The sequence below is a fragment of the Vollenhovia emeryi genome, unplaced genomic scaffold, assembly GCF_000949405.1.
Source record: "Vollenhovia emeryi isolate VEMERY1.0 unplaced genomic scaffold, V.emery_V1.0 DF939185.1, whole genome shotgun sequence".
NCBI classification, from domain to species: Eukaryota; Metazoa; Arthropoda; class Insecta; order Hymenoptera; family Formicidae; genus Vollenhovia; species Vollenhovia emeryi.
In genome coordinates, this window is record NW_011967181.1 from 1,004,818 (window position 1) to 1,074,429 (window position 69,612).

General features: G+C 48.4%; 6 protein-coding genes and 1 long non-coding RNA gene across 12 annotated transcripts in view; 4 read left to right on the forward strand and 3 right to left on the reverse strand.

Annotated features, from left to right (window-relative positions):
* Positions 1–5,019, forward strand: part of LOC105562676 (tRNA modification GTPase GTPBP3, mitochondrial) — a 6,214-nt gene extending 1,195 nt beyond the window's left edge. The window contains exons 2-4 of the mRNA XM_012013689.1: positions 1–88; positions 344–1,304; positions 1,377–5,019. The exon at positions 1–88 is cut by the window's left edge and continues 86 nt beyond it. Of these exons, the coding sequence (XP_011869079.1) occupies positions 1–88; positions 344–1,304; positions 1,377–1,617 (1,290 nt within the window). The 3' untranslated portion in view covers positions 1,618–5,019. The remainder of the gene's footprint in view (positions 89–343; positions 1,305–1,376) is intronic.
* Positions 5,020–9,542: 4,523 nt separating this feature from the next.
* Positions 9,543–14,748, reverse strand: LOC105562679 (probable RISC-loading complex subunit BRAFLDRAFT_242885). Of its 4 annotated transcripts, none has more exons than XM_012013697.1 (7): positions 14,495–14,746; positions 13,411–13,732; positions 13,192–13,327; positions 12,804–13,098; positions 12,037–12,186; positions 11,773–11,884; positions 9,543–9,834 (listed from the first exon to the last, which is right to left on the reverse strand). In XM_012013697.1, exons 2-7 carry the CDS (start codon positions 13,724–13,726, stop codon positions 9,698–9,700), a joined length of 1,146 nt encoding a protein of 381 aa, XP_011869087.1. In that variant the 5' UTR covers positions 13,727–13,732; positions 14,495–14,746; the 3' UTR covers positions 9,543–9,697. The 4 variants fall into 4 exon arrangements, with proteins under 4 accessions (XP_011869087.1, XP_011869084.1, XP_011869085.1 ...); XM_012013694.1 differs by having other exon boundaries at positions 13,192–13,333; XM_012013695.1 differs by lacking the exon at positions 14,495–14,746 and adding an exon at positions 13,937–14,028 and having other exon boundaries at positions 13,192–13,333.
* LOC105562678 (5-formyltetrahydrofolate cyclo-ligase) lies at positions 9,833–11,010 on the forward strand. Its single transcript, XM_012013693.1, has 4 exons — positions 9,833–10,185; positions 10,326–10,581; positions 10,693–10,740; positions 10,814–11,010. Exons 1-4 carry the CDS (start codon positions 10,075–10,077, stop codon positions 10,984–10,986), a joined length of 588 nt encoding a protein of 195 aa, XP_011869083.1. The 5' UTR covers positions 9,833–10,074; the 3' UTR covers positions 10,987–11,010.
* Positions 14,749–14,972: 224 nt separating the features above from the next.
* LOC105562683 (probable ATP-dependent RNA helicase DDX17) lies at positions 14,973–27,714 on the forward strand. Of its 2 annotated transcripts, none has more exons than XM_012013702.1 (8): positions 14,973–15,124; positions 15,780–16,133; positions 16,504–17,157; positions 17,269–17,441; positions 17,535–17,594; positions 19,712–19,954; positions 20,036–20,245; positions 20,323–27,714. In XM_012013702.1, the coding sequence occupies exons 1-8, from the start codon at positions 15,108–15,110 to the stop codon at positions 20,358–20,360; spliced, it is 1,749 nt and encodes a 582-aa protein (XP_011869092.1). In that variant the 5' UTR covers positions 14,973–15,107; the 3' UTR covers positions 20,361–27,714. The 2 variants fall into 2 exon arrangements, with proteins under 2 accessions (XP_011869092.1, XP_011869093.1); XM_012013703.1 differs by having other exon boundaries at positions 20,326–27,714.
* On the reverse strand, positions 16,816–19,702 carry LOC105562682. Its single transcript, XR_001008987.1, has 3 exons — positions 17,910–19,702; positions 17,518–17,661; positions 16,816–16,888 (listed from the first exon to the last, which is right to left on the reverse strand). It is a non-coding gene; the product is annotated as an uncharacterized LOC105562682 (long non-coding RNA).
* Positions 27,715–28,418: 704 nt separating the features above from the next.
* Positions 28,419–60,665, reverse strand: LOC105562681 (glutamate-gated chloride channel). 2 transcript variants are annotated; one of them, XM_012013700.1, is made up of 11 exons: positions 60,379–60,665; positions 59,895–59,962; positions 58,664–58,776; positions 52,107–52,174; positions 32,194–32,263; positions 31,428–31,581; positions 30,939–31,021; positions 30,666–30,800; positions 30,428–30,580; positions 29,082–29,365; positions 28,419–28,737 (listed from the first exon to the last, which is right to left on the reverse strand). In XM_012013700.1, the coding sequence occupies exons 1-11, from the start codon at positions 60,379–60,381 to the stop codon at positions 28,507–28,509; spliced, it is 1,362 nt and encodes a 453-aa protein (XP_011869090.1). In that variant the 5' UTR covers positions 60,382–60,665; the 3' UTR covers positions 28,419–28,506. The 2 variants fall into 2 exon arrangements, with proteins under 2 accessions (XP_011869090.1, XP_011869089.1); XM_012013699.1 differs by having other exon boundaries at positions 28,419–28,740.
* Positions 60,666–67,254: 6,589 nt separating this feature from the next.
* The window catches only part of LOC105562684 (cytochrome P450 CYP12A2-like), a 15,446-nt gene continuing 13,088 nt past the window's right edge, over positions 67,255–69,612 (forward strand). Inside the window, exons 1-2 of the mRNA XM_012013704.1 lie at positions 67,255–67,447; positions 67,540–67,678. The gene's annotated coding sequence lies outside the window, so the exon portion shown is untranslated. The remainder of the gene's footprint in view (positions 67,448–67,539; positions 67,679–69,612) is intronic.

The window sequence follows — 69,612 nt, forward strand, 5'->3', positions numbered from 1 at the left end:
CTGGAACCGAGGAAGGCCTACCTGCGAAAGATACGCGATCCGGAAACGGGCGAGGTCATCGACAACGGGCTCTGCTTGTGGTTTCCCGGTGCGCGTAATTTCATCTCTGTGAATTCACGTTTTAGATATTCAATTTTCAATTTTTTGGCGAGGAGAGACTTGTTCAGTTTTGAGTTGGAGGAAGATCAAACTTTCTATGCCGCATTATTTACGGGCTGACCCCAATATAAGTGTTTTTCCGAGGACGATTCCTAGAGCCACAGCCGATCGGCGACGGAAGAGACGAGAAACCGCAGAGGATGCCCCAATTAATTCATGTCTGATTAGGTCAACCCGTTTCCAGGTCCGCGCTCGTTCACCGGCGAGGACTCCGTGGAGTTTCACGTGCACGGCGGACCGGCGATCCTGACGCGGCTGATGCAGGTCCTCTCGAGGCTGCGGGTGCATCCGGCGCTGCCGGGCGAGTTCACCAGACGCGCCTTCTACAACAACAAGCTGGACCTGACGGAAGTGGAGGGCCTGGCCGATCTGATAGAGGCCGAGACCGAGTGCCAGAGGAAGCAGGCGTTGTTGCAGGCCGACGGTGTCCTACGCAAGCTGTACGACGGCTGGCGGAAGGTGCTGTCGGAGGCCGTGGCGAGTATCGAGGCGTACATAGACTTCGGCGAGGAGGAGAACATCGAGAGCGACGTGATACAGAACGCGCGTCGCGCTCTCAGACTGCTGACGCGGGATCTGGAGGGCCACCTGGCCGACGGCAGGCGCGGCGAGATCCTGCGCAGCGGCGTGAGGACCGTGATCGTCGGCGAGCCCAACGTGGGCAAGAGCAGCCTGTTGAATCGCTTGGTGCAGCGAAACGCTGCCATCGTCACGCCGATCGCCGGCACCACGAGGGACGTCATCGAGCTGACCGCCAACATTTCGGGCTATCCCGTGCTGATAGCGGACACCGCCGGTATCACGGAGGACACCGGGGACATCGTCGAGGCCGAGGGTGTCCGTCGAGCGAGGAGCCACGCGGAGAACGCCGATTTCGTCGTCGTCGTCGTGGACGCGCTCAAGTGCGCGACCAGCGGCATCACGTACGAAGACTACGTGCGCGAGTACTCGGCGTCGCTGGGGATACGGGAGCTATTGGCGAGAATCGGGAGGGAACGTTTCGTCGTGGTAGCGAACAAGAGAGATTTGCTGAAGGAGAACGAGGCGCGGCGCCTCGACGGCGCTGAAGCGGCTCTGATATCCTGCACGACGGAGGATGGCTTCCAGAACTTGCTGCGAACGCTGGCGGACCGCTTCAGTAATATGTAACGATACAATTGATAAACGTCGGACACTTGCAATTGCGATTACATTTTGACGGCACGCATTTTGTTTAGATGCGGCGACCCATCCGCGGAGAGTCCGACCATCAGCCAGGCGAGGCACAGAAATCACTTGACGCAGTGCTCGAGGCATCTACACAACTATTTCGAACTGTGCGCCAACGAGCAGCACGACGTGGCGATAGCGGCCGAGGAGATTCACAAAGCGATGCGAGAACTCGGGAGGATAACGGGACACGTCAGCACGAATGAAATATTAGACATTATATTCAAAAACTTTTGCATCGGCAAATGAAGCGCTGCTACCTGCATATTTCAAACCGCGGATCGTAATCACCCGTACAGCACGCATGTCTAAAAGATGTCTTAAAGATGCAATGCTAAAAATTGTTATCATGAAAGATACGTGGAGCATCGGTCCTACAAATGCTGGTATAAAGAGACTAGAGTTACAAATCGGAATTATCTCTGTGCACGCGTGCGTAAATATTTCACGCTCTTCTTTTTGAAGAGATCTAGCACGGTTGCAGACAGCGTGAAGTAAAGCGAATGGAAGGAAGAGGACCTTCATAAGCATCGTATGTTTATTAACAATGTTACACGCACAATCATACATAGAACAACCTTTTGCCTGATTATAAGATATCGATACCCTACGCGTTATACACAGATAGGGCTCCGTTACGTGGTTTCAAGTCGTTATCTGTATGCCATGTCCGTGTTATGTGGTAATTGCATCTCGTTACTATGACGTTTTATCATAATAACTCCGCTCGCTCTCGCACAAAAGGATAATTTCACTTGGCGAAATAACGAAAGTAAAACAACTCGATTGAAGAAAAGAAAAAGAAATTAAATGCATATAAAAATTTACTTCTTATGACTCGATTTCTGACACACGTCTGACAAATCTGCGGTACTCGGAATAAAGAACGCGGTTCCCTATTCGGGGGGGAAAAAAACGGAAGAAAAAGGAGTTGTGTTGCGATTGACCATTATAAATGGTATCATTACAAAGTCCATTATGCAACTGCTAATGTAATTTTTCGCACTCTAATCATGCTTACCGTGTTAATTTCATTTTTACACAGTGACAGCGTCCAAATTTTAACAAATATAATCTTTTTTTTTCTTATATTTGCACGGTGACTCCTCGTCTCCACCCGTTCAGGGATTAAATTCAATTCGCGTGACTCGTTTGCGAGTCACGAAAATTTTATGCGCGTAGCGAGAGGCCACCAACGAACGTGCTGTTAATATAGTATGATCAGTCCATGTAAAGAAATCGAATGGCTTATAAATATATATAAAGATTTGGCGGATTCATCACGCGACTCAACACGCCGCGCAGGATTCGTCGCTTATCCCTCCCTCTTCTGTGGTGTCTTTTTAATATATATGTATATATATATATATATATATCATATAAATCCGATGTGTAGAATCCCCGCAGAGTAGATTGCTCGTTTGTACAATTGCGTAGAATAGTTTCGAGACCTATTCGAAAGCAAACTGACTCGCGCTGCACGTCCGAGACGCATTTATTACGTTGTAGATCGTTTTCATTTTCTATCTACACGTGTTCTACTTTCTTTCACCCAATTTTAATATATAAAGCCTTAAGTTATTGCGCGAGCTCGTCCGGTCTCACAAGGAAGCTAAAGCTTCGCCGCGCCTTGTTTCTCTCTTCCTCCTCTTCCCCCGCGAGACCGGACCGATCACGCGCAACAGATTTTTGTAATCCTTAAATGCTACTAACGTTGAAATCTCGCCCAATTCTTGCGCGCGACGAAAAATCATAGTAGAATTTAAAGATTAGTGCGAACCTAGTGAACCGCAATCGAGCACATCCGTCGGACGAAAAAGAATTCATGCGCGAGTAACGCAAACTCGCGACTAAAACATAAACGAGAAAGAGAGTAAGTACAAAGATATATAACATCCTTTCACATGCTGCCTCGAATATACAATAATCCAATGTAAATTTTTATCGAAGAAATCGGAACGTTACTCGTTCAATATAAAAATATATAATATTCCTTTGCATTTCAAGAGAATATAATAACCGAACGCTTGCATTTTTATCGAGTCGTCCGTAAATCCTTACCAGAGAAGTTGACGAGTAGACAATCAGACCGCGGATGTGAAAATTGAGAATCGAAAATCAATCGCAATTTATACTTGAACAATACCACACTTGAGAGACCGAGTGCTCGGTTCGGGACCACGTACGGATGAACGCGAGCGGTTCACAGAAGGTCCTACCGTGGCAGATACGAACGAGAAAAAGAGAAGCGAAAGAAAGTCCGTCGAGGATCGAGTCGAAGACTCGTCGATTCCTTCTCTCGTCCCTAAATGATCCACGACCTTACATCGGAGTAAACGTCCACATTCGTCCATTTCACTCCCAATTCTTTCTCCATCTAACACGTCCCTCGTACGACGGCGGAGGATACGAGAGAAGAAAAGCGACGGTGGAGGGTGTAGCGGACCGAACCGAAATTCGCGTAATAATTTAGCTTGATATGAAAGGAGAGGTGAAAGAATGTAGAACGATGCATGGTGAAAACGAGAAAGTGATAAGTTTCGAAAGTGCAACGCGGGTCAAGTTTCTTTACATGTATCTCTGCATCTTTGACTGACCATACTATATCGAGGAACGTAGCTAAATTCGTTTGCGATTCACGAAATGCGCGTTGGTCCACTAAGACCACTTCCCGAGTCCTAAAATGATTCTGAAGACCCGTTTTGTTTTAATTTACTTTCATTGATATTTTTCCCCCTTTATCTCTTTTATTTTAGGAAAGAAAAATCTGTTTTCGCTCTCTTACATCTAATTTTTATCGACGCGAGTATAAAAGAGAAGCAACCGCTCACCAGTTAAAGGGAGAACACGATATATATGGTGGAAGTTAAAATAAAACAAAGAAATGATCGAGACTGATGAAATACTCGGATTATTTTCGGGACAGGGAGATGATCTTTCTGCACCAACGAATGGGAATGGGAATGAAAGAATCGAACCGAAGGCGAAGAGCCCTCCGTTCGATCCGCGATAGGCCTTTTACTTGTTCGCTTTTCTCTTCTCGTATCCTCGCTCGTTAAAGGCGCTAAGTTTGACGATAATTAGATTATCGCGAGCGTCCACCCAGCAATTCGTTGAACGAGGAGAACAGCGCTGCTGAAATGATACAATTAACTTTAACAGCATGCTGATTGTATTTGAGACGTTAAAAATTCAGTTTCGATTTCGCGAGATCGTTCAGGAAAGCTCCGTGGAGACCGATTCACACCGATCGTTTTCACTCACTGCGAACTCCGACGAAGTGAAATATTGTCAACATTTCTCTCGCACCCGTTTCTTTTTACTAATAGCGCACAGATGTACGCCGCATAAAAGTGAGATGTGCACGTCAAGATCAATTTGAAAACTCATCGGTTTTGTGAAACAGTATAATACACGACTTCAATTTATTATCCCCCAATCATTCTTGGAGAGAACCTTTTAAAAAAAACCGCATGTATCTCAACGCACAGCTCTGATATCTGCGTCGGAAACTCGCTCGTAGATTTCGGAAAGGTGATCTGCCTCGATACCTCTTATCGAGAAAGGCAGCGCTTGGAGACATCCGATCGCAAGTTATCACACAGGAAATTATTTCGGAAGAGAAACTTCATTAAAAAAAAAAAAAAAAAATACAAAGACCTCAACTGAACGTTGGGGACAATTAAGTCATGTCGTTCGGTTTCTCGAATTGGCTTCGACTCGCGGAAATCTTGAGATAAATCTTATCATCCGGCGACACCTCGGAACCGAAACGGTACCATTCTTCGCCGGAACACTCGGCGCTCCGGCCCCGGTTCCGAGGATCAGCCGGGATCAGCAGCCGATGGCACGGATCATCTCTTTCGTACGGAAAGTAACGGGGACGAGAAACCGCAACGGTTCACCGTCACCCGCTCTAGCGAATGTATGTCTATACGCACATACACACATTCTATACTTTGCATGTAAGTAATGCCTATTTTCCAAAGATATATGTTATGTGAGACACGCACTCCTTCGCAATCACCGAATCACGCGATTCCTGCCCTCGTGGGCCAGCAATATCCCTCTCCCCGTTCATTCCTTCCTTCACCATCGGTGCCTTCTCTTCGCTCGATTCACGCGTTTCCGCGAACCCTTGATGTCGCGCAAATCGTACCATCTCGCCCGCTTGTACTCTGCTGACGCGTACGCGCGCGTCAAAGCATCACGGAAACGCGCCGTTGTCGCCGATGAATCGCGACGTCGCCCTCCGAAGGAGGTGCGCGTACGCGATTCCGACGTCGTTCTCCACCGGGAAGCTAAAGCTCGATCGTGGCGGCAACGCCAATTAGTACCGATTAATCCCGGATACCGATCAATTCTGGGTAATCCAGGGGAGATCCTGAGAGATATTCTAAATTTGACTTGATTCAGTAAATTGATACTCGATAAAATTAGAAGTTCTCTCCCTGCGCTTTCTTAGAAAAGAAAGCAATATGTACAATCGCTATCGGTATCAATCGACGTTGCCATCGGCCCTAAACGCTTACAATGCTAACAAATCTCTCGTCATTCATTCATTCATTTATTCTCTTTCTCTCTCGCTATTTTACCGTGCCACTTGTGCACAGCGCTATGTACAAAAGAAATATACTACCTACAGATTACAACAGTGATTTACCGTGAAATATCCTGAACCATCGCAACTCAAAAATGGCGTATGCACACGCAGATATATGTATGTATGTAATTTTACAAGGAGAAAGGAAAGTGCGTTATCGAAAGTAAACGCCGATTGCAAGGGAACTCAAGTTCATGGCGGTTCGTTGGTGCTACACCAAATCTATCTTGCCGTAATCGAGGCTCGATCTACAGCGAACTGGCAAATCCCGATCAGCGAGCCCCCTCCGCCTTCGGGGAGTGCGCGAGGAGGCACGGTGAATCGGAATTAGAACCAGAGAGAAATTTCAAATGAATTTACAAGTTCGAGTCCAAACGAATCTGGAAACGCGGCGAGGTGGAGCGTCCACGCGCGCGTTTTCTAAATTTATTCGGACGGGCTAAGGGGATATGTCACGATCCGTGAAATGCAACGGCCGACGGCCGGACGGGAAGCCCTCCTTTTCCTCCGGAGGCTGCCCCGACGCGCTTCGCGTGCGTTCGTCTATTGTGTATTTCGCGATGTTACTCTTTTTTCATTTAGTATAAAAAGTCTCATCCGGTGACACGTCAATTGGTACGTGGGTAAATCCCGAAATTCGTTACTCACTCGACCTATTACCTCAGACTCGACATGCGCACCTTTAATGAGGAATCCTTAATCGTTAAATCCTTACACGCGTATTAATATGTGATGCTTATGAGTTTATGAGCTACCTATACTAAAGGAAAAAACATACACCACTGAAAGATTATATTTCCTTATATCCGCGATCACGCGTTTATTAGCTACACTCGGATCGCCGCGCAAAGCTACTTCTTTTTTTTGTCTCTTTTTTTTCTCTCTTTTTGCACTGTGCATACGCTTTAGTGGAGATGTAATGTTTCGCGGTAAATGGGAGCAAAATTCGGAAAGACACGCGTCACTCTCCTACACGTGGTAATAAAAATCGCTACACGAATCTCTGGCCTCGTCTACGCTCTCCTCACTCCACCCCCTCTTCAAACCCCATGTGTAATCTCTTTCTCTCCCTCTCTTTCTCTCTTACGCGCACTCATCTCAGACACCATTACACCACCACCCCATATACAAATAGTGAAGCACATTAAAAACATAGCGATAAGCTAAGTGTTATGCAAGTATTGGAAAACTTCCACTAATTCTATGCAAAGTATAGCTTGTAAGATATCATTCATTAAAACTAGAACTTACGCGCTAATCGAAAAGAGAGAGAGGCATTCTATCCCTCACCCTGGTACCCGCGCATGGTGGGGCAACACAATTCCTCTCTCTATTCTCCTTCTTTTTATCCTCTCTCTCTTTCTCTCTCCCTCTTCCTGTCGAAGCGTCGCTTCGCACCACCCCTTCCCTCGCGCGATTCGTGCGCGTGACTCGAAAAAAGAAAAAAAATTATGATAAAGTAACTCAACCAAAACGGGACGCCACCACCCTGATCGCGCACAGTGGTCATTATTTCTTCTGATTCTGTTGAAACTTCGTTAAATAGCGTGTCTTTTGTATATATCGCCCCGTATCTTGAAGATTCACGCTATCGAATGCATTACATAGTAAAATTACATAGTTGAGCTCAACTCACTATGACCTGCCGTGTCACTCGTATGACGAAAAACAAGCCGTGTCATCATCCTGCCCCTTCCCTCCCGCTCTCGCGGCAAAGTGCATCCGTTTAGATGTGCATACGCGAAATCGTGCCTGCGTAAATTTGCCAAAGTATCGTCTACCCATCTAGGACGATCGTGTCCCTGACTCAGATTGGCTAAAAGTTATTTCAAACTGGATCATAAATTGAAATAAGTTTTACCATATCCTTTGCGCATTAAGGCGCGAGTAAGCTAATCTGACAAACCTCGCGTACACGCGAAAGATCTGCGAAACGCTCGACACAACGATAAATAATCGGCGATTCGACTCCCGACGTTTCTCGGCTCGTCCCCCCCTTCGGGGAAATACTTTCTAACTTGGAGAATAGACACGCGGAGACGAGCCCTATCTTACAAATTTCTGTCCAGCATCCACGAGTCGTAATATAAGGAAGTGCGACCATTTGTTCCCAAGTTTCGGTGTGGTATTTAAAAGCAATCTAAAGTAAAGATCCGACGGTTTCATTCACTTGTTGAATCGCGGTGGTCTCCTCAACCGCGTTATCAGCTCCGTCCTGACGGTCCTGGCGTAATTCGGCGTGGCGTACTGATCGGTCACCGCGATCGTGCTCTGAAGACTCTGTATGAATATGGACGAGTCCTGTATCTGACCTACGCCCGCCGCCGCGGCCGCCGCCGCCGCCTGATACTGATACTGACTGCTGGTCATGTCGGCGGTCGGGTAGTGGCTCGGTTGTGGCACGAATTGCGGCGGATTCTCGTACTGCGGATACGGAATCGAGCTCTCCGCGGAGAACTGCGGTATCACCGTGTTGACGTTGACCGGCGTGGTGGGGTAGCTGCCCGGGTCGTAGGTCTGATACTGATTCAGCTGGCCGATCGGTGTGGTGTTAAACGGCGGCGACTGAGGAAACTGCGCGGCGGGCTCGGAGAACAGCACGTTCGCCACCGTCGGTTGCGGGAAGGGCTCCGGTCTCGGAGGGTACGGCGGCATGTTGGCAGTCACCGCGTTGCTCAGATTCTGCACGCTCGGTATGCCGGCGGCGATCGGCGAGGTGCCGTACCCGTGAAACGTGGTCTGCGAACGCCCGGTGTGATCGCCCGGATCCTTCACGCCGCCGCTCTGCAGCGAGTTGATGACGTTGAGCTTGGACTTGGTGCTGGCGTCGCTGCCGCCGCCGCCGCCGATCGTCTCGTTACCGTGCTTGATACGTGCGTCCGTCAACAGCGGATGCCGCACGTTAACGATGCTCTGCGGGGCGCGCAGCGGCGGAAAGTTGATCGGCGCCACCTTCGACACCGAGCCCTGCTGCTGTTCGAGCGCCTTGCGCGCGACCGCGAACGCGCTATTGCTGTCGTTCCTCTGACAGGAAGCAAACTGCGGGCTGTACGCGCTGGACGGCGTGTAGGTCTCCCGGTGCAAAACCGACGCCGCGGCCGACGACTGTTGCGTCGCGAACCTCAACGGTAGATTGGCGGTCATCGTTTCGGCGATGCCGATGCTCTTGTAATCCGAACTGTTCGCGGACATTGGTTCCTTGTAATCCGACTGGGCTGGATAATTCTTCATGCCCGAATCCGTCTCGTTTGGAAACTTCTTCGGGGCGACGTAATCCTTTGGACTTTTCATCGGGGTGTCGTGCGCGTTGCCGCTTATACAGGTACTGACAGACCGTACGCTACTGAACGTGGAACTGCTGGACTGCTTCGTGGTGACGATCGACGTACTTTTCGTCGTGTTGTGCGATTCGCTCGAGGACTTGAGGGTATCGTTATTACCGGCGTGCTTCTTCATCGACGAGTTAATTTTGCCAGCGACGATCGAGCTGCCGGACGTTGCGTGCAGAGTGGCATCTTTGTTGCCCGCCACGGTGCTCGCCACCCTGACAGGCAACTTGGACGTTCTGTTCTTACTTCCCGCGTGGTTCTGCCCGCCTTTACCTCTCTCGGCGACCTGACTGTTGACCGATAATACTTTGATGTCCGTGTTATTGTTCTGATTGTTAGATGCCAGATTGTGGGGCTTGCAGGTGATGGTGACAGCTGGCAGGAGCGAAGCGCTGGCTCACTTCTTGGTCATGATTTTCAGATATTCCAGGGCATTTTGAGCAGCACTGGCTTGAGCATCTTTACTAGTCGCACCGCAACCATAGCAAACTGCTACTGGCAGGGTAGACAGTTGCACAAGGCACTGGAACTTACCTACAAGAACAACATGTCTGTTTGAAAATAATTCTTGTCTCTCCAACGGGTACTGGCCGGCAATTAATTGGGCAATCTTAGTAAATATTTACGTCATAATTTGATAACGCGCGACACCAAGGAGGTCACAGATACGTATGTGGGCCATCAGTCAACTATTATACTGCTACGCTTAGCACAATTCAACATGCGAAAACGGACATAGTGGTGGTAGGAGTAACAGTACAAATAAACTGCAATATGGCAGCTCTGACATCAGCCAAGAGTGCCCTGAGAAAAGAAATCAAGGGCATTCTGAGAAACATTAGCCTGGAAGAAAGGAAGCAGCAGTCTGCACAGGTATTTGAGAAGGTGAGTCTAAACGAAGGTGAATAAATCAATAATCCCACAAGCCGCAGGCTTGTTGAAGAGGTTATGTTCTGAGTTAGGAGCAAAGCTGTGTAAAGCGATGACGAAACTCGCGACGCTACTTTACTATCGCGTGTTTACAGCTTCGCCTATTGAAGCAATATCAAGACAGCAAGAGAATTTCGCTATATCTGAGTACTAAAGATGAAATCGACACCCTGCCCATCTTGAAACACACATTTGACACGGGGAAAGAGGTTTTTGTACCGCAATATCGTGGAAAGACTATGGAAATGGTAAAACTGAGGTCGATGGAGGATTACGAGACACTTCCGCTAACGAAGTGGAACATTAAACAACCAAGCACCGCAGAATGTCGTGAAAATGCATTAGAAAAAGGTAAGGGGTCTAAATAGAATAATAAAAGAAAAAAGTATACTTCGCAAGAAGTCAATATCTTACAAAGGTATTTTCTCGTTTAACTTAAACTGTACAAATTCTGTACTTCAGATGGACTAGATTTGATAATTCTACCGGGTGTTGCTTTCACAATAAACGGTGAGTTTCGTTCAAGAAATACTACACACTTGATAATCCTGCATGTAACCGATTGATCTTTATTGTCGATCAGGGAAACGCCTGGGACATGGAATGGGTTACTACGACAAGTACTTGAAGAGGTGTTTTCAGAAACAAAGCGTAAAGCCGTATCTAGTTGCGGTTGGTTTTAAAGAGCAAATACAAGAAGACGTTCCTGTTAACGAGGACGACGTGCCTGTAGACATCGTATTCACTGGGCAATAAATAATTTTATGAAAAAAAAAAAAATGTGCAGTTTTATTCTACGCGCGCAGTTATTTCTAATAGGTAGAGGTGTGACATTTTGACGTTACTTTGTACGCAAAATAACGTCAAAAATCGCAATTTTCCTTAGTAAACATTTCTAACGTCAACGTTGTATCCTAAACTAAAGAGGTTTATGCCCAAGATTAGTTTTGTTTACTTTTTTAGATGTTACTGCTTTTATAGCCTAAAAATATGTAATTTCAGTAATTTGTTCCATGCTATTTTAATATGTTACGTTTTATGTTACACTTTTTAACATACATTTAGCCTTAATGGCTGCGGTCAAACTGCCGCTACAAATGCTTCAAAGTGTTCTTCTTTTCCTTTCTTTCAATAAAGTTAAAAGGAGAAGAGAAACGCTTCGAAGCGTTTGTAGCGGCAGCTTGACCGCAGCCAATGTCGTAAATTGTTCTATGAAAACATTAAGGCTCGGTTTCACCAACATTGTTTAGCTTTAAGCTTAGCCCAATTCGTTCTTTGCCTCTTTCTAAAGTAATAGATGGAAAGAGGTAAAGAACGAATTAAACGAAGTTTAAAGTTAAGCGACGTTGGTGAAACCAGGCCCAAGTCGTCTTATTGAAGACCTGCCCACCTCTGACCACGGCATTGTCAAAAACATTGTGAAAATAATGCGAAATCCGGAAAAACAAAACGCAAAAGATGCGAAAAAATGTCCCAAAAATAACATTAAAATGTCACACCTCTACTAATAATAGGCATAAGCTCTTTTACGTATCAACTTACCACTGATAGACTTCTCTTCAATATCAACATAAGTTACTTCGAACTGCTGCTCTGACGCGATTTCTTGTAAAAATTGTACCAAATTTATATCCCCATCGTTGAAACAAGTATTCTGGAACAAAATTAGAATGACTTGCACGCAATCGACTACAGTTTTCCCGATATCAAGAGCGAGCGAGCGATTTCTCTTCGTTGCTCGACCAGCAGACGAAGCAATTGGAACGTTCACTCCTCTTACTCACTTCATCGGACCTGGATACAAACCTGCAGTTGAAAAAGCTTAACACCTGTGGACGACTTGAGACTCTTGTGAAATTTCGAAACTTGGATACTATGTATTGTTGTCAGTGTCGAAATTTTGCTACCTTTCAGATCGGCATAACGGGCGCTCACGTTTGCGTTTCTTTGCACAATCTATAATGGACAATTAATATAACATGTAAAAGTTCTTGATAAGCACATACGTTACATATGCTTTATTAACAGCTACTTCACATTTACATAGAAACTTAAATGAAGTGGACATGACCCAAGCATAATTACTCTCAAGAGCAAGTGTACGCAACTGTGTACAAGTTGCACATCGAAATCCGAATTGTTACCCAAGTAATGGTCCGTTATAGATTTAAACAGATCGGAAAGATAGCTCGTAACACATCAAGTGGAATTTAAGCCAAAATCACTTCCACTTCTCTAAATACACGCATTCGCACATACACGCACACGCACACACACACACAGATAAATTATCACTAGTCGTTTGCTTCTCGACCCTCGTGGCCGCAGCCATTGCGCGAGTTTTATCCTTCTGATCGCGTCTTAACTGCTCTTTTCCCCATTTACCAAGTACTCTTATCAATTTTATAAGGACAAAACGTTTTCAGCTCCGAAACCGAATTCGGAACAGTGTGGGATCGCGGCTACAAACGCAACGGGTTGAAATACTCAAACGTCAAGACAGCGACGAACAGGGATCAAGTACACATCGACACGTGGGAAATGGATAACGTAACGGGAGCGAAAGCCCTTACCTCGTCCTCATCCACACTGGGAGCTTGATTATTCATGTCGTGTAGAGACTGCCACATCTTGTGAGCGGCATGCCTCTTCGCTACCTTTTTACTCTTTCCTTGACCGACCTCGCGATACTTTAGGATCGAACATACGATAGTGAATTGTCTCTCGTGAGGCAAGCCCTCCTCGCCCTCCATCGTGTACTTCGGGGGTGGCCAGTGCCGTGACATACACATTTCTTGTAAGGCTCCAATTGGATTGTTCACTATTTTCTCCTCCCCGTATGTCTGCAGTTCTTGTAAATTTTGCGAGCTACGTGAACAAGAGAACGTGTACAGAGAGGGAATTATTTTTCACGTACGCGCGTACATTCTCGCGTTTACATTGAGCGCGACTCGTGCTTACTCGGGTAAACTGTTTGGAAGTGGAGATTCTATGCCTTCGGTGTTGACGCCGATTAATTTATCCAGCACGGCTTTCGCGGCGGCGTGTTTCGCCTCTTTTTTGGACCTACCAGTCCCCATCGCTGAAACAATTGGATCTGCCTCTGAATAGTTATGCACTTATCAATCAACGGTACACTGCGGCCTGCGAGAACGAATGCGCGGCGAGTGTCATACGAACCAACGACGTCGGTGACGGTGACTCTGTATCGAAACGTGGGCTCGTGGATCGCGCCCTCGATCTGGACCAGCTCGTACTTGGGTATGGTGCCTCGGCGCGAGAGCAACTCCTGAAGAACGGAGACGGGGGTCTTGCTGGGTAGCGACTTCATTTCCAAACGCGCCGCCTCGTGCAGCGGCAGCTTCTCCAACATCATGGCGTGCAACGTTACGCGGACTCTGTTACGGCGGTTCACGTTGTTCGAATGATTAGGAACGCCACCCACACCAGCCATCATGTTAGGCCCGACCTGCGGTGGTTGGTGCATTTCCTCCATTGTATTCTGGAACAGCGAGAGCGTGTTACGAGGCTGTAACCTTTCCCCAATGTCGGACGCGACCCGGCGAGATGGCACACACGCGGGTTTCGAGTCGCGCGGCGCAAAGTGTACAATTTAACGACACTTCTCCCCTCCCCCCCACCCGCCCCGCGCTTCCCCCCCCCGGTTTGCCTCTGCAAAAGCGTAACTCGTCTCGCGTCCTCGTACCTGTGTTTATCTCTCGGCGAGCAACGACACCGCGTACGCGGGAGCTCGTTACCGCGCGTTGCTCGCGTCCCGCATCCTCGGCCGCTATAAATATCGGAATCGCGACGAACCCGGCCCGAATTTCCGGCGGCGGGGCAATAGCGCGCAGTCATTGAATTCGCGAGCGGGGAGGTCGGGACGCGACGGAGGCAGCGTCTCGCCGGCGACGCGGTCTCGGCGGTGCGTGCCGAGAGGCCGCCGACGGGGACCGGCGTGGCCGCCATGATTGTTGTAAGACCCATCGATTGACCGTAACGGAAGTACGCGTGGAGACTCGCCGGGGACGGCGGTGTCGTTGCGCGGGGAATGCGCGTCTACGCGGCGGCGGCCGCGACGGCGACGGCGACGGTGGTCGTCGTCGTCGTCGTCGCGAGGGACTCGCGCTGCCACCGCCACTGCTATCGCCGCCGCCGCCGCCGTCGCCGTCGCCGACCGGCGCGTTTTGTCCGCTGCGCGGCCCCGCGTAGCCAAAGTCACCGGGAGGGAAGGATACAAACACGCGTCCTTTTTCGCACTTACGATTTTCGGGGAGACGTAGCTGCTTGGAGGATAAAAATGTTCAGCCGGCTCCTCGTCAGGCCAATTCCTATGCGAAAAGCGAATCCCGCTTTTTGTGATCGATCCAAGTCTCACAAAAAGCTTGATCCGTTTGACGACAGAAAAATGGTTCACTGGTTAGCGGAGAATCCCTTCCTCGTTCGCAGCTCTGCGATATCTGTGAGGGTGCCCATGACCGTTCGTGTATGCATGCGTGCGCCGACGATATACCGTGCCGAGTCCACGCAGGCGCGTCACCGGGGGAAGGGAGCGCGCGCGGTAAAACAGCGGCGCGCCGGTCGGTAAGTGCGGAGAGACGGAGTCACATGGACGTCCGCGATCCCGATTGGCGCGCGGTCGGCCAATCGGATCTGAAAGAAGCCGCCTCAGCTTTCGGCCGCGTCTACGTTCATCGCTGCGTTAATGGCGTCGCGTTTTTTTCTCCCCTCCGCGTCACTTGGTCGGTCGGTGTCGCTCGGTGGCTCCGCGTTGTTCTGACGTTCCGTATGCGAGGTGTCGCGGGCCGTTCGTTCTCCAATTGGCGTCATTTAACGGCAGACCGACAGGGGATCGTTCGCTCGCGGGACGTGCGAGTATGGGCCGCTACAGAAGGTAGGCGACACGGCGTTGGCGTACCGGGCTGTCCAGCGAGTCGGGAGCCGCTACCTGCCCTATCCGCGTCGACGGGGAAACCACTTGCGACAGTTGCGACATGAGAGGCTTCGCCTTTCTGTCACGACGGTCGAATCTCCCCCCTGTTTTTCGCGCGAGATAGACACCGGCGACGATCGTCCTCGCCGCACGTGAGAGTCGCGCGGTTCAATATCCCGAGCCAATTTCTCGGACTCTCAGACCCGGTTTCGCCGAACGTCGCTTAACTTTAATCGTAGTTTAATTCACGGTTGTCTCCCGAAGTAACAGTTGGAAACAGACAAAGGACGAACTGAGGTGCGCTTAAAGTTAAACAACGTTGGTGAAACCGGCCTTTTGGGCTCTTCGGTCAATGCCGATGCCTTTTCCACATCTAAGGGATGATCCCGGCTCACCCGGGTGGAACCGTCACACAAAGCACGATTTTGTACAATTTCACTGCGAACTTCAATTCATCATCTTACGTAGAAATGGCACTCGAGTCCACAAGTGGTCTCGCTACGGCGAGTTTTGCCCGTTCGCTCGCTCGGACGAGCCACAGGCAGGATCGCCCTTAGGTGTAGAAAGGACGTGAGCGGAACTAGGGTATCTAATCGCAGTGTACAACTCATTTCAGTCGTAGCCGTGACAGGGACAGGCGGCGCAGGTCACGCAGCCGTTCGCGGAGCAGATCACCGCGCGACCGGCGGAGCTGGGGCGGCAGCGGAGGACGCGACAGGCCGTCCAGCAGCCGCAACAGTCGCGGCCAGCCGGGCGCGAATCTGAGGAAGCCGCGGTGGGACCTCAGCCGGCTGGAACCCTTCAAGAAGGACTTTTATATTCCCCACGACGCGGTGCAGAATCGGGATCTACGTGTCGTAGAGCAATACAGGGTCAAGAAGGAGATCACTCTTAGAGGCAAGGGTATCCCGAATCCCGTCTTCGACTTCGACGAGGCGGGCTTCCCGGACTACGTCCTAAGAGAGATCAAGTGAGCGATGGATAAGTCTTGACGTATGTAACCCGTAATCAGGGTTGGGAAAGTTACTTTATAAAAGTATCTGGTTACAGTTACAGTTTTGTCGTTGAAAGTGTAGCTAGTTGCAGTTACCCTCTTGCGATGAGAATAAAACTGTCAAGTCCGCGTCCGAATAGGGGCGTTTGCGCGCAAGTGCCAAGGCTCGGTGCAATCGGCGGAGGTTGAAAAAAAAATATATATATAAAGTAACTGTCAATGCGAACTAAGTTAAGTTGCAGATGAAGAGAAAGTAACTGTAACTTCGTTACGAGTAACGAGTTACTTCCCAGCTCTGCTCGTGATCGCGGCCGGTTCTCTAAAGTTTCGTTTCGCTTCGTTGCAGAAGACAAGGTTTCAGCGAACCCACGTCGATACAAGCGCAAGGGTGGCCTATCGCGTTGAGCGGACGGGACATGGTGGGCATCGCGTCCACGGGGTCTGGGAAAACGTTATCTTACATACTGCCTGCGATAGTGCACATCAACAGCCAGCCGAAATTGAGTCGCAAAGACGGACCTATTGCGCTGGTCCTCGCGCCCACGCGAGAGCTCGCCCAACAGATTCAGCAGGTCGCCGATGACTTCGGCCACTCGTCCGGCATCAGGAACACCTGCCTGTACGGCGGCGCGCCGAAGGGCGCTCAGGCCAGGGATCTGGACGGCGGTGTAGAAATAGTCATCGCCACGCCCGGTAGATTACTGGACTTTCTCGAGTCCGGCAAGACGAATCTGAAAAGATGTACATACTTGGTGTTAGACGAGGCCGACAGGATGCTGGACATGGGATTTGAGCCGCAAATCAGAAAGATCATAGAACAAATCAGACCGGACAGGCAGACGCTGATGTGGTCAGCGACGTGGCCTAAGGAAGTAAAAAATTTAGCCGAGGATTTTCTTAAAGATTACGCTCAAATCAATGTTGGTTCTTTGCAACTTTCAGCAAATCATAATATATTGCAGATAATTGATGTGTGTCAGGAGTATGAGAAAGAGACTAAGTGAGTATAAGAGTTTCGAGCGTAGCTTATTTAGCTTCTCGCTAGCAGTTATCAGCGATAATTATCAGATATCAGTCCCAAAGGGAAAGCTGTCATGTCACGTTTTTATAGATTAAGTACGCTATTGAAGGAGATAATGGCGGAAAGTGAGAATAAAACTATAGTGTTTATCGAGACCAAGCGCAGAGTGGACGAGATAACGAGGAAAATGAAGCGCGATGGCTGGCCGGCGGTTTGCATTCACGGCGACAAGACGCAACAAGAACGGGATTGGGTTTTACAAGGTATTCACCAAACACTTAATGCCTACGCGCCTCTTGCCAACAACGTTTAAGTGAAAATTAACGCGCAGGTACATACTTATGTCTAACTTGTAGATTTCAGAACAGGCAAGGCACCAATCCTTGTTGCTACAGACGTCGCTGCGCGCGGTCTTGGTAAGTCATTGGAATTTCTCCATTGTTCATGACGCAACGATGTCGTGTATTATCAGTCAGTTTTTTCCTGCAACACAGAAAACGAACTGGTTTAATATTCACGGTGTTAATTTTTCCCCAAAGATTATTAAATTTTTTTTTCTCTTTTTTACAATGCTCTATTCTGACCGAAAATTTAACGAGTCTTAACTGTAATGTAATGTTCCGTTAAAAGCTGAAAGATGTAAGCAGTTTCGCAAACGTTTCTTCTTTTTTTTTCCGACTCGCGAGGATCTTTCGAGTACGATTTTGTGCCATGTGAAATTGGAATATTACCGGGATGCAAGTCGATCCTATATATAGTCTCTGATGCCATCGGACAAGCCAAATCTCGTATATGCGGAGGATAACCGAAACCAAATGTTTCGTTGCGTAAGAGCTATCCTTGGCTCAACTTAATTTACATTCCATTTGTCAACGCAAACAATCGGTTTGCAGCGTACGTCGCATTCGAGTCCGGGTTCTCTTTCGAACGAACGGGACATTACAGCTTTAACGTGTGTTGTAAGCTTAAAGTCAGCAAGAATGTAGGAGAGGAATAGGGCAAAAGGAAAAGAAAAATAGCAAAAAAAAAGAGCATATTGAAACAGGAGGATGGTTGGAGATAACCATACAGCTAACGCGGTTGGATCTTTGTTTGTATTGCAGAGGCACATTGCGCGCAGGCCCACGCTGGGTAATGCAAAGCATGTCGGGGGTGCCCGCCGCCGCTCTTTGTTCGGTGGTGCACTGGTTTGCATTGTCTGCGCTGGCCGCGACGCCGTGCCTCTATCCGTCCGTCCGTCCGTCCGTCAATCGCGTGTGAAGGGCCAAGTCCGGGGCCAAATCGGGGTCTTCTACTACTACTACTACCACTACTACTACTACTACTACTTTACCTACCTACCTACATACTGGATATCAGTCCTACTGCGCTGCGCTGTACGCCATCCGGGCTGGCTGGCCAGGTCGTTGTTGCCAGAATAGAGTCCCCTGCGCTGGCACGCTCAAGCTAATCAGACAACCAACAACGTTGGTCCGTTGAGGCGGTGGCATGTGATAGCAGATATGCCAGAGCCTCTCTTAGCGCGCCCTGCGCCCTGCGCCTGTAGCGACAGAGTGGCGGAGGCAGTAGCTGGAGCGAGCGCAAATAGCCAGGCCCTGCCCGTACGTTGCTAGCGAAACACTCGCCCACTGCCTAATATTTTAGTATTACATAGTTCAAGTTTTATCAGTGACATACACATACACACGCATACACACACATACACACACATGTACACAGGACACATCTGTATACGCGTATATATCGACACACGTGTCTGTCTGCAAGTGATAATTATTCCTAACTTGCGGGGAATGTCTGTCGAAGCTACTGGCCAATTCAGCCGTCTGCCTGTGCACACGTGTACGCATATATACGCGTATAAATGCGTAATATCTCACAAGCCTACCACTTAAAACTGTATGCATTTTTTTTGGTCCTCTGTCCTTCTAGCCCTTGTGATATAACTACATCATACATCGGTCGCATTTCATCATACTAACTATTGTATCGTCACGTCATCTCGTACAACGATTCTGGTCTTTTCTCCGAGTTGCCGATCGCTCGCGTTCAAGACCTCAGGCGCGTCTCACCTTTCATTTCCCAAACACACGGCGAAATGAGAATACTCGCGACACCCGGGTGAGAAAGATCAGGATCGTTCTCGGTTCAACAATTTTGTTTTTGTTTCTCGTTCATGCTCTCTAGACGCTCTCAAATAAATATTCACAACGCGTTCACTTGTTAAATGACAAAAAAAAAGAACGATATATTATAGCAAGAGATTGCTTTTTAACGGAATTCCTTATATTTCTTTTTGCAATCGGCACGAAAAGAGAGGGGCGACGTGACATTTCGGATTATTACGTAGCTTCTCGGGGAACGCGTTGAACGTTATAATTTACTGCGGTATAGCGTCCGGTAAATATACTTCATACTCGACTCGCGGTGTTTCACAATCCTTGCGACACTACTACTTTCTTAACCCATGTCTGTCCTGAACGCTGGAACACTACGAAGATCCGGCTGGTCTAATGCCAACTCTTAATTTCAGACGTTGAAGACGTCAAGTTTGTCATCAATTTTGACTACCCCTCCTGCTCCGAGGATTACGTCCATCGTATCGGTCGTACCGGCCGCCGACAGAAGACCGGCACGGCGTACACCTTCTTCACGCCTAACAACGCCAACAAGGCTAACGATCTGATACAGGTGCTGGAAGAAGCGAAACAGGTGATAAATCCGAAACTGCTGGAGCTCGCCGACAGTAAAGCTGGCGGCTATGGCAGGAACAGAGGTAAAACTCTCGGAAACAATTGCTGAAAGATCGCATAAAGTATAAGATCGTACAAAGATCGGCTGGATCGTTATTTGGCAGGTGGAAGAAACCGATGGCGATCGCGAGGCGGAGGCGGTGGCGGCGGCGGCGGCGGTGGCGGAATTGGCGGTGGAAGCCGTAACGGAAAAGATCGCAGCTACTCGCGAAGCAGAAGTCGAAGCTACAGCAGAGAACGCAACGGCCGCGGCAGTAGACGAAGTTACAGCCGCAGCTACTCGCGAAGTCGTAGCCCCGTCAGCAATCGTAACGGTAAATCGCTATGTTATCCGGAGACCTGTTGACCCCCCGTGGAAGGTCAATACTAACGAGAGATCGTTTCTCCTCAGAAGTTATCGGCAAGAGTTATTGGAGTAGCGAGAGATGATCTTCCAGCGGGTAAAGAATGCGTGTGTTGCAACGCAGGTAATTTGTTCTATTTTTTTTACCTCCTACGGTACGAGCGGTGGAAAAAAAATGAACTGTTTCAACGACACATTCGCTATTCGCGAGAGACGACATCCTTTGCACCGAGCTCGACGGGCCGCGCGCTGCTATTACAGATCAAATTTCTTGTGTGCAGCGGCTTTTAGTCTGCACGCAACGCGCACCGCGTGTACCCCGTCGAATTCGGCAACCAGATTTCTCGACCGCGGTACGATTGATAGTTTGCTGGCCGTATTTACGCGAATTTTTAACGTCAGCTGTTTTACATAAGACAAACCCTTGGTCCGGGTGCGCATGCAATACCGACGCGTATTTGAGCGGAGATTTACCGTGTACTTGCTAGTGATGAAATGTGCTGTCCTGTCTTTTACTTCCTTTCGCATCCCTGTGCTGCATCTGATTACTTCCCTTTCAAGCATTATCAATATTGTATACACCGGTCTATATAGATTAGATAATGCAAATCCATTACGACGCAAGCTACCGTTTATACGTTTTTACAATGCTAACCCTCGCATCTCACCACGACGTGAGAAGACTAGGCCGACGTGAGCGAATAATGTGTAAATTTCATCATACGAGCTAAACTTCCACATAACGGTGTTTACTTAGTATGTATTTGTAGTTTATAATAAATTATAGATGTCTGAGCGCGCGCGCTTATATTTGTAATTCATCCGTCTGTATTTAGGCAATTACGACAAACGATAGTAACACTCGATGTACAGTATTTCAATGACGTGATAAATAAATTCGTAAATATCTACGCTATCTCGTATTCTATCTTGCGTGCACGCTTTTGTGGCACTCGCTCGACTTTCCCGACGACTCGCGCCGCATCGGCGAACATTTACCTGTAACGATATCTGTAAATCATACGCACCTTGCGTCATCTAGCAAACTAGTCGTTTGTATTTAAGAAAAATAGGTGAGAGATTATGGTCGTCTCGTTTGATCGTCGCTAGAACCTTTTTCTACGGGAGAGTGACAACCAAAGTGACTCACGTGCAGGGTGTCGGTTTTTCTCGCCTGTTCTGTTTAATTTAATTTTTATCTTAATTACAGTGGTAGTGTGTGTACTTAAAGATCTTACGGTAATTTTAGAATAACCGAATTCTGTTTTCTTTTATCCCGTCAGCTCGGTTGTTCTCCGTGCGTCAACCTCGTTTGGCTCGCTTTGCGGATTGGCCGACACTTCACGGCCGCGTAAGGTACTCGACGACAGGAAATGAATATTACCCGAATATATAAGGTGTACACCGGCGATGTAATTGACGATCTAACAAGTTCACGTGGGAAGATTCCTTCTTTTTCTCTCGTTCTTTCTTTCTGTTTTTTTTTATCGGACTATGTGCCACGATACAAATTTATTATGTTACACATCTTGGAATATCGTGCGCTTAAATGCACTCACGAATCACAAACATGCAATATCTTTCTTACGTTCTCGAGGTGCGTTCTCGCTAGAGTCGATTGTTCCGCCGCTTTCGCCGCGGTAGGACACAATCTTTCATCGATTATTATGGACAACGTACAATATCCGCTCGTCGATACTTATCCGGGGCGAGCGTGGTTTTTAAGGAATTAAATCGAGACGGGAGAGGAGGGTTGCGATCGACGTCGAACGATCGCCATCGCGAGGAGGTCCTGCGCAGCCTCGAGCGGAAACCCGGGATCGCGCCTCCCAGCTGACCAAAAGACACAGTTTCTAGGATATATTCTACCAGGCCGCATCGCGTTCCACGCGTAATTTTCTTGTGATTTGGTGTAAAAATTTACCGCGCTTGTCAACTTCAGGGTGCTGGGGGACCGTTCGAAGGGCGCGCCGCACCTCCGGTCGAGGCCGCTCGCGGATCAACGCGATTCCCTCGTGGGACACGCACGGATATTCGTATGTGTGTGCGCACACGCGTGTAACAAGCTCCTCGCGTGAGTTGGGGTTAAAGGAGGGATTTATTTTTTTTTTACAGGGCTCAGCATGCTTCGTTCACATATATTACAACGTACGCATATAACAATAACATTAAAACCCTTTTAGGTGTGTCTTCGGACGTGGGAGAGAGAGCTATGGCGCGCTTATAATTATATCCGCGATACAACAGGATCGTACTTTGTGTGCGTGCGAGGGTCATATATTCATGTGTATGTTGTACAAGTTTCTTGCATGTGTGTGAACGTGTGTGTGTGTGTGTGTGTCTGTGTCTTTGGGTATGGTGAGACACTATGTATTTCTTGATGTGCGGATCGATCTCGCTTGGACCGAAGTGGCTCCAAGCAAGCAAGTGACGAGTGTGAGGGTGAGAGTGAAAATTTTACACGGTCGTCCTTAACTTCCGGTCACCGTGTACCCTCCTCAGCGTATGCGAACGCCCCGTACTTCCGATCCTTTACTCCGGAATTCGTTTCTTTCCTCCGGCGTTACGACGCTGGAGCGTGCGTGCAGCAGATTCGACGAAACCATGGCGTTCGCGACCGCTGAGGACGGTACATGGTCGTTAACTTCTGGTCACCATGTACCGTCCTCAACAGACGCGACCGCCATGCACTTCCGATTCTGGACTCCGGAATCCTTCTTTTTCCTCCGGCGTTACTGGAGCTGAGGAGGGTACGCGTCTGTCGGTGACACGTGCTTGCGCGTGCGTGCAGCAGATTCGATGAAATCTATAATTAAACGTCAGTCAATTGTCCGCAGCCGCCAAAGTAGTCGGAAGCCCCGTCTTCAAGACCAGGGAGCAGCGGCTTCTCGAAGAGGGGAAGCGAATCGGTGGTAGACGAGACGAGACAACGCGTCTTGGAAGCAGTTCTCGCAAATCAAACGACGCAAATCGAGTCTAATCTTTCATTTTTAACACAAGCCAAGCTCAGGAAGAAAGAAGGCTCTCGGAGAAGGACGTTTCCTCCTCGCTCGTTACAACCTTATACGGCGTTGCGATGTGTCAGGGAGATCTCGTGGTCTCACGCGCGAAGATATAATCTCTCGATCGTTTTCTCTCTCTCTCGTGACTCCTCGCGTGAGTAGAAACAAAGCGAAATACCCCGGAACACGACGCGCTTGTCGTCGAAATCGGTTCTTTTTTTTCTTCTTCTCAAGAATGACGCGAAGGGTTTCACGCGGATCATCCTATTAACGATCCCTAGTGGATCCCTGCGAGAGATTTCGCAGCTAATTAGGTCTGTTAATTCGAACCGTGCGATGCCGGGCATCGGACGAGCTTCGCTAATATAGACGCGTGTTCAGCGCGCGGGATACGCCATCGAGTGGCTCGTTTAACGCACCTACGCGCGCCGCGTCTCGCTATACGTACAGCCGACGAGGCGCAAGGACAGATCTATCGCCGATCTCTACGTGTAATTGTTTCGCAAATACTGGCTTTGTGTCCCCTTTAAGTCTCTCGCGTAGACACACACGGAGAGACATCCCTAAATATACACGGTGTCGCGCCCGGTAGCTTCGCGCGGAGAAGCCGGTAATGCCGGGTGTCCACGCGTACTATATCCAAACCGCATACACACATACGCACGTAGACGCGATACAGATGGGCACCGAGTAGAACGGGCTCTACGAAATAATTCAACGGGAAAGTGAGAAACGAGGGTGGCCACGTGTCTACGGTTCTATGCTGGAATATTTGGACGCAGCTGTGTAATGAGAACCAAGCGCCGCTTTCATGATTTTTACTTACATTGCAAAGTGACCTCGAAGGCCTGTATATATTATGCAGATATCCAACTTTTAACTATTAAAAAAAACACATGGGATTGTATCTGAGAAGTTTAGTTCGGGCGCTCCATTTCAGATAACGTCGGCGTAGACTTTTAAGATCGCGTAACAACGTGGCGTTTTGAGGAAAAATTGACAAAACTCCCATAAAACTCTTCAAAATGTTATCCCACGATTGCACGCGATTTTCAGAGCGAATTTCAAGAGAAAACGATCTCCGTGCACCAGGCTTGGAGTTGCGGTTCTGCATTGCAGAACTGCGTCCATTTGAAACTCGAGCGTAAGGAATGAAGATTTGGTGTTCCGCGATTATTGCTATAACAATACGTTCGTGATAACACGGTTACTGGTTCGGATACCTTACGCATAGACGCGCAACTGGCACCGGCGGATCGTTCCCGATTACTATACATCCGAATCTACGCAAATTTATTGGCCCTCTTCTCGCGCCGGGATCGCGCGCAGCGAGAGGGCGGAAAATTTGATGACGAGTCACGGGTCGAGAGATTACAATGTGCACTTGCTCGATTCTGCCCGATTTCGCCAATGCTAAACGTTGAATTTTCAGGAAAACGATAATCAATCTCGCTCGGCACAAGGTGCATTTTACTGCTCTACGGCGGGAGAGCAATCTTCTCCCCGAAAGGGTCAAAGAGAAACAGATCCGTGCGGGTGTACCTCGACTGCCGGGGATCGTCCGAATGAAAAATAATTCTCGCTCGCTAACGACTCGGTTTTCACCCCTCCGGGATTTAGAGAGGTCTGCCTAAACGATCCTCGGATAATCTTGCTTGTGAATCGTGACGTAAATATAAACTCGTTTACCCTCGCAGCTTGGTATCCTCTATACCTTTACGGTGATATTTTGCGAAATGTGCGGCGATTCGTTATAAAAAAACACCGCGAATGACATTTATATCTGCATTTAGGACGATTAATCGCTTTCGTGAAGACGCGTTCCGTTCCTATCGCGCTTCACGGAACCAGGAAGGCTTGTTGTGCCCGGAGGACAGATTGGCTTTCCGCTATCTATAAGAGCGTGCCGTCGAATCTCGGAGCGACGAGATCAGTTTATCGCGTCGACCTGATGAATGTAAATCTTACGTGACTTCTTTTTTTTTTATAGAAAGAAGAAGTGACTTATCTGACGCCTGTCCCTACGGGTACAACACGCTGTCCTACGGAGGCGCGAGATGCTCGCCGATGTCGCGGGGCGGGTTGTCGAACCCGCGAGAATCTCGCTTCTTACGCACGCGCTTATGTTATCGGTTTGCACGAAGTAAAAGGAAGACGCGGCGACGACGAACGGGGAAGAACTGGGGTGCGATCGGGCAGGTCGCGCAACGACGAAACCTCATCCCGTCGGAGCCACTAGCCGGCATTAACTTCCCTTCGATCGATTCGTCAGTTTCAAAGTCGGGGGGCGCGACGTCGTCATCCGCCCGATCGTCCCCCCCTCGCTCTTCGTAATCCACCACCAGAACCTTGGGGTGTGCCTTCGTCGTTGCCGGCGAAACGCCGGCCGCCATGTTGCCTCTCGCTTAAGGGTAGCGTCTCCCGTCGTGTTTCAAAAAATACAATCGTCCGCACCGCTTTCTCTCTTTTTTTTTTGTGTTTTTCTCCTTTTCTCTCTCTTTGTGAGCACGTTCTGCGTGTCTTCGTCGTCTCCTCGTTCCAACCGCGAGGTCGACGGCACCGCAGCTCCTCGACTGACTTGGTCGACGGGTAGATTTCCGGGCGCGGCGTCGCCGATCTCTTCTGAGCAATATACGTGGGAGAGCCAACCCCGTGTCGCGTCGCCGGGGAGTCCCCTTCGGCACTGACGCCGTTCGGGAACGGGAACGTCCGCCACATCGCGACAGCGGCGGTCAGGACAGAGTGGGGTTGATTCCTGTGCCGCGTACACGCTACGTGCTGCATACGTGCGCACACTTGCGGCACGAGAGACATCCCCATTCTAGCCCCACCGCCGCTATCACAATGTGGCAGACGTTCCCGAACGGCGTCAGTGCCTCCGGCCGAACGCCGTCCCGGGGGTAGCGGAAACAGGAAAATACGTTGCACGCGGCGTGCGATGCGGCCGCTTCGTCGATACTTCGTATCGCGAACCCGCGGTCGCCCTCGGCTCGCACCCGCGTCTATGTCAATCCTTATCCGGGCTCCGGGATAATCTTCGCGAGAAAGGGAAACCACGCTGGACTTACCTCCCTCGTTCGTTTATCGTTTATCTCTAAATTCGCCTTCGCGTTCGCCGATTCGCGTCGAATAATCGCCAGCGCGAACGTCAGCTCATTTTCTTCGCGGAAAGACGGGCTGCCCGGACGAGGATTGAGCCTAGCGATACCAAGACACATTGTACGTTATCAGTGACGGAAGAGCAGGGAGATGCTTTTCTGAGATTCACCGACACAATTAAATTACAACGACTGTGCGCGAGTCCCTTTGTCTCTCCAATTTCACCTATCGCGACAACCGTTTCCTCACACGTTCCATTTAAATTGCACGGGATAAATAAAAAAATACGACAAGATCATTCGAACACGAGCCTCCGAGGCTCCGGTCCGCGTCGCTTGGTACCGCTAGAATTGATAAATCCGCCAGCTCATACCAACAGGCTGCTCTGTATGCACACCCGGAAGATCATCGGAACACCCGGCACCTTTCTAGACATACTAGATAGCTTCCAATATTCTATGTTTTAGGCTCGAATGTTCCGCGACTGATCCCTCGTGTGCATCTCGACGCAGCCTTGAGAAGGGATGACACGTGACACGGCGAGACAACGTCGATCATTCCTGATCGAAACGAAACGAACTCTCGCGTGATGCGCCGTTCACCCTCGTGTCGGCGCGGCCGCCCATGTCCCATATGGCGATCGAAGTGAAAGCACATTGTCTCGGCGTGCCGCGCGTTATCTCACCCCGTCTTACGGTAATGTTTATTGGATCCGGCGAACCGTCCGACGTTAATTTCGCAACGACGGACCGGTCCGTGGTCCGACGACGCGCAATCTCGCGCAACGTAGATATAGTTATACTTATAAACTTTATGGTTTTTTTTTTCTTTAATTGTTAACAGGCCGTGGCTATACAGGGCCCACTACGCTTTCAGTTCAGTCTGTGGCACGCGGTCTTCCGAGCGGATCATGAGGTACGATGTGCATGTATGCTTGCCGTGTGTGTGTATATATGTGTGTGTGTGTGTACGTGTACGTGTACATTGTGTAAGATTAGTACGCACGATGTCATACGTAATCGTCCTCATCATTTTGACCGTCGCGAGATGTCTACCGAACGTTGCTAACATCCTCGTTGTCGCCTTGGATGATCCTCGTCCTGGAATATTCCTGTTTCGGGCGCGGGCAGTGGAGGAATCTCCTCGTCCAAGTGGTCGGTCCTCGTCGAGCTAACGCGATCTAATTAGCGTGATCGTCGATGTTACGGCGTGTTGATTTACGATCTTGTATAAAATTCGCCTCGGTGTTTCCTCAAGGATTTCTCCGACTTGACAGACCGCACTCGGCTTGGCTTCGTACACGTGTGTGAGCTCCGTATACGCTTCTCTCCTCCTCTTCAGTTATTTATGCCCATGTTGTCGTCGCCGCGAAACAGATAACTAGACCAGTACGCGAAATTGAAGAAAAGGAACAAGAGGGGGAAGGCAACGCGCGAGATGATGTCAATCCTCGCGCTGCCTTGGGCATGACAGGTGAACCATTTCCGCGGCAGGTCCCAGCAGCGCGTTTGCGACGACACCGTCGCCGACGTGAGCGTCAGTGCCGCGGACGAGGTCGGTGCTGCGATCGGCGGCGAGGGCGTCGCGGCGCGCGACGGCGTGCCCAGGGGCGACGCCGAGGAGGTCGGCGAGGGCCATCGCGATGGTGACAGCGACGACCTCGCCGAGCTTCTGCGCGAGTGGTGTCGCGATGGCCTCATCGGCGAGCACCGGCCGGCGACGCAATCTTCGTCGTTCAACAGCGAGAAAGACGGCGACGGCGAACGATTCGGATGATAGCGCTGATGACGATGTAACTGATGATGATGATGGTGCTGTTGTTGCTGCTGCTGCTGCTGCTGCTGATGGTCTTGCTGATACGTGCGCGGCAGCGAATGATGTTGCGTCATCGACGGATTGCCGGTGCGATGAGTCTGCTGTTGCTGCTGATGATAGAAATGATTATGATGAGGATTGTGATGATGGTGATTCTGAGAGGAATGGTGATGATGATGATGATGATTCTGAGGATGATGGTACAGTTGTCGTTGACGAGGACGCGAACGTTGTTGCGGCGGTCGTGTCTGTTGGAATTGTTGCTGAAGATGGCCGCGAGCCACTTCCCTTGTTGATCCGAGCGCTTCCTCCTGATTTACTCGTTCCCCTCTTCCTCCCGAAACAGGTACGTGGACCAGTACGCGAGGTTGAAGAAAGCGAATACGATTGGGAAGAAGATCCGTGAAATGACGTCGATGCGCTTGGACCTCGTCGGGAACTTGGACAGCCACGACCTGCAGCAGTTTTTTTTCCGTGGTTGCATATGTATTTCGCACTGCTGCAATTTATCCATCGACATGGAGTCCTCCGGGTGTCGGACCAGAGGCTTCTGAAAGGATTCGGGTGATGTTGACCCATTAATTTCTCGTACACTTCGACTCTGCTCCTTGACTCAAACAATTTCGATCCTACTCGAAACAAGTTCGATTCTCTCTCTCTCTCTCCCTCCGCCGAGTAAGAGCTCAACTCCGTAATCTCATTTTCATTTAGGAGAGACGTCTAGGAAAATCTCGAGCTCTCGTTTTTTTCGACGTGCAAAAACTCGGAATTTCTAATTGCAATTCTTCGAGAGCTCGCGGAAGAATTCGAGAAGAAAGTGGCTATCGCGGAGATATATCTTGAACGTGCGTCCGGAGACGCTCGAGGAATGTCATCTCTCGGTATACTGACCATGGCAAAGTTGGCGGATCCATCCGGCTCGAGCAGTTCCGAGGATGGGTCGATCGACGACGAGTGTTCCATGTCGCTCGACGAGAACTGCTTCTTATTTATGTTGTCGCTGTGCATGTCGCTACGCGACGCGTAGTTGACCAGCGCGAATTCGAGCAGTGCGCCAAACACGAAAGTCAAGCACACCCCCGTCCAGACGTCGATAGCCTTCGTGTAGGAGACCGGTGGCAGTGAGGCGTTTATCCCCGATGTCTGCGTGGCCATCGTCAGCAGTGTCGTAACGCCTGGATGAGAGGAGACTTTGTAGTTTCTCATAATTAACCAAGGGGAATCGATAAACGCAATTAACCAACGTCCATAATACGCGTCGATCGAAATTTGCCCCTTTTTTCTTCCTTATAGGACCGTCGCGTTCATTTCTGTTTAAACGATTCGTTCCAATGTGCGCGTCGCAGCTCTTTGCAATTTTACTTTGAGGCAGATTTAGAAATAGATTTTACTTCCTTGAATAGTTTATCGATTTGCGCGTACGAATTTGGAGTAGATTGCGCACATCTTGGAGAGTCTACGTCAATCTCTATCTTGCGATAATCGCGCTTCACTCCTCGCCTATCTACTACTAGCAGAGAGAAAACTGAGAGCGGCCACGCCGGCGTTTTACTTGATACCGTTTTTATATTTAAGGATCGTTTTAAATATATCAAAATGCTGTTCTAAATCACCATCAAGGCACGCTTCGTCAAATTATCATTATCTTGTCATTATTTCGACTACTCGTATCCCTCATCAATTTGATGGCATCAATTTTGACATCACTTTGATTAGGCTGTTTTCACTGGGAATCCCTAGCGGAAAAAATTTCTACAAATAACTACAAAAATTGACTTGAAATAGAAATTTTTATATCTTCGTTGAAATATTTTTTTTTGTAAAAATATCTACGAAATAGCACCACAAATTACAATGTTCTCAAATCGAGAAATTATTGCAAGTAGTATTTCATGAAATGTACAATTTTGTAAAAATTAGTACAAAGCTGTACTAGTTAAAAAAAATTTGAGAAACAACAAAATCTTAAAGAATTAAAACGTCTGCTTACTTGTGGAATATTACAAAAATTAACAAGCGTGTTCCAATTCTCGAATTTTCATGTTGATTTTTTAACACTTTTTAAACTTACGTAGAATTTCTTAGATTCTGGCAGTTATATTTTATAGTTTTGTAGAATTTTATATTCCGGCAGGGTAGTGCGAGCAACCGGGCAAAATTCGCTACTAATTATAATTCCGAGTCATTACGCGCATACAATTTTATACTTGATACGTCGCTTAGATAATAATTTATACCTAGTGACACCCGGGCAGGCACGGCGCTCTGATCCAGCCAGAAAGACACCCAGGACACGATAACGAGCATGCAGCACGGGATGTAGATTTGAATGAGATAGTAACTGAATTCCCTCTTGAACAGCAGGTCCACTTTCAAGCAACTGTACTCTCCTGTTTTTTTTCATTCCGTCGTAAGAAGCGTTAGATTATACGAGTTCATCAAGGTATTTCCTTCTCGGCGCAAGTCTCCACTTACCGGTGTTCGTCTTGCTATTGCAGTAGTCCGTGAGGAATTTCTCGAGGGTGAACCGGGGCAGATGTAAATTCTTGACCACTTGAACGGGGTCGCCTTCCTTCCAGAGAAAGACCAAATCGTTCGTCGTCCATCCATCTGTCGGGACGTACGAGAAGGCGGTTATTATTGGAGACGAGCGGGTTACCTCCGTGTAACGTTTAACGAAAAAACACTTATTGCGAGACTAATCGAAGCTAAATAGGGCGGAAAACGAGCTTTTCCGAGTCTACTTACAGCTGGCCATACGAAGTGAGCAAATTTGTCGATCCAGGGGATACAGTTTCAAATTCATGGGACACGAGAGCGTCAAGGATATCCTGCGCCAGGGGAAGAAAAACAGCCATGGTTTATACAATGCCGGTGGAAGTAAGAACCCAATTCGCAACGTAACGAACGGGCGCGCGCGCGCGCGTGTTTGGTCATCCCGCACGGTACACAGGATGGGAATCCCCGCTTGTGTACATTAGCCAAGCGAATTTCGCGACGTTTGATTATCACGAGGGTGAGGCGCGACGGGGATAATGCATCCCCGTCTGTACATCGAGGGGTTGCGCGATTTCAACGCCGGCCACACAGGCTCGGTCCTCACGGAGGGGGGGAAAAAAGGAAAGAGAGAAAAACGCCTCGACGATCCTTCGTATAAAAAAAAATTGCGCAATCTCGCTGATTAGGCTGACTCCGCGTTCGCCGGACGCTGATTGTACTCATAACGCCGGTACTTACCGTATGCTATAAAGAACCGAGCCGTTCGGGAAAATTCGTATGTATACGTTGGGCATAATGATGTTGTGGAAGTGACCCTCCTTCTCGTTCGAGAAGAACAGATCCGGCATCCAGACGCGATTCGCCTCCGTCAGGGTTAAATACTTAAGTCGACCTGCAACGTTCAACGCACAACGGGGGACCAGCCCCGTGAAAAATCGACGTACGTTAACGAATACGGTATCGCTCGTTAGCGTTCATTCAGTAAGCAGAAAGCGCGGACATGAGCGGCAATTTGCGAGAGGGAGATAAAAATAGCCGCTATTAAATTTGCGTAACGACCGGCGGCGCGCGAATAAAATGTTACGACCCGCCCTTTGCGGTGCGATGTAATTGCAATGTGAAAAAAATATATATATATATATGCTATGCATCAATGCCCTTTTGCGCGCCCGAACTTATCGCGCTGACCGCAGGATATCGGTTTGTGCGGATATTATTGCGTAAAGATACTCTGGCATTTATAGAAAAATAAAGGTAGGATGAGCTTTGACCGGACTTTTTGATTTTTCCATTGCAACCTACGGGGAACGTAATCCCCGCCTTCGAAACTATTATTCCCGTATTCACACGGCGCGACGGCGCCGTGTACACGCGTGACCGCTACATCGCCGTTGTTTCTATTTTATAGCGCCGTGACTTTTATCGGCGACGAAACATCGATACCAGAAGCGTGGAAAATACAAACTGAAAACGAGCATGAAATGTGATTGTGAACTTTACGTACCTCCGAAGTCATTAAACCGTAATCTCTCATCCAACCATTGTTCCCGAAATGTTAATTGTACGGAGTATTCCTGGAGAGAAGAAGAATAATTGCGATTAAACAGCGTCGCGCGTTATGTCGGCGAGTAATGTAACGAGTAATATCCTTTCTCCTCTCAGCGAACGATAGTCCTTCCAATTATTGAGTTCCGTAAAGAAGAAACGTGAAGGAGAACGTGCGTAATGAAATAACGAGCAACGGAAGCCTAAATCCATCTCGAATCAGATATTACTTGCGACGGCAGCGCAGTCTTTTGCGAAGAATGAAGGAAAAATAGCTCCTTGCGTAAGTGATAGCTTTGCATTTAACGAGGAATTGTAATTATAATTTCAATTGCGTTTTTCAACCCGGCAATTATCATCCTCGGATCCCGGCATCCGCGATAATGTTCCAACGCGGTGGAATCTAATAAAAAAAATATAAAAAAAAATCCGAACGAGCTTCAATAAAGAAATTTATTTCTATCGCGTAATCTTTTTCCCTCCTCTTTGTACATATATACTCGATAAAAATTCCGCATCTATAAAAAGCGATTATTCACACGTCTCGCAACAGAGAGAATTTCTCTTTCCATTTATAATATTATCGCCAATCTGGGACGTGCAACGCCAAACTGGTCGTCGATATTCTTACCATAAAAAAAAACGAAGCGTTGATACACACAGATATGGATTGCAGTTTTATATCAGAGAGCTGTATTCTTGTGGGACGAATATTCTGACGTCGTCCTGCCAATTGACACAGTTGCGTGTCTTTTAATTTTTCCAAAAAAAAAAATAGATCCGATACCACACACGGAATAAAAAATGCTGTTGAATGAAGCGAAATGAAGTCGCTTGAATTAAACGTCACGGGCTGCCGCAAATTTTGATTTTAATATTAAATTTAAGCATTAAACTAAATATCCAGATTATTAAGACGACAATCTGATTTTTTCATTTATTGCCACCGATGTTGTTTCGACGATTTTATTTCAATTGCACCGATCTTGTTGCTGCAACATCATTTTTTTTTCCGTGCACAATTATACGTTGTATCGCACAACGAACGAAGTGAGATACAAAAATATTTTCAGGAAGATTATGCGATTTTGGTCGAAAGATTAACGAGATCGGTGACATTCGAGACACCCATTTTCATCCACATCTGCGGTATTAATCTCCCTTGGCGTGATCGCGCACGTCGATAAGTGAACTCGTCACTCGGATGGAACTGATGCATCTAGGTGGAAGGACGTCATTTTATTGAGTTGCACCTGAGGCGACGTGCAACGCGCGTCAATCCGTGACGACTATCTATCATCTGGTAATGTGTGTGTCGAGAAATATGGAACAGAAGACCGGAGATGTTATGTCGCAGCGGTGGGAAAAGCGTCCCGGGAAGACGAAATCCTGATTGGGCGTGAATTATTGAAACGCATCCGGGGACGCTTTTCCGGGCGGTAAAGCGATCATGCGACTCGAGGGCGTACAAGCACCGACAGGACATCAATAGCCGATCTGTCGTCAAATGCTCCGAATAACACTGGCGCAGCCAAGGAGATGGGGTCGGCGGGGGGTCAAGGGCCATGCAAAAGCGAACACCGAGGACCTACCAGATGTAATCAGATCAAATGCCAGAAATGTCTCGGGCACTATTGCGCAATCTGTTAGCGGTAAAAGACAATGCATGCAGTTTCGCTCACGGTGTTCTCGTGTTCTCCAGCTCGCCTGCGGCCGTTCCTGCGGCGGCGCGCGAAGAGTCCTGCGCCCTGTTTCCTATTTCAGAAGGGGGTAAAAGGGAGTGCTTTCGCAAATACATGTTTCTTTCTCCTTCCTCCTTTTTCTCCTATCTTCCCCTTCCTTCCTCCTTGCTTCCTTCGACCTACCGACCGCCGAATTTCTCGTCTATTCCTCCGCGCTCGGTGCAGTGCAGTTTCGCTCTACGGTATTTTTTAACGTGAAAAAACGTTCCGTTGGCCCTTCTCTCTCTCTCCTTTTTTTTCGTCCTAACTTCTTTATCCTGTCGGCTTGCGGTATTAGTTTTCACTTTAAAGTGTGTGCTCACACTCGCGCGTGCTTCGCTCCTCTCCGCTCCTCCACTTCTAACTCGTCCGATAGCACGTGGTTTTGTTCCGTCGTTAACTTTTTAGCGACTCGGCCGTATTCGCACGCATCTAATATCGGCGGAAAGTTTCTGAAAAATTGAGGAACATGCCGCCAAACGGGGATTCGAGACCGATCGCCCTCTCTTCGGGCGCGCTTTCGTTCGTGCGTTATTCTTTTTCCTTCTCTCTCTCTCTCTTTTTTTTTGCACAACGCGTCGTTTTTCTTTTCTTTTTTTCAGCAATACATCACTCACAGAGAAATAAAATACGCTAAACGCGTGGATGCCCGGTTTGTACTTCAAGGTACTTATCCTTCCCGTGTAACACGACGAGCTTTTCTTTGGGAACAGGTATCGTGTGCAATACTACCGCGATTGTGACATGCGCTCCGCGATTCTCGCATGTCTCGAGATAAAAGCGATCGTCGCTTTTGTACTCGTATGAAAAATATATATATATCTCGTGCGCATAAACGACGCTACGGAGGTTCCGTCTATCGTGCGTCGCCGGGATATCTCGAACGGGAAATCGAGCTGTTCTTGCGAATAAATATATATATATATGCACATTGTGTAAAAGGAAAAAAGAATTTGACGCCGACAGAAGAAATTGCTATTAGCGGATTCCACGCTCGATTCGATCAAAGTGGAGGATGGAAATTACGAGTGTGGATGGTCGCAATTGTCGTTTGCGGTCATGGCGTAGAGACCTGAGCCGCCGAGCCGAACCTCTCTCTAATAGCAGCACGAAAAGCGGCGAGTCGCGCGGACAAGCATGTGCGGTCGCCAGAGACGCTCCTTTGCAACCCATTCAACACTTGTTATAAAAAAAAATAATACAACACTTTCGTCACACGTGAAATAAACGTCTCGTGTCATCGAGTGCGCCTACGACGATAGCGTAAAATTATAATACCAACGACACAGCGACAACACGTCGGGAGGGTTCCATACATAATCCTGAATAAGATCTAGCACACAGTCAAATATCTCAATGTTTATGCTACACAGTGACAAATGCAAAGCATTCAAAAAAATCATCAAAGTGGTTCTATATTTAAAAAAAGGGGGAAGAAAAAAAACGGGGGGGTGGGGGGTTGGAGGGTAACCGCAATGCAGCCCTCGGATTTACGTCCCCGTGGCCGTAAGATACAAACGGCCTCCGATATTATCCTGGCTACGTTGCACGCGGAGGCTGTTGCGCGCGTAACAGCTGGCTCGTAACTTTTCCCTGGCTCTTACCTTTAACGAACGACAGTCATCGCCGTCCCTCTACCTTCCCTCACGGGCGGTATTCTCGTGTTACGCGCCAGGACGATACGTTTGCCGTTTTAAGCCGGCCGCTCGACGAAACGAGTGCTCCTTTTTCCCCCGCGTCCTTCGCAATTAACGCGGAAACGGCGATTTGTTACTGCCCCACCCCCGCCCCTACAACCCCCCCTCCCTTAGGAAATCGCACGAGACGTTTAAACGTGTCGGGGGTGCACGGACGCACTTACACGGGAAGAGAAGCACAACTCGATTATCGCGAGGCGACGAAAGGCTAATTGGTCGAGTCTCTTTCTCTCTCTCGATCCCCCTTGCGAAACGGGTCGTTTTAGCGAGTGAGAAAGTATTATATATCGTCGCTGTTGTCCCGGCAATTGTCCCGATGGCAATGGGATAGTGGGATGTGTCGCGAAAATAACGCTCGCGAACCCTCTATGGACCGTGTCGTTATTGCTGCGACTTTTATCTCTCTTTAACAGGCTCGTACCCGAGGAAAGAGCGGCGTAACATTTATCAGTCGCTACTAAAGTTTATCTCTTCCTCTTTCTTTTTTTCTATATTGTTACGATAAATGCAACTGTACAATTAACTTAATGGCCGTAACATTTATCAGTGTCAAATGGATCGCGAAAGAGCCGGATAATACGATACATTATTGCCGGATGAATAGGATGAGACGGGCGGCCGGGGAGAAAATTCAATTAAAGTTAAAAGTTTTCGCATCACGTCTTCGCACAAATTTGCTCCGCTAATCTCCTCGATCACACACCGGGGTGGGTCCCTTCGGGGTTTTTTCAACTTGGACCCGCCGTCGCCAGGCGCTACGGAGTTTCGTTTAGGTCACAGAGGGTTCGGCGAGATTTCTCGGGGGCCGACACTGCCAATTCCTCGGCGAGCCGTCCGTGTCCCGTTTTCCTACGGTACCGATGAGCAGCCTCGCGCGGACGAAATTTGATTTTTTTTTCGCCTGAACGACGCGCACGCACGGTGCGCTCTTTACGGAGAACGGGTTACGATCTTGACGCGCCTTGGCTCTCCCTCCGAGTATCGTTCGTACGTTCAATGAAAACTCTAACGGCCGCGTTTACTCCCACGCGAGTTCCCCGCCCCGTCCCCCGCCCAAGATTTGTCCCTAAGCGCAGCGGCGTGCTCATTCGGTCGACAAATATTTGTCGGGATAAGCGATGCCGAACGTGCCCGTATACTTATGAGAATGTGATACAGAATGAAAGAAATAAAGAAGAAGACAGACAGAAGACAGATAAAGAGAGAAAGAGAGAGACAGAGAAGCGGAAGAAGAAGACGAAGAGAGACGACAAGAAAGGACGGATTCTCGCTTGCAGGGCCTAAAATTCAACGACCGACTCTTTCTCGCGATGTCTTCGGCGCGTGCCGCGAGACTCCGGCGAGTGTACACTCATCCCCTTCAGCTTAATGATCGCGAGCGCATGATGTCCGAATAGCGAAGTAGGGAAGAGGGATACATGTGTGAACAAATGTCGCTCCGCATCCTTTTGTTCTCATCTTCGTGTGACGCTGGGCGTGTGAAGCGTAACGAGTCTCTGATTCGTCGAAACGGAACCGCCAATTATCTCGACGAGTCTCGCGCGTCGCGCCTGGGCGATGGGGGAGTCGATGATCAAGTCGGCGTCGAGAAGAATTCGGCTGGGCGTCATTCACGGCGGACTTTCCTCCCGAAATCGCGCCCGACGTGTGTCAAAGCGAATCGACGAGAGAATGACGACGACGACGACGACGCGAAGTCACGTGGAGGAAATTTCGCGCGGGGCACTCGTTGTTGGCTGCGTTCAGCAGAAGAAGCTGCTTTGCGACACCTGTGAAGTTCGTAAATTTGATTGACGTACGCTCTTAGATTCTGCCACAATTAGGAGCGTACGCCAATTAAATTCCAGGCTTTTTTACAGCTACAGTTGCAAACGCGGCCATTTTTATCCGATCGTCCGCGTACGCGCGAGATACAGACCCGGCAGGGGATGTTACGTCGCCACTGAGAAAATCGCCCTCCGTGCTCCCCACGCGTCTCTTGACACGGAACTCCGAGGAATCGCGCTCAAATCCACTTAACGTTGACGAACTCCAGATCCACAACCGTTTGCATTTCAACGAGACAGAGACACGCGGCGCGTGTGCGTATGCGTGCGTGTGTGTGCGTGTGTACGTGCGTGTATTTGGAGTTTACTATCTCTCGTCTGTTCGGCGAGCAAACCTGAGGCCCTGCAACGTGTCTCGGAACGCATTTTGAATTGTGATTGCGAACGCGTGCGAGCGCTCGTGCCTGCGATTGTACCTCGCCGCTCTCGCGGAGACACATGTCGGCCAATCTCTATAGCAAAGGTTCCAACAAGGCACAAGACGTGGTTGCAACGTACAGTCAATCGAACGTTCGTACGATCAGTATATAGCAACACAGATTACCGATCGTACTTTCGCGGGCGCGATGGCTTCACCGCGGGCCGCCTTTGCAACAACGCGGACCCTCTGGCCAGTCCGAAGTCGATTTTTCCTTCGTCACCTCTCCAATCTCTCCAGCGTCGAGCGTGTTCGCGGGCACCCGAGGGCACCCCGAGTTAGAATAAACCGGTTTATCCACGCGCAAGTCCGCGATCAAGATTTATCGACGCGCGCCAACCGCGCTCCTCTCTCTCCTCTCTTGCCTTTGAAGGAGAGACCGACTCCACGATTGCCCAAAAGCTCCGCGCGTCGTGCCACGGCGCGGTAAAGCCGGTACGCCCTGGTACAGTATTTATTATGTATATAGACGTAACATGACAGTCAATGACATCGAGAAAAATCAACGAGTGCGACTTGATTAGCACACATCCACTGTCAGCGCGCGGCGCACGAGAGTATGCATATATATATAATATATGTACATATATATATATACGTATGTACGCGTGTGTGTGTGTGCAGAGATGTCACGCGCGCGGGACCAGACTTGAATAATATATATGCATATATACGTATACATATACACGTAATACAGATACAAGTACAGAGAAGTGCAAATCTTACGGCATCATATACACGTGACGTTTCAATATAGTTGTACACAATATGTGAGGATATACAGACTGTAGGCCTTGTTGATGATTACTTGTATATTGCACTCACCATATTATAATCATCTATTTTGCTGATAGAGCGGAGAAAGATGTTGACCTTCACATTTGTCGGGCCATCTAACACGTCGACCGGAACAGAACAAAAGAAATCGATTAATTAAATCGGTCGCCGTGAACCGAGGATCGGCTTGGCTTTCTTATCATTTTTTTTCTTATCATTTTTTTTGCTTTTGTCAATGCACTTTCGCTTTCATTTAATTCATTTACCGGGATAGTACACAGTTTGCGGTGTGGATGGATCATCGATGAATGAGGGGGGCGGGAGGCGGAACGGGACGGGGGAAGGGAGGCGCGGGAGTGATAACGGGGGGGGGGGCCGTGATAAGATGACTCTGAGACGCATCGGTTCTCTCGCACGCGCCAATGGATCGATCGCGAATCGTCGCTTCCGCCGATCGTGCGATACGCATCCGAGCGAACGGACAAAACGATGGCGCATTGTCGTCACGTACTTCTGTGCCCCGCGATAAAATCACGCTATAAGCCGCGCGACACGCCCCGCGCACTTTCGGAAAATCGCTGTCCCGAGTCCAAGTTTTGGCCCTACGTCGTACCTTTAATTCTATCGTGCAGCAGGACCCAAGACGGTAAAAAGGAGGTCGAACTGCGAGTACAAAATTTACTCCTACTTAAAAACTTATGGCGTCGGAAATTTCTACCCTTTTAGCCAATTTAGCATTAAAGCAGGTCCTTTTAAGTGGGAGCTAAAGTAAATTTTGTGAACTAAAGATTCAAGGGAGGCCGAATAAAATTCCCGATAAAGCGCCACGGCCCGCGCTTTCGTTTCTCCGACGATTGATTTTTGACACTTGAAACTCGGCTTTATTTCAGTTCTCGCTCAGCTTGAAACGCTCCTCCGAGGGGACAGGACCTTTTCGTTATCTTGCCGCGAGGCACAGGACGCGTATCTCGTTACGCGGTCCAATATGAGTTGTATAAAAAAAAAGCGTAAGAGAGTTTGGAGATGAGCTTGGATGTATGCAGATATATCGTGAGATCGATATAAAATTTAAATAAACGCGCTACGCGCTACGACATTTAAATGGCATGGGGTGATGCGATGGGGCGAACTATACCGCGGCGATTTTTAGCGAGCGCGTTAAAGCTTCTTCTTCTCCCGCAGCTCAATTAACGTCTCGTCGCAGGTAACTAAGCGAGCTGAATGAAATCTACGGATCCACTACGATCGAGGGAGAACGAAGGAAGAACTTGTCCTGCGAGCTAGTTGTGGAGCAAGAGCGATTTGCGGATGACAGTATCCCCGTTGCTGGGCGATCTCTCTCGCAGGAGCCGCGGAAGACGGAGTAATATCCAGCGGTAAAAGCGGCGATTATTGATCCGTGCGCTTCGCCAAGTGTAAATAATCCCATAAGAATACATACAGGTGAGGAATAAAGTCGACGTGCGTATGTGTTCGGCTGCCTACGCGTGGCCCAGGCCGAATGCAGAATGCCTCAGCTGTCGCTTTACGTGTAATCTCGGTATACGACGAGCGATATATAGACGCCGTCGGTTGGCTGAATTTTAAAAGAAGCACAGCCGGGCTACGTTCCGTTCGAGATACGCGAGGAGACGTATGAGCGAAGCGAAATGAAAGGAAAATAAAACAACCCATAATGAGAGACAGAGAGAGACAGAGAGGGAGAAGAGAAGTAGAAAGAGAGACAGAGCTGGCTGATAATGATATGAAAACAGACGTATCCGAGGCACGTAAGGCGACATTCTAGAGAAGATTCTACATGCTACAGATGCTGCGAGGAGGACATCCGAAATACTGGATGTAAGAAATGCGTGTGAATCGGAGAGTCAACCGTGGTCCCATCACGCGCCCTTTGACGTTCGTACCCGCCCTCCGTAAAGGGCCCGACCGGGTCTCGAGCACAGAAGGGGCCTGATTGTCGCGACTTCGCATCTCTCGCTTCTCTCGTGGACGCTGCTCTCGGACGCGCGCGATACACCGTCGTCGTCGTCGTTGTCGTCGTTGTCTTCGGCGCGGTTGCGCGGCATGGGTACTAGAAACACCTAGGAGAGAATTCTAGAATCCCATTGCCATGTTTCGTGCTCGTCTCTGTCGTTCTCGCGACAAGATAATCGGCAGTTGGCGTAAGATGCGGCGATCACGGATCACGCAATCTCAGACGGCTGCTTCTGATATCTACGCGCGCGTATCGCATATACTCGATACGCCGCTTCATCCGGATCGTACTCTATAATCCTGATGCGACGTCATTGTTCGTGGCTGTCAATGGTACGCCTTTCTTGTGCCAGGCCGCGCGAAAGGTGCGAATAATGTAATGGTAATTCGCGGTAATATTTCATCGGGCTCGATCGAAGGAAGCGATTTAATCGACATCGCGAAGGAGCAACATAGCAGGCGAAAATTATTAACGGGCTCTTTTCCATTTTCGCATCGCACGTAGAAATATATGAAATATATAGTGTATGTTTTCAGGTCGATTATCATTCATTTTGCTATAAAAATTTATATATCATGCCTCGTGCCTCTTAGCTAGCAAACACTGAATAATTTAGCAACTGATTTATTAGAAAAGCACGCATGAATAATTTAACGCGATTATTTATTCGATATTTTCGGCGGAAAGCACAAAAAGCGTTTTGCACCTTTGCTTACGAATCACAAAATGAATAAGTGATTCGATCCGAAGTGTTCGAGCAGTGTCCGTTAATAAGGCAAGAGAGGCTCGATAATTGAAAAGTCAGAAAAGAAGAATATAAAACGATCGCGAGTCTAGCGTAGGTGGAAACGCCTAGTACGTGTACGCGTGACGTGTAGGAAAGGTGGACGTACCTATTATGAAAGAAAGAACGTATCGATTTAACGGAATGTCCGTTAAATCTTTGACAACCCCTGAAATACAATTCTTTTCGCTCCGCCGACATTCGCTAAACGCCGACTGTTGGAGCAGCGTCTGGTTTTAACGAATCGTTGAGAAGTCACGGACCCGTCGATCTCGCATTCATTAACGTTCGCTTCAGAAAAGCGTGACAATTGGTATCGAGGCGAAATTCTCGCAGCAACACAGGCTCGAGGCATGGTATACACTTGTCTTTTTTCGTCAAGAAAAAGGAGATAATTCGAGCAAAGGATTTACGAAAGATTTCCCAAACTTTTAATTGTAAATTTCCTACTTTTCGGACCGAAAATGCGCTTCTGACCTCCGGGCTTTATTAAGCGCCGGGCAGATCAGGAAATGTTTTGTGTCGCTAATCGGCGCATTGCAGTCGCATTAAACTCTCGTAATCTAATAAGCGGGCCTCGGATATTGCCGCTCCAGTGAGGCTTACTGGACAATCGTGCGACAATTGTGAATCGCTGGAGAACGATCGTTTCTGTATGAACGAGTTCGAGCGCGGCGGAGAACTATCTTCCCTACTTTCTTTTTTTTCCCCCGGAAACTGATTAGTGAACTAGGTAAACTAGGTTTCTCTGATATATTTCTTCCCTACAAGCACACGTTCTGAAACATAAATTGCAGTTTATGGCATAGGGAAATTAACATAGAGAGGAAGACGCAGTGCGGTACTTTGAAGTCATATTAAAGGATTAAGTTAATCTGCCGGCGCGCTTGTAAACAATTAAATGCAGTCAAACTGGATGTAGTAGGCTTCCAAGAATAACTCTACTGTCGCCGGCACCGACAATATCGCAAAGTTCTACATTTCCTCGCGGTAAGAAGACAAAAGCCAATTAGAGCCAGTATGCAGAAATAAGTGCGTGCAAATATTTATGACAACTGTTGAAGTAACGAAATGTCCACAAGAACACGATGTCCCTCGCGGCGACGTAACTGAATCTCGCGATTATTTCTGCGTCGACAATTGTCATAGATACGTCTATTTGCTCTCTAATTTTATATACACTCTCTAAAAGTCAATCGGTGCGTTATCACTGAAAGATCATATGTGTAGCACCGAATGATTCAGCTAACAATCACTGTTTTCAGTGACAATCCACCGATGGACTTTCAGCGAGTGTATTTTTTATACCTTAATATATTTATTATATATATAAAAAATTGGCCTTCTCCTATTATTCAAAGAGTCTCTCTATTAGTCTCCGATAAAATTCTCTCCACCTCTTCCCTGCTCTCTCTCATGTCTTCCTTATCATGTCATCTAATATCTATTCCGCGCGATAAGTGGCAAGGATATCGGCGCCGATGAAGTGAGCTTCAAGAGCGACAACATCCGAGTACCACTGATAAAGAGACGGCCATATGATGCTTAAGGAGGTACGGATCTGAGATCCGTCGCGATTAACCCAACACCACTTTGGCGTAGAAGAAGGCGCGCGTCGACGGCATCGGTTCGCGGATGCGCAACTTGGAATCTTAAAGCTGCTAATTTGAAGCGCCTACAGGCACGTGCCGTCGTTATCATTATGTCACGGTAATTGAATTGCGTCATATTATCATTATCGTATACAAGCTTCCAATAATAAATATATATTACCATTACAGCGCGGGTGTATTTTAGAAAATCGAACCAGTGGAGAGCTACCTTCTTTAATAATGCATGCGCGGGTATCGACTGCTAAATAAATTACGGCAGACACACACAGACCCGCGGACGTACCGCGCGCACCCACACACACACACGTCACGTTCGTGCCTGATAAATTCCTAAAAGTCATCATCTTTTCTCGCACTTAGCGTGTGAATATTTAAACGGCGGTCTGCAAACGGCGGTGGGTTAATCACGGGGATCGATCGGTAAACGAATGCGACTCAAAGTGGGGCTCGCTTCGGTGAAAACGCGGGCAGGAAATTGGAGCTCTATAACGAGACCTCCAAACGACAAAGTCGCCTTTCGCGTCGTCGCCAGCCCCGTGTATAATTAATTGGTACCAGGTTTGTCTAATTACGCTGCCTCCGCGACGTCGTCGTCGCAATTGGCAATTCGCGGTTAATCCCGGCTCTGTCGCGGCAGCACAATGTCTCGTCGTCGTCGCCGCCGCCGCCGCCGCCGCCGCCGCCGCCGCCGAAGGACGCGTCGCGTCGCTCGCGACAACCCCCGAGCTATTTTCTGCTAAATGAGCGTATTTGCCAAACGTGCATTCCGTTCTTCGTCGTTGTTCCAAAAGTATTACCGGCCGCACCGTCGCTCGCACCGTTTGACCGCGAGCGTAGCGAAAACACGCGCGTGACGTAGAGACGTGTACTTTTTTTTTTAAATAGTTAACCGGGACAAAAATCCATTACGTTTAATCGCGGATGTATTTGCAATTATAATTCTGATCTATGATCCAAGTCTTACGTTGGAAGGTATTACGGCGCCCTGCCCTACTCTCCCCTGATAAATAGTGGACGAGAGCCTGCACCTATACGTACTCGGCACGAAAACGGAGAGAAATGAAGCGTGTCCTGAATGTAAATCTCCCGGCTCGCGCGCAATGCGGCTGTAAAAACAATTTATTCTCGCAATTAAATTGCATTGGTCGCCGATACGCGCCGGCGATTACATTGTCGACGTGACTTGCGCCTTCGAATCACTTCCGCAACGATTACAAGGAGCATTTTTTTTCTTTCACCGAGATCGTTTTCTCGGATACCGCACGGTTAAGTATTTGATTTTCATATAGATGAGCTTAACTGGCACGGCGTACAGGTACGGTTACTGTTTTCTGTTAGAGCAATTAGAAAAAAAGTCATTACCAAGAATGAGATAAAAAAGGGTTGCACACTACCGCAGAGATGTAGCAGCACGAGAATGCCTTAGCGAGTGTGTTGTCGCACGGTGCAGTAAAGAATTAAAAGAATAAGTCAACGGGTACATCTGATAAATATATGTACATATGTGTAGGCAGGTGTTTTCTAGTATATATATATATGATACACATAGTGTCACATTGCGCATATGTCTGTATGTACGTAAATCTAATAAGTGGTCAATGTGTGCTATTATAATATTGCGAGATAAAAAAAGAAAAAGAGAGGGAGACGAAAAGAGAGACGTGTGTGCGAGTAAACGAGGATTATTAAATGAAAGAGAAAAGAGGAGGGGAGAGGGGAGAGGGAGAGGGAGGGGGAGGGGGAGAGAGAGAGAGAGAAATGTGTGTGGATGTGTATATACGTGTCTGCTGTATTTTGCGAGGCAGCGTGTATGTACGTGTGTGTATACTTAGCAAAATATTAAAGACTCAACGCGGATAAACATAATCGAAACAAGTCAAAAAGAGATGAAACTCCATCAAATCATCTACCACACAACAGCGGGTGAGAGCGATACTATATACTCTAATGGAATTTCATAATTACGCACAGCACGACGCCAAGTAGACGAGGGGGGGGGGGGGAGAAAAATCGCGAGAGAGACACTGAACCGAATCCGCGGGGATGAGATTGCGCCGGAGCAAGAAAAACAATTTAATATATGGAGATATAATTCCCGGGCACATAATTAAGTTTCGACGGGCATTAAATTACGGAAATTTATGGATTATTTCTGCCGTTATCTAATTTCTACACAATTACAATACACGGTTGCCTCGATCGTTGCAATTTCCCTCGTTTCGCAACCTTTAGACTTTTCTCACGTGGACGCAGCTCGTCGCGTGTGGACAAGTCGAATAGGGATTTGCGCATACAGTTAAATTTTCTGCCGCGTATACTTAGCTGTATACGCTGGCAAGTTAGTATCGCATTCCTTCGTCGCTTCCCTTCGTTCTTGCACGATGTAAATTTCACGGGGGATGCAGAAGCACGTCTTCGCCATGCGTTTAGTATAATATCTGGTTTATATCGAGCGGTGAAGGCGGTAAAGAGCGCGTCGTGCTATTCGTAAGTCTCAACTCATTCATAGACATACAGAATAGATACTTGCTTAACGTAGAGAACATGACGGTAGGTGGAGATACAAAAGAGCCACGAGAGCGGGCCTCAAGATACGTAACGGGTGTTTTGTTGTTTAGCACGAGGAGGAGAAGAGAGACACAAAGAAGTAGATTGAAAAATGTGTCGTCTATACATCGTGAGATCAAAAAGGGCATTAGAAGGATACTATACAGCGACTTAATGATAACAAGTAAATTAACTGTGTGTGTGCACAGGCATCTCCCATCAATGTCGGAGGATACTCCACCGACGAGCGCGCCAGTCCAATTTTTCGTCAACGCGGCCTGCTTTTCGGTTTCCACAACAATGTGGCATTTTCGCCAATCGAGCGAAATCTTTTGCCGATATAAGGATCCAATCTCGGGTCGAATCGGTCGCGGAGAGCAACAATTTCTCCATTATCGCAGCCTAGGTTCTTTTTTTTTGTACGGAATAAAGCCCGCAATTTTCTGCTTCGTGTCGAATTACCGCGGCGAAAATAAGGGCTGCGAATTTTCGTGAGGAACGTCGTCCAGGCTATCCACCGGTAACGATGGGATCCCCTGTGTCTCGTGGCTTGGTATCGATAATGCGATCGTTATACACCTCCGCAGCGCACGCGGCACTTCGACGCGCGTGGCCGAGGGAACGCGTGGTTCGCAATGCGTGTCGTCGTGCGTTACGTCGACGTATAGCACACAAGGCTTCTTCGGGTAAATGCGCTGACTTTGTGATACGTGGTAACGAAACACCCAGCATTAGATAACTGTATTGTTTACTTGTGTACGGTATATATATATATATAAAAATATATGTATATATACATATATAAAAGGCACATGTGTGTGTCTGTGATCACGGGGCGTTGCATTCGCTTTTTTTTTTTTCAACTTACCATAGTAACGTCATCTATTTTTGAGATACTTCGAACAAATATGTTGACGCGGACAACCGCGGGCCCATCTAACATGGCAAACAGAACAAACAAAATTAATCAATCGCTGAGCAGCAGTCAGATACATCGAGGTAGAGATGTGTGCGTGTGTGTGGTATGATGAAATTCTTAGATCCCCTTCTCTCAACCATCTGCGATTGACGATGAGTTGTGAGATGTGCTTAATGGTACCTTATATACTCGAGACATCTTATATCTGTTCGAAATTTTTTTTTTTTAATAGGATTTGTCACTTTCGTCCGACAGTCTCATTTGTCTGTCCGGCGATCTCTTCCAGTGTCGCTCCATCCCTTTCTTTCCGACTTTTATCCGCCGTCGTCTCCTTGCCCCCTCCGCCACGTTGCAACGAATCGAGATCGGATTTTAACGCCCGACGGGCGTGCCACGGCGCGTTTATCATCATTAAAGCGTACCGCCGCCCCCGATACAGGGAAAACGTTTAACCGGCGGTACTGCCGATCTTAAAATGCGGCAGTAAACTCGGCCCCAACTGTACGGCGCTGTTTTAGTAACCGTATCACGCCTCATAATCGTTTTTCTTACATACGTTCCGGACGTAACGCAAAAGACACCTTGCTCTCGTTACAGGCAAGGCGTTCCGCTTCTAATTTGTTCGCTCTAAGACTCATCGGATTAACGGCCGGTTTCACGAACGTCGGTTAACTGTTAATTCAGTCGACTCCCTATTACGTTTCCATCTTATTATTTAACAAGAGACGGAGAATTCATTAACCTTCGGTTAGCAGTTAACCGACGCTTGTGAAACCGGCCCTAAGTCGCGTTTAGCCTCTCGTGGGAATCTACGATCGCACGGAGCGACTCGCTCGATAAATTCGAGTGGATCCGCGGATCGTAGTAAATCGTGTCCTTCCTCGACCATTCGTTCCCTTCGTTTCGCAGCCGCGTATCATCGAGTGGCTTTCCTCGGATCGATCTAGCGGAGCTCTCCGGCGGGTCGAGCCGCTCGTCGCTCATTGACAAATCGCGACCGCGGAAATAATGCACGACGTGCGCGTAGGGGGGGGGGGAGGGAATGCGGGCGTTATTCCGCGGAATCCTGCACGGAATATCGGTCGCGCGATACCGCGAAACGAATTTTTCTCGTGTTTACTCGCACGGAATACTCGCGCGCTCCCCGGAGGTAATAGCCGGCGTCGAGGATAATCGATGCGCGCGGGACGGGCGACGCGAATCGCGAGATACGGATCGACGGAAGCTAAATAAATTGTGCGCGCCGGCGTACAATCGAGCGGCTGAAATATGAAAGATCGGATAAGCGGAAACGCGATGAAAAATCGATGACAACCGCCGCCGCCGTCGTCGTCGTCGCCGGGACGATATCTCTGTGACGACGCGCCGCCACGCTAGTGTCGAATTTAAGCCGATCTCGGGGATGAATCGGGAAAACTTGACGCGATTCGACGAGGTCCTGCGAGCGATACGTTCCTTCCTCCCTCCCTCCCCTCCCCGAAAATTCCCTGCAGCGCAAAAATCTCTGGAAAACTGTGCGCCGAGCGAACACACGGTGCGAAATCGTCGAGAGATGTAGACCCGGTGAAAATATTCATGCCGCGAGGGACGGCTGGAACTTGGTTTGCTTGAACGGCGTTTCGATCATCGTTTCTCTTTTGTACGCGAAACAAGAAGAGCTTCGGGAAAAACATCGACGCGCGCTATAGACGCGAATAAAAATGGAAAGGGGGAGGGAAGAAAAAGGGATATGCATGGGAGGCGAGAGGGCTCGCTGGGATTTCTTTGCTTGGAACGGCAGAAAACCCGGAGCGGAGTGCCGGCGCGCCTGTTTGCGGCTCCCGCGCGATATTATCGAACGAAATTTCCATGTCGCCATGTCACGGTCCGATTAGTGTCAAAGCGAGACGACCGCGGCCCCGTCCTTTGAACGCTTACGCACAAAAAAACGAGCGCGGCGAATGCAAAACGCGGATATGACGCGCGCCCAGCGCCGCGGCCGCGGCGCGGATTTCCGCGCCTCGGAGGGCGCATTGTTTGAACGCCCCTCGGGTGGCGAACTCCAGGCAACTCCAGGCACCCTGTGTTGACGACGCGTCAACAGTGCGAGACGTTGGACGCCTTCGCACGTCAATCGCCGAGCGAGTTACGCGGCGTTCGACGATATTAGAAATTGACGCTGCGAAACATTGCCGTCACACGGCGCGGAAAACGCGCGGGCGTGACGGATGTTGCACGGGAAGGCCAGAATAAGCGCGCACTCCGCGAGCGGAGACGCTTCGATCGGCTACCGATTTATCCAGTCCCCGCGGGTAGGCGAAGGTGTCCTTTCGATTTTTAAATTATTCCGCGAATAGTGTATCCTCCGCGGGCAGCTATTTTCATCGCCGTATCATATTTCGAATATGCTCTCGTTTCAGGCGACCGTTTCGGATATCAAAATTATTCACAGCAACAAGAATTACCGAGTCGAATGTCCTTCTAATTTTAATCCGCACACAGCTCCCCATATCGATCCCACTGACTTTCGTCAAGATTGGATCGCGTCTTATTCCAATCAGGCCTGCACACTGTCAGCGAAACAGCCGGCGGGCAATCGACAGCTATCGGAAGGGCGATTAGCAGCCCGCGGCGGTGTCGTCATTATCAGTGGTTTAACCGCGTTTAAACGTCGGCGAACGTCGGCGTCAGCGTCACACGATCAGCAAATGCATTCCGCTCGTTACGTCATCGTTGTCATCGTCATCGGGAGTCCGACTCTGTCCGTAGCAGCATGAACGAGCCAGCCGTATCGTCCTGAGCCATACAGAGTGTTTGCGTACCATTCCGCCCTACATGAACCAGGACAAGACGTCGGACACGCAGTGCTCGTCGTCATCGTCGCCGTCGCCGTCGTTGTCGTCGTCGTCGTCGTCGTCGTCGTCGTCGTTGTCGCCGTCGATATCGCCTCGACCCACTTTTATGTAAATTCGTGATCTCGCCACGTGAACCGCGCAAAGCAGGAAATGTTACGAATATCCGAGCTTCTCTTTTCAGAAGCATGAATGCTCCAAGTTCAAGGCGTCCTAGCAACTCGAAATCAGCCCCGCACGCGGAGCAAGAACGAAACGCTTGCTTTAAAGAATCGTCGTATTTTTCAAGATGCCGATATCTTTAGCATTTGCAAGATCGAGTCGCGAGTGTGTCCATGTAACGAATACGTTTTTTTTTACTTCTAAATTTATGACTTTGGCACTAGCGATTGTTACGGAGAGACCGAGCCATTTAAAGTGCGCAGAAGGAAAGATAAGAATTTGTTATCGAAAAGTGTTTTAACCCAACCCGATTGTCCAGATGTATAGCTGTAATAGTATAAAACGATATACGTGTAAGATCTGTATATTCTTACTAATAAATGTTAATTAGTCTCCATGAGATTTCAACCAGACTTTTATCAGTGCAGACGCTAGAAACTTTCCTTTGGTTATCACTCACGAAAGTATCGAGCAGTATCAATATTCGTGTTGTTGGATGCCCGGGAAGTCAAAGTTTCGAAACCCGGGTAAAATTTAAGCGTCCAAGTTTCGGTGATAAATTCTCCCTTGTCGAAAAGCAATTGGCATGAAGTAGATCGACTCGCCTGTACTTTGGCCGTAAGCAACGTTTTCTTTGTGCGAGAGAAGTAAACGGGAATAGAGCTTTCCGCTACAAAGAGCGACGGCGACGTTTGAAATTTAATTATTTATAACGTCACGTGCAGGGTGACGTTTGCGAAATTTCGTAAGAACACACACAATCGGCCGATCTGACACACGGTACAGGACAATTCAAATTTATTCACTTTCGCCAGTTAATTTGCCGATGTGGACCAATAGGTTCTACTGTTTTTAGAGAAATTCACACCGGAATAAATAACGTTCTCACTCCTCTCGAATCTCTATCGATGATTTCGCCATAAAAAATTAAAGTCAAGCGTTCCGGGATGCCCTGCACGGTACTCCAGACCGATCGATCGTCCCTTGGTGAAATCGCTCTTTGATCTGACGAGCGCTGATGCTCACAGCGTGCTTTTACAGAAGAGGTCGAACACGAAAAGGCCTTCCTGACGGTAAACCTAGCACGTTCGCTTCGTACGGAACGAACGGGAGTGCCGGAACGCACTCCGATGTAACTTCTCGACGTGCATTTCCGTGCGACCCGAGCGGCCGCGGTGGTACGTGTAATCTCGTTACCCATTGTGAAACACAAGTTTCGCTCTGCACTCTCTCTCTCTCTCTCTCTCTCTCTCTCTCTCTCTCTCTCTCTCTCGTCGGGGTGCAACGGGCCGGCCGATCGTCCCTTCGCGAAATCGCGCTGAGCGTCCCACTGCGAGCATTGCGAGGAGTTTTCCGAACAACGTAAGAGCCTGACGGATGTCTAAGGGACATCCTGGTCCCCGTGTATCTTCCCCATTTTTTTTCCTCCCTCTCTTATTTTAGAAAAATCTTGGTGGAGAGACGCGTCCTTTCAGTTCCGCGTTCACACTCGGAACTCGATACAGCTCGCCCCGCCCCGCAATAACCGGGGAGACCGAGAGAAATGAGATTACTTTTGGGACGGGATTCCCCTTCGGTAGCATTACTCAGATTGAGGTACGCGGTATGGTTAAAGATCAACGCGGCCGAGCGGCTGTTACAAGCGACCGCAGAGAAAAAAAAACTAACGACCTGTGGTCGGTACGTCGGAGGACCACGAGGTCCGAGCGTAATCGTACCCTCGACTCTCCCGTCCGCAACCCCTGCAAACCCGATTCGGGTGTCGCTCTTTCGTACGGCCACTCCTCGTCCGTCCGATGATCCGTCCAATGCGACGTAACTAACATACGCAAAATGTATATAAGCTGGAATGCCACATGCCTGCGTCTATGCTATAGAGTGCTAGAGTTTCTGGGGTGAGGTTTCTCGGGCGCTTTGGTCAAAGGTAGTGGTGATGGTGGTGGTAGCGGTGGTCGGTCCGTGTGGATGTGGTGTTCCCTCGAGAAGAGGCTGCTAGCGGTGGTGGCTAGCAACGAGGCGAGGCGAGGCGAGGCGAGGCTAGGCTAGGCGAGGCGAGGCGAGGCGAGGCGAGGCGAGGCGAGGCGAAACGAGGCGAGGCGAGGCGAGGCGAGGCGAGGCGAGGCGAGGCGAGGCGAGGCGAGATGAGGCGAGGCGAGGTGAGAGGGCTAGGGGGGCTAGGGGGCAAAAGAGCGTGGGTGAAGGAGGACAAGATGCTGCTGCTGCTGCTGCTGCTGACCGGCACTCTGCTACGTTGCTGCTCTCTACTACTGTTGCGTGTGTTGTTGCTACCACTTTTGCCAGTCTGCCTGGTCTCGAAGAAGTATCGAGCTCTCGTCGCCGCCGTCCGGTTGCTGCTGGATTTTGTCTTTCCCTCGGGGATTACGCTCTTTCTTTCTCACACGCACACGCACATGAGCACACTCTTTGAATTCGAGATCAAGACCGCCTAAGACCTACGTTTGCGCCTACTGCGTTTTTGCAAAGTGACAGAGACAAATAAAGAAAGGGGTTAATCGCGGCGGCAAGAGAAGAAACGGCGAGTTGCGGCCAGTTGCGGTTTTTAAAGGCTTTGTTTGTGTTATTAGCGTTTATATATACTTACCATCTTGATGTCACTAATTGTCGCAATGCTTCGCACAAACAGGTTTACCCGGACAATGGCCGGCCCATCTAAGGGCAAAAACAATACAGCTCCCTTTTAGTGAGTCAGCATTTCTGATGACTTACATACTCTACTGGAATGTGCCCGACATAATCTTTTGCCGCGCTTGTCGGCTATTACTTTAAGCGGTTCCACCGAATCTCGATGCGATTCAGGGCTGTTCGAAGGACAGGTGCGGAATGATCGAGAGTGAGTCAGTTTCGAATCAGTTACGTCATCGTACTCGGTTGAGATCCGAGTCACGCGGTACTGTTCAAATCGAGGGATGACCGTTCTATGGACGCTCCATCCCCATTTTCCTCGAGGACCGAGCTGGGGGGGGGGGGATTAGCACAGGGGTCACGTATTAGGGGGTGACACCTCAAGAATTCAAGATACGAAAAACTCGCGGAGTCATGGAAGAAGATTGGCGCATGGCGCGGCGATTTGTAAAAACCGCTGGTAAGAAACTGTTCCGGGACGAAAACCCCGCCGGAAAAGCTTGGGGGACAGCGCCGTCGTCGAGGAAAATTGTGTAAAAGTCCCTTTCCTGTCGCCACCTAATTATGACACGATAACAAATTGCGGAATCGTGACTCGCGTGAGTTACATACCTGAGCACGGCTCTCGCGTGCGGACTTTAATCTGGAGCAGTATTTAAACCTAAATCGATTCACGTATCTCACGACATACATCTCGCGATAAGAATTGTTTTTTTTGTCGTTCGCCTCTCGTGACAGCTCGATGAGAAGTGCGCGGTGCATAAACTGTCAAGTAGGTAAGCCTTAGACTGCGAGACACGCGTGGTATTTAGCGTCATACCTCGAGCTAATTATCGCCCGTTCAGTACACTAGGACGCGTGCGATCCAGCGATTGTGTGCGTGTAAGAGTTCTATTAAAAAGATCCGCCGCAACATTTCGGGACGTTTCAAGCGTTTCCCTCGGTATCTCTCGGCCTGGTCGGCTGTCACAGTGCGACTAAAACTTGCTCGCGTGAGATAGTTGTGCGTGCCAAGCGGTACACGCGTGCGTTTCGCGTTTGCAAGGTGCGTTTGCCGTTTGTTAAGGGCACAGAACGCGAGGTGCGATTTAATTGTCGACGAGCGTCTAACGCCGACGGCATTTCTCTTCGCCGTAATTTTGCCATCGGTCCACGTGGTGGGTGTCCAACGCGAAATCCGGTCGCGGCCCGTCAAATCCGGCCGCGGACAAATCCCATAACTGCGCCGGCCGGCATGCCGATCGCGAGCCAGGGACTCCAGCCAAATCGATGCTGCGTGTATGTGCGTGGGTTTGCCCGTCTCTCTTACTCTCGGTATATCGCATCCACGCGGATCTCTTCCCGTTATGTGTGCTCACACCTGTTCCGACGCAGCATGCAGCCGCACTCTCACCCTTCGCCCGTTAACCTTCGATCGCGGAACAACGATCGAGCCGTAATGCAAACACGAAACGTGTGTAAATATGTACATACATGCGCTGTTATCGCGTCTCAATCGATCTGATTTTTATTTGGTTAATGTTTACCGCGTTTCACCCTCACGCACTATTTATTCTACCGTTCCGTTTAGCCAGAAGCACTCGAGCTGTCTTACCACTCCACCAGATCGGCGTTTGAAGACTAATTCGATCGACATAAAATGTGCCGTGAGAAAACAAAGCGGGGGTAAAAGTAGAAACGGTAGCGCGTCACTTAAAAAGATCAATATCGTTCTCGCAAGGTACATGTGTCCCGTTTAATTAATATCGAGTTAAACGTTAATTAATGTGCTAAATTCCAAACTTGCCGGCTCTGTGAAGAGCGAATTGACAAACAACGTACGTACATACGAGTAAACTTTTAACACGACTTTATGTAAAAGTTTTCATTCAATCACCGAGTAATATGAGCCCTTGATGGCTCGTTAAAGGTGATATTCAATCTTCATTCATTATTTTAACCCCGATGCAAAATTTCATTTGTACACGACAATATTCGCCTGTTTCCTTGACATTTCATCCATTTCGTGCATTTATACGCGCATGACTGGCGTATCTAGAGCAGCTTTATACGGATTTGATTGAAAAGACGAATTCCTTCTCTTCCACTGCAGCGAGCTTAACCATGTGACAGACTGGCGTGATTAATTATCTAGTAGTTCATAATTCGGCAACAAAATCCCCCGCGGTTCTACCAGCGTTCACGATCGCGTATTTCCCTTCTTTTCGCCCCCTATTCCAGGTATGAATCTTCTTCAAGTCACTTACGCTCGTTACCGCCGCATACGGTAGTTAGTATTCAGCCGAGATTTGCAGACCGTTTTACAGACGGAAGGGGGGAGTCGCGCGTAAGATACAGTTAATTCGCAACCACAAAGGATATAGGTATGCGGATAGCTTAATGTTCTCCCTAATGCGGCGACCCACCATTGTGCTCGCCCCTGACTAGATCCTATCTCAAACGGCAACTAGCGTTTAATAGCAACATTTTCCTGCTACACACATCTATGTTTGTTTAGCTTAACTTTCGCGAGGCGAGCCAAGAGTGCGTTGCTTTTTTGGCGCGATCACAGAAACGTGTCAGGTAACTGATCAAGGTAATATTTCACGAGTTGTTTGCATAAAGCTCGAGTTTTGCGTACCAAATATTCTGTTGCTCGCGTTATACCGCGAGATGCTTCAATCGCAATAACTAACGATTACTTTGCAGTACAAAATTCAAGTCTACGGTCAGATGTTTGACTTCTTGAGAGATTGACTTGAGGAGACACTTGGTGTCAAAAATAAAAAGAAAATAATACTTTAAGTGTCCAATCGATTTTGTTAAGAGAACCAATTCCAACGTTTACCAATCCAAGCGGATGCGCGAATCTCGAGTGGCTTTATATCATTTTAATATTTTATTCGTCTCGGAAGAAGGTAAGGCGTTCCTTGTTCAGGAGGGGAATCTTCTAACGTATAATACAATCACCTGCCCCTCGCGTGGGACCAGGAGAGTATGTAAAATGCCTCTGCGCGTAATTATTCCGTTTTTTTTTTACTTGTCCAATCAATAATGAATTTTGTTTGTGGTCAGATGTGTTATTTCTTGAGAGATCGACGTGAGAAGACACTTGGTGTCAGAAAATAAAAAGGAAATAATATTTGAAGTGTCCAATCAATTTTGTTAAGAGAACCAATTCCAACTTTATCAATCCAAGCGGATGCGCGAATCTCGAGTGGCTTTATTTAATGTTTTATTCGTCTCGGAAGAAGGTAAGGCGTTCCTTGTTCAGGAGGGGAATCTTCTAACGTATAATACAATCACCTGCCCCTCGCGTGGGACCAGGAGAGTATGTAAAATGTCTGTGCGCGTAATTATTCCGTGTTTTTTTTACTTGTCCAATCGATAATGAATTTTGTCTGCCGTCGGCAAATAAATTGGATACCGTGGGTGTAACTGATGCAAGACACTGGGCGAAAAATTGAGCGACAACAGTTCATCAAGATTGTATAAATCGACTGCGCCGGCGGACAATGCGAACGAAAATGGTGCGTTTGATCGATTGGGACCACGTCATTCATTACGTCATTACATATTGCAGCATGTTAATTGTAGGCCGAGCGCAAATATAAATTCTGCAGACCCATGAATTACAGGTCTATCGCCGCCTAGCGCCACCAAAGATTTATGGAAACGCATAATTTTCGGACGACCTATTTCCGTTCCTTTCCCTAAAATGTCAGATTTGGCGTTGACGCGACATCCAACGCGCGTTTCGCTGCGTAACATCGATCGCGTAACATCCAGACAGAGAACTGACAAAGGTATATCTTTTCTGATTTAGCAGAGCTGCTTTCTCACCGCGTAAAACTGCAAAACTGCAAACGCTGCAAATATTTCTAACTTTTTGTTAAAACTCAGCAGTTTAATAATCTCGAGTTATAGTCATAACTCCCGGTGCGTTGAGAGATGTGCGAGTGTATACTGTAGAGAGATCGTGGAACTTTAAAACGCAGAAGTATCCGTGAAATTTGGACGATTTCGCCATTTCGCGGCAAGAATGAGGATACAAAAAAAAAACCATACGTCAGCTCGCGCCTCGCCTGGTCGATCGAGAGCGAGGGAGAATGGCGATCGAGGGTGCATGACGCCAGGCTTGAGAACGCGTCATACGTAGCGCGTTTACCGCTCTCATAGTCGATTAACTCCACGCGACGTCATCGACGTAAACCGACCGTGATTACGGACGGGGCAAAATTACGAATGCGCGATCGATCGATCGAAGGACATGCGAAGGACTATCTCCAAATTACGCCCGGAGGGGCACGGGTATACTAGGACGGATACTCGACAGCGTATTAATATCCTCGCATCGCATCGCATCGCGTCGCGTCGCATCTCATCGCATCGCATCGCATCGCATCGCATCGCATCCAATTGCATCGCCTCGGATGCGCAATCTTGAAACGATGTTCTTCTCCCAGCCGTGCAGAAGTGGCGGCCGTGCGCGAAGCGCTATGAATTTTCGCTCTTCCACCGCGATGGCAAAAACTCACGAGCGGGCGCGCACTCGCGGCTGATACTCGAACGATAAAGTTAACGAGTGTCGTTTACCCACGAGGCACGCGATCCGACTTTTTAAGCGCCGCTCCAGCCGGATAAATATAAGCTGAAACGCGAAATGCGAATGCCCGCGGCCCGCGAAGACTCGCGGGAGAAGCCGATCGGGACCCCTTATTGCCGCGCGACACGCCTATGATAAGCAAGGTGATAAGGAAATCACACAAATCGCTTTCTTCCGAGTTTTAAGGCGACTTGGTACGCAGCAGCCATGCGGCCCCGCGACTCGTAATTGCGCTCGATGCGATTTACTTCATTCCCCTTTCGCACCTGCTTGCAAGGAGGCTCGCAGGTCCATCGTCGTTTCAATTCTAAGCTCGACAACGCCGGTTGCGTCGTCTCCGAGGTGTTGTACACCTCCTCAAATTTGTCATTTGTAATTTACCTGTTGTTTCACAAGCAATAAAGATATCATACTGAAAAGTGTCGTCGTTATTCAGCCTTTGGACGCATAAACGAGCGTTTATGCGCTGTCGTGTTTCGCAAAGTGAAAGACATCGATGGAAGACAATTTGACGCGGCGGGGGAAAATGTCGGGAGAAGATAATGTGCCTCGCGAATTCTCCTTGGCAACCGATTCGCGGGCAATTTTTCGATTTACTTTTAACATCCGAGCGTAATAAACCCACGAGCGAACGGCATTTGATTAGTTTGATTATCGGTGGCCGCGCAGCTGAAGAAAGCAGTCGATTTCGATAAACGCGGCTGGACCAAGAGGACGTCGTTTCCCTCGTCGATATGAGGCAACGCTCACATTTCTCCACTTGGCCTCGCTTATTTATCACGCCGAAAGTACCTCGAATTGCCTTCCGTTCGACCCGCCGGCTGCAGGAATCGCGATATTTGCCACGGTGCGGCTGGCGATCGATGCCGACGAAATTCCATCATTCCGATCCACTCGTCGTGTCGCGGCTCGAAATTGCGGACGTCGCGAGAAAAAAGAAATAAAAAAAAAGGGGCAATCGGTGAGGTAATACGCACTTCTTTGCGCGTAATGCGGAGGAGATTGGAAGACGATTTCGGCGCGAGCTACGTGTCGTTCCGCGAACATGTTGCTCGGAGACACTCCGAGATGAATGCGAAGAAGCGCTCTCGTCGCGTTGCGAGATTTGCGTCTCTCCGTCCTCGTCGGGAAGCAGATCGTTCACGCTCTTCCGCGATACACGACGGGAATTTACGCGAAACGTGTCCATTGCTCTTTGCAACGTGCAGAATCGCCGATTTCAAATTGGGAAAAATTCGAAATCGCCAGATTGTGCGAGTCCCCCAATTCGCCCGCACATTCTTGCCGAGCCGTTACGGTAAGAGAAAGTAAGGTACGTCGCACGAAGGGAAGAGATAATATATGTCGCATCCAAGAGACAGTCGCGGGAATATAATATCGCGAATGTGCAGCGAGCCTCGGTACTTCCCGAGACCGATCGTGGCTCGTTCTGAACGCGATACCACTTACAAACGCCGCTCGCATTCGCCAAGTTTATGAAGAAATTTCTCACGCTCGGTACGCATTCACTCGGTACGGACGCGCGGAAAATTCTCGTAATTCATCTCGCTCGCTTATTATGCATACATGCATACGTGTGTATATATAATATATGTTATATATATACATACACACACATATATCACGTATTGTCAATGAACTCGCGCGGTCGTCGTCTGCGTCGCATTAACGACAAGGTAGATCGTGTTTGCATCGCGCATTCAATTCTCCGCACTCGGCGGGGCTTAAGCCTTTCTCGCCGAAACGTGCGTCTGCATCTCTCAGTTGCCCCGTTTCCTCTGTATCCTTTTCCCGCTTTCTTATTTTTTTTTCTCCACCCTACGTGCACATTTCTCGGCTGATTTGCCGCGAGATGTCGGTACAAAATTACGGTACATGGTGAGGATGGGCAGAGGGAGTAAATAAGGACTCGCAAGAATCTCTATATTCACCTGTTCCGTTCTCCCCGCTCGGCCGGATGCGCGCATCGTAGCGGCCTGGTCCTAGGATGTTGTCGAGCACCTGCTTCTCCTTCTCCCGGAAGTTCACTTTTCCCTGCGTACATCTGAAAGAACACGCCAGCGTGTCGGTATAATAAAAGAACGACCAGTCCAATTTCTCTGGGGGGGGAAAAAACATTTTTCAGCGCCCCACTTGCCCGTAAATAGATGAATAAATTGAAAATATTAACGTGCCCGAACGTGACTCGCTTAAATGATTTATAAAACGCGTCAACTTTCAGAGCGAAATTCTATTTATAATTTTATCAATGTGTTTCAGTGTAAATACAGTACCGGCCAAAATTATACCACCTTCCGATGTTTGGAGCATGATTGGTTTTAAAGTGCACGAATGGAAAATTCGAAAATCATGGTGTATTTTCTCCAATTTTATTACCCTTCGTGTACAAGATGCTATCAGGTGTCTGCTGGTAAAATCTTGAGCACATTCGACGCACTTTGACGAAAGTTTTTGGAGCATAACTGGTTTTAAAGTGCACGAGTGAAAAATTCGAAAATCATGGTGTATTTTGTCAAATTTCATTGCCCCTCGTGTACAAGATGCACCTGCTATCTACTGTAAAATTTTGAGCACACTCGACGCACTTTGGCGAAAGTCACGCCTCAGAAAACCTAAAGGTGATATAATTTCGACCGGTACTGTACTTGACATGCGTTTATTCAGATTTTTCGAATACTCTTTTTATTGCACGACACGCAAAACGGTAAACATCGTCGAAACGTTACGATCTAAAGTGTGAAAAATGCGTCGTCGCGAGGTACACACGCAAATCGCACGTTTCTCCAAATTTTTCACTTTACAAGTCCTATTTCGTTCGACGCTGCTCGTCCGGCATACGAAATTTCGGACGCTGCACGCGCTGGTCCGCTCATAAACTTTTCGTATAAACTTTATGCGCATCGATAACAATAATCCCGCGCGGGTCAATAACATGCGTTTTTTACGAGTCGCGACTCGGTAGTCTTTTCCAGAGTTATGTCTCCGTCGTCCGCGACTCGCGGAATCTTGTCTTGACACCGTTCCAAACGGGTAAAAACTGTTTTATTATTAATTCAGACGGCGCGACAGTTGACGGGGCGCGATCAAAACTCGCGTGGGGCCATTGCCAGCGGCAATTTGACAACACATCATCTCCGTACGTCCGTCAATGAAACAACTTACCTCGACGGATGCAGCAGGACCGCTAGTAACACCAGTAACGGTAGTACTCCAGGCCACATCGCGCCGGCCTGCAACCGAACAAGGTGCACACACCTTCAGAAAAATTCTGCTGCGGGACGAATCCCTACGCGGGCTCGGCATTAGCGTTGATTAAACTTATATCTCACGCCGCGCCGATGCAATCTACGTAATTACTCCCCTGCGGTCCGCGATATCTCATCTTTATTTAGAATCATTTTTATTTACGTTATCGGCACGGCGCCAAGTAAAAAAAAAAAAGAAGTGGACAGGCCTGCCTGGTCGCGTAAGCCCCGCGAAAATCTATCCGTTTAGAATTACATCCCGTTAATTACGTTGCTTTTACGCGAGCTCGACTGATGTTGTTCCAAACTAGACCGAGTTAATTGCAATATCGTATGCGCGATATTTAATGGCGGAGGAGCCCGACGAGCCCAAGTACAAAGGCGGGGATGCCTCCATTTACCATGTCTCACCAACTTCCCGATGATTGATCGAATTAAGGTGACGTGTATGCGTGTGTGTGTGTGCGGATCAAAGTGCAGCGAGGACCGATATGCACCTTTGCCCGTACCGCACAAGAGTATCAGTTGTCTCGTGAGATTATAAATTGATTATACGTGGAAGAGGAGATACACGCGCTCTCTTTCTCTCTACACGACTGCAGGTGCGATTAAGCTTCAGGTGAAGAAGAATCGGACCGACGCCGCTCGCTGCTCGCGTGTCACTGAGAGCCGGGTGCCGCGAGCGACGGGACCTATTCGCCTGTCTGTCGGTCCCGCCTATTTGCCCATCTGAAGAGCTAACTCAATAACAATTACGAATTGGACGTCCGCCGCGACCGTGAATCGAGGTGAAAACTGAGAAGTGGCTCGCGCGCTGCATTTAAGAATTGAGCCGGTGCCAAGATACGCACACGTGGCCTATTTTCGTCGGGGAAACGTGGAATTCCGACGGATATAGGTAAGCGATCGCGCGGGCGATCTTACCCTCGCCGTAGGACGATGTTAATAAAATATATATATACGCACGCGATTCTACGCACTGATACTACGTGCCGCGAAGCACACTTGGAACACGCCCGCGGGCAACTGCGCGGAGAATCGCGGGTGTTTTAAGAGCGCGGAATACGGTGGGTGCCCCGGGCGACGTCCGTCGGCAATATTGCCGGGGTAACCCGAAAGTTTCGAGCACCGTGACCCAAACCCGACCCGCGTTACAGCCGACCCGACCCCGAGCTCGAAGCCGAGATATCCGCAGATTCCAAGTACTTGAGAGACCTTAATCGGCTGTTCGAATGCTTCGCGGTCAATTCCTCGCTCCTACCCCTTTCGCCCGCGCATTAAAGTCGTCCAGATATGCGCGTGGTTTTAAGCTTTGATTAAAAAATTATACGTGGGTTAGCGTAGAGATACCGCAATCAGAGACTGGCCGTGAGAGTTTGTCAAATTCCTCACGATTCTACGACCGTAGAAGAGCGAGATACTATTTTTCTTGCTTACGAGAACCAGTAAGGATTCGGAGTTTTAGAACAGGTGACTTAAAGCTAAATCCTGGATTGGCTCTCGTAGGCAATCCAGCAGGAAAGATAGTATCGTGTGCCGTTGACTGAACTCTTATGGTCTCTGATTGCAGGGTCTCTAGATTAGTGGGAAGATACCTCTGCCAGGTGCAATCTTACCTGGACAAGGACTCGCCCTCGTTTAAACGCTTATTCTCAACCGCCGTCTCGGTACCGAGAGAGTTAAACGTGCATGAATGGATCTTGCAATGTTTGTCATAAAACTCGATGCGCCGCACGTTGGACGCATTAATCTTGGTTATTTCGCGATTGCCGTACAATACGCACGGCCCATTTGCCGCTTGAGTCATCCGTAATTGACGAGCGCGACATTACGACGAAGTACGTCAACGCGAAAATGATTTTGATAGACTTTATCCTGAACGGCAGGACGCAAGAGAGGAGAGTGATCAGGCGTGATTGCGGCTAACGAGGTCCGTGCGCGAATGGCAAACAGGCGAGCGGGCAAGTACGTAACAAGAGGTCCTTTTCAGTATCAGCAATGTCAATGTCGTTCGCGGCATCGGGGAAGGCACAAGAGCCCACCCTTATCGCCGCGCAATATCTCGTTCGTTATCGCATTACACTCGCTCCGCTAACACGTATCGTTAGCGAATTAGCGTTTTGTCAGCGGACGCGGTAACGAGCGGATTCCGCCAATTTCACCGGCAATTCATTAATATCTAATAGCGAGTTCGGTTGCTCGCACTAGTGCGCACTAAGGCTTGTTTACAGGCGATTCTTATACACTTAAAGAATCGTCTTAAATATCTCTCGAAACATTTCGTAGCCAGTGAAATGATCTGTATAGCATCCACGCGGATAACTTTTCGGCTGAATACTCTTTGAACTTGTGTATTTAATTTGGTTGACCGTATCTGGCAATTTTTATGTTTAGAACTCGCTACGTTTCGACCATGGGTTTTGGTCCTTTTCAAGCGATCTGACTACACGAAGTAAGAGATTTACGAATTATTACATGAATAAAGTATATAACCAAGTCCGAGATATTGCGTCAACAGTTAAACAAATTACAATTGTTTGAGACATTACCTGAGAAAGTCAGGTACATGGATTCGCGTGTATTTTGGCGATGTAGAAAAGATTGTCTCTACAATCACAAACTGAAAATGAGAGTGTTAATGGAAAGAGGAAGGTAAAGTATAGAAGATTAAGTATAAAAATTGACTGTAAACTGGCCTTAGTGCGGCCCTCGGTGCGCGCTAGTGCAGGCAATCGAATTCGCCGTGAGATACGCGAGACCGAGCTATCAGTTCGAAATTACGCGCGTTGGAAAAGAATAATTCCGAGGCAGAGTCGTATTCCTCGCAGAGATTCGGGCGAAAGAGAGGGGAGGGAGAAAACACCATCTGTGGCGGTACTGAAACGAGGCTTTTCCGAAAATCGTTTCCGAGGTTTGCCGCGCGAGTACATTAGGAGTATCGATCTCGTCTGCGGATCTAATAGACTATCCTCATACCGGGGCTACATGAATAGACCACGCGGACACCATAACTCATAATTTAGCTACCGCTGCTGACAAATGGCGACAAAGAAGAAGAGCGTGCAGGTAGGTTCCCGGAGAGGAGGGGGGGGGGGAGGAGGGCGAGCGATTTACGACACGTACTGTCTCCTCCCGAGTTAGTTTGCCGTCTGCATTTCTATTCTCTGTCGTCATTATCGCGGAGCGGCCGCCCTAAATGAATACACGGATTTCATCCGCGACAGATTAGCTTATCGCGCGAAATCACGGATCGTCAGCGCGATCAGTCATCGATTGGTAAAAGCCAATTTGATTGGGGGGGTAAATAAAGCGCTCGAAAATGCATCCGCGCCGTAGTTTAATGGCATCGTATATTCGACACGTCCCCGCAATTTATCAATCTTGATGCAACCTTAATGGCGAAATGTACATACGTCATGCTTATCGTTACGCGAAATCGGACGGAAAAAGCGGAATTAGCATAGAGCGCGCGATAAAAATCCAAGTATTTATAGCCTGTCCCAGAATTATGCACGTATCGGTTATCTCCGAATGTCTTTTTCCGCTCTCCCTCTCTTTCTTCATTTCTCGATTTATTGTAGCTTTGACACGCAGCGAATCTAAGGAATCGACCATCATCGAAACAGTCGTTATTTTGTTTCGTGCTTAAATAAATATGCGAAAATAAAAAAGACAAACAAGAAACATTGGTCCACTGTCAGATTTTACACGAGAAGATGCCGACTTTTTTGGTCCTCGCGATCTCCGACAGCGTCGGGCGATTGACCCATCAATCCGCTCGTTCGTATTTCGTTACGTTCGTATCTGCGAATCCGTCTTTCCGTTCTGCCAATTGCCCATATTTATCTGTCCGTCCTGTCCGTTTCGGCGTTGCCGTCGATCCGCCCATCGGGTCCATCGGTCCATCTATCAACCTCTGCCCGTCCATCCCGTGTCACCCAGCGAACTGCATGCATGCATGCATGCATGCATGCATGCGTGCGTGCGTGCATACTTATCCAATCTATTCGGCGATCTATCCCACTTCCCTCCGCGAGCCTTTTCGCGCGTTCACTCTTTCTCTCCTCTCTCTCTCTCTCTCTCTCTCTTCCGCTCCCTTCCTCTCGCTTTATCTATCAATTTATCTAGCTACCCTTTCGCAGTCGTTCGCCTTCTTCCGCTTCGCGCTCCCACTTGGGTCTTACACGCCGCCTCGATCGACCTAAAGAACGACCTATCGCGCGCCCGTTCAACTCGTTCTCCACTCCCGAGAGTCCCGCGAGAGTCCCGGGGATTCCCCGAGACGCGATTCTCTCGCGCGGACGTCGCGCGGCCGCGCCGGGGACGGGATCCGGAAGAGGGTTCGCGCGCGCTCGCGGCCAACGGCACGCCGTTGCCGTCGTCGAGAGGTCGGGGGACAGGACGGAGGCCACCGCTGGACCCTTACCTGGAGAGGCTGACAGTCCTAGACGCTGGACACCCCGCTGCTGCGCTCGATTACTGGCATAGCGCCGCTCTTCTCCGGCACGACACTCTAACAGGCCGCCGAACTCTCTCCCTCTCTCTCTATCTAACTGTCTCTCCTCCTCCTCCTCTCTCTCTCTCTCTCTCTCGCTCGCTCTCTATCTCTCTCTTGCTCGACTCGTAAAGTGTCCTACCTCGCGAGGTTCGTCTCCTGGACTGCCACCGTGGAGAAAGCTACATGCACCCATACCTACTACCTGGTTGCTGGCGCTATTGATCCCGGACCCCCAGACACCCACCGACCCACGCAGACGCCTCGCGTTGCTGCGTCGCTAGCAACGTGACGTCATTCACCGCCCCTCGACGCCCAGCCCGCCGCCAGATTTTCTATACATCTTTCGCCTCTCTCTCGCAAGCCTTTCCTGCGCTGCTGCCGCCACCGCAGCTGCGGCCGCTACCACCACCGCTACCGACGACGACGACGACGGCGACGTCGGCGCCACCGGCTCCTCTCGGTCGCAGCATCCCCGTGTACCACAACACCGCGTCACCGGGACCATTCTCTCGCCGAGAACGTCCGATTTCAACGAGCTACATTTATAGCGCCATTGATAAATAAAATATATTTAGCGCCGCTCCTCTGGCGGGTTTATTAATGAAAGTTAACGCGAATAAAAATACGCCGTTCTTCGTCATTATTGCGACCGCGGGATTAATCGTTTTACGAGAGGCTCGGGCGCGGCATCCCCGCCGACGTTTGCTCCCCGTCCGAACGTCACGGGACTCTGCCCAATATTTATTCCAGACACTCGGAGAACGCCCACTCTCTTTCTTTTTTAAACACCGTCATTACGATCGCCGTTGAACCGATTAGACCTGAAACTCGGCCGTACGTACGTACACACGGGGCGTTCGCGCTCTCAGCCCCCGGTTCTTAGCCCTCGAGCCAACCGGAGGTGTGAAGATCCGTAATGAGAGGCCGAACGTGAATTCACGCCTGTAATGAATACGAACGTGCGCGGTGAGGTCCTCGAGGCTGCTCCTCTTTTTCCGCGCATTATTTTAATTTAGCGTAATGACGGTGACGCTTCCTTTAAATGTCCCTTTAATTACATTTAAAAAAAAAACACGCCAACGTGTAACGACGATAAGAACAGCGATAACAGCGACGGTGGTAAAGTGATGAAAGATTCCGCGAAGAAAATTTCGCAATATGAAAATAATTATGCGAACAAGAGAGGTCTCTCTTTCCGACGATTCTTTCATCTTTCTGTTAATGCGCCCGATGTATGTCCCCCCGTATGAGCGCGTGTGCGCGCGCGTTTCGTGCAAGGAACGGGATTACGGTAAAAATACATGAGGTGTCCCAGATTTCTGCCACGCGATTCTTGATCGGGTTTCGGGCTCCCGAACGAGTAGACACGCGTTCTTAACGAAAATTTATATCGTTGCACCTAGATTATCCTTCCCTCGGCGGAAACTTGCATCGTGGCATCTACATTATCAAAGTGTCAGAAGTCATTTTATTCTACGTCGCGTGCTAACTGCGAATTGCGGGCTCGGGCCGCTGCCCGAGATTAAACGTCCAACGCGCGCATTTCTCTTAAATACACGCGATAACCTTTCGGAATTACGCAGGCACGTCAACATTTATCCGGCGCGATATTTTTATTATATTTATAAAACGATATCGCATTAAGACGCGTCATATCGCGGACGTAACGTCCGATGGAAATTTTCGATACTCGCGCCATTGTCTAGGTACGATCTAGGTACGAGAAGTCGGTCAGTTATTGTCCTGCGCATCGATACAAAGAAAAAAAAGGGAGAGAAAGCTCCGGCGGAATGCAACGATTAACCCTTTTGTTACGGAAAGCCGCTGTAATGGCTTTCATCGTACGTTCATTAAAAGAGCAGTACAGTTGCTCGTAAAAAATGTCCGTCACGCTCCCGAGATAATAAAAAGTTAGTAAGTGACCAGTTATCATCAAATCACGACGCAGTCGCCCGATCTAAGACAATACACACGAATGATGACCGCTACCGCAGAAATGATTTCTGTTAATGAGACAAAAAATATTCTTGACGCACTTATATTCCTCACAACTATCATTTGCTATAAAAATAAGACGCTATCAAAATAAAATCAATAATTCTTATTCTCATCTATCGAATTAAAAAGATTGACTTACTACACTGAGCCAAGAGTAACTTATATAAATGTAAGTTTATATACTCTTGCGTTTAGAATAAACTTTCCCTCCATCTTACAACGCACGAAGATACATACTATCATTTTCTTCTAGATTTTAGAATTTTTCATTTAAGATTGAAACATATATTCCTTTCTCTATAATAAATATGATCGGCGCTGTATCGATCCTATTTTATGATACACTGAAGTGCAACGGCATTGGATCCGGAAATTTTTTTCTGCGGGTGCGAACGTTACTTATTATATAACGAAGTCTGGACTGAGAAAAAAAGTGTCGAATCGGAAAATGATCTCCCGATTCAACTGTATGCGGCGGTCACGGGCTGTCGAACAAGTACTTGTTACCACAGAAAAAATATTTGTTAATTAAAAAAATGTATTTCAATAAATAACATACGTTCAATTTAAAGACGTACGTATTTCATCTTAAAAAGTACTGCCAACGAAACATTATCTAATCAACAACTTATTTTTCTCAGTGTGGCGCACGGGAAAGACGATTGAGAAGAACAAGTTTTCTTCGATGTATATAGTTACAGTATCGCGAAGATAGACAATACGCGTTCCTCCTCGATCGTGATAATCACGGATGTCCCCCACTATATACTGAATGAGGAGAACCTTGTTCCGCGGCCTTGCAGATCAGTCATCCGCGTGCAAGTGCAACCGTACCGAACTAGAGCGTCACAGAGCGCTCGTTACTCAGCCAGATAAATTCGCGATCGCTCTCGGTGCAGAGCTTGCCTTGCATGCTCGCGCTACGTTGCCTACGTCTGACCGAGTCACAATAATTCCGACTCGGTGGAACGACGGTTCGTAGAAACCGACACCTGGGCGGCGATGAGAGCTTCTGTCGCCTACGTCTGACGTTTCGCAATTAAACATCGTTGTATCTGTATTATAGAAAGTAAGGACGAGCGAAGCGATTCTCGTTCGGTGTACGAGGAGCGAGGTGGTTCGACCGGAAGTGCCACGTGTCGATCGTCGAGCCTACGGAAGTGAGATACGCGCGCCCGTGGAAGATTGTTCGATTACGTTCGATCGTAAGTGCACGTTTTGTCCCAATTGACGCGGTGTTACGCGAGCGCGTAATATAGCGCGAATATCGTCGCTTTCAACTCTGTCATTGTGCTCGAGTACGACTGTGCGGACAAGTGTGGTTTGATTCTAACATACGGAATCTGCGTCTCATATTTTTTTCTCTCTATCGCTAGATTCGCATACGTCCGACAATCCTGTAATCTCGCCAAGTGTCTGTTGTTAAAAACAATTTCCAAATATCCGATTACTTGGAACGGCAATGATAAGATAAGACGCGAGATTAGTTTTTGCGTGACTGGGCAATATTTTCTATATATCACCCGGTATATCGCTGTTGCAAACAAATTTATTAACTAGCGTACGTCAATATTATTCCATTGCGTTTTACAAAAATCGCACCCTCGCGCGTTACCGAGTTCTACGTGGAAGCGATACGAGAGAATCGCACAATGGAGAAATCGCGGCGAGGATCAAATTAACCGGCCTTTCGAAAATTCAGATACTAAATTTCCGCATATTATTTGTCGACAAAGTATGAATGCTGACTGCTTCGGCTCACCCCGACTCATTAAAGCGTCGAGCCTTCGAACGGCTGCGTCATTTTCATTCGGCACGAAAAAGGGAAAAGAAAATAGGAGGAAAGGGGAGAAAAAAGGGAGAAGACCGCGGTGGGTAAAAGTTACACGGCGAAATTTGCTTCATCAGGCGTTTCCTGCATTCGGAACTTGTAATAACAAACCTGTCGTGCCACGGGGCGGCCACGGAAGGGTAGGAGGGAGTGAAATATGACCTATTTTCGTTACTCTCCGGATTGAAAGTATTTCCGACATCTGAGGGTTAAGCTAAGACGGGAAAATGTCGGACGAGGGAAACGAGCGCGGGGAGAGGATGAAAAACGGGGCGTTCAGGTCGTCGTCGTCGTCGTCGTCGTCGTCGTCAGCGGCATCGGGGCTTGTTCCGTGCTATAACGTGGGCTGACGTGTGTCGATATAGAGGCGTTCGCGTGTTTCGGTCCAGCGGCCGAGGTCTCCCCGGGACCATAACTCGATATCTCCCAGAAAATCCCTCTATCGCGTGCTTTACAACTTATATAACGCCCGAATTGAATGTTAGTCCAAGACGGACGACCGTCTTGTAAATAATAATATCACGCGGTTGCACCTTTGTGTTTTTAACTCCCTGCCTGCGAGCGCACAGTGCGTGTAATTAGAATTGCAGATTGTATGATAATAAATTTCGATTACGTAGACCTCTCCTGGTTCACAACAGTGTTGAGAGCAGAGATAGATGAGTAAATTCGAACGGTGCAAAGTAATTTTTATTACATTGCGTACACTTTTAATTTAATTAAATGTACACAATTTAATTAAACTAGACTTCATTAAGTTCCAAGAATTCGTTCGATTTTACCGAGCCATTTTTTTCCGTTTTAGGAATTTTAGATTAACTGCGCCCACGATAGCAACTTTAAGGTCACTGTGAGAATTGGCACTTCATTTCCAGAAATCGCAAGTTTTATTAATAGTTTCGTTTACACCCGCAATTGTTTCGCAGTTCCTGATAGGTTTGAGAAATAGTTGAGTTAATTAGAGGAGAAAAAAAGATGACCTTTAAAAATATAAGGTACTAACTTTCCGCACTTTAAGTTGCGGTAAAAGTCAAATACGTAGTATAATTATATAGTATAGTGTTAGAAGAGTTCTATAACTTCTGACATTTAACAATATAATTCCGTTCGTTAGTTATTTTCAAATAGTTTTTAATGTGGCGACTCATTTTTAAAAGCTATGCGGTACAGAGAGTTTCGATCGAATAAATTTAGCGCAAATTCTATCCGCTTTGTATTATTATACGTTCTAATTTTATGCTCCTGTCAGTTTCATATTAACCTAGCAGCGCTACGATTTTTTTTAATGGCACGGGGTGAGAGATCTCA

Excerpts from the sequence above, each read along its gene's own strand:
- LOC105562678 (XM_012013693.1), top strand. The coding sequence starts at position 10,075 with ATGGCAGCTCTGACATCAGCCAAGAGTGCCCTGAGAAAAGAAATCAAG. Across the intron at positions 10,186-10,325 it reads CTGCACAGGTATTTGAGAAG|CTTCGCCTATTGAAGCAATA; the intron begins GTGAGTCTAAAC and ends GCGTGTTTACAG. Across the intron at positions 10,582-10,692 it reads TGAAAATGCATTAGAAAAAG|ATGGACTAGATTTGATAATT; the intron begins GTAAGGGGTCTA and ends TCTGTACTTCAG.
- LOC105562679 (XM_012013694.1), bottom strand. The coding sequence starts at position 13,726 with ATGGAGGAAATGCACCAACCACCGCAGGTCGGGCCTAACATGATGGCT. Across the intron at positions 13,334-13,410 it reads CACCGTCACCGACGTCGTTG|AGGCAGATCCAATTGTTTCA; the intron begins GTTCGTATGACA and ends ATAACTATTCAG. Across the intron at positions 12,187-12,803 it reads CCAGTGTGGATGAGGACGAG|ATTGTGCAAAGAAACGCAAA; the intron begins GTAAGGGCTTTC and ends TGTCCATTATAG.
- LOC105562683 (XM_012013702.1), top strand. Across the intron at positions 17,442-17,534 it reads ACGGGATTGGGTTTTACAAG|ATTTCAGAACAGGCAAGGCA; the intron begins GTATTCACCAAA and ends TCTAACTTGTAG. Across the intron at positions 20,246-20,322 it reads CCCCGTCAGCAATCGTAACG|AAGTTATCGGCAAGAGTTAT; the intron begins GTAAATCGCTAT and ends GTTTCTCCTCAG.
- LOC105562681 (XM_012013699.1), bottom strand. Across the intron at positions 52,175-58,663 it reads GAGCGGGGAGAACGGAACAG|ATGGGCCGGCCATTGTCCGG; the intron begins GTGAATATAGAG and ends TTTTGCCCTTAG. Across the intron at positions 32,264-52,106 it reads CAATTAGTGACATCAAGATG|GAATACTCCGTACAATTAAC; the intron begins GTAAGTATATAT and ends TCTTCTCTCCAG.